Consider the following 72,089-nt stretch of genomic DNA (forward strand, 5'->3'; position numbering starts at 1 on the left):
AAAGACAGTTGATGGGTACTCCACAAAGCATGCTAAGGGACATGAGTGACCTAGATGGAATTTGCCCATCCTGCGCAATAGGATAAATGTCTATGGGCCCAATATTGAACTGGACAAGGATGACACAGTCCATGCCTTGTGACAATATAGACATAAGGGCAAAAGGATAATTGTACATGTAAGTATTATCACAAAAGGATTTGTCAGATCACATGACATTTTCATGTCTTGGGTAGCAATGATGTGTTGTTAGATACTGTTCACTGTTTATTATGTCAAATACACGATTTAATATAATTGCCAATGCCGCAAAAATCTTCAGGGTCACACACAAAAGGACGGATTGATGATAGATAGAGTAACTAAGGAATACCGTATTGTACGGCGCACTTAAGTGAATTGTAGAACATCGTAAGGTACGGTGTACTTAAGTAGAATACAAAATATGGTAAGGTACCACACATTTAAGTGATTTTGGCATATTATAAGATATGGGCCACATACACTTGAGTGAGCCTTTTAGCTTGCAGCCCACACAAGTGGTTCTATAAATAGAACCCTTGTGTAGAAGCATTTGTGCAGTTGCAATTTCGTTTCTCTCTCTCTCTCTCTCTCTCTCTCTCTCTCTCTCTCTCACTCAAAGCCTTCATTCGTAGCAGCTAGCACTGAGATTGAAGGAATCCGTTCGTGTGGACTGAGTAGAGGCATTGTCATTGTTCAACATTCGTGATCGCTCCGTAGATCTGCATCAAAGGTTACAATCTCCACAAGAGGTAACGATTCTATCACTGATCATGCTCATTCGTAAGGATCACTAAAGGAGAAATTTTAAATTCCACTGCATTTTGGATCGCTCTTCTCCTTCACTATCTCCTATAATTTTCATCATATGAAAATTATTCCAAGAGTGAAGTTACTCTAAATTACATTCCAAACAACTTTCATGTTGAGGTCTAGGGCTAATTTTTCTTGGAAAGTCATTTTCTATGTTGAAACATTATAGGTCATTTTGTCTAAACCCTAATTTGAAAGTCAAATTCCCAAGGCCATAACTTGCTCAATTTTTATGATATGAAAGATTTACAAGTTGCACAATCAAATTTAATGTGTATACTTCAATTTTTATGTTTGGAGTGAAATATAAATCAACTTTTATGAGCATGTGATATGAGGATATAATATAGGTCATTTTGGACCAATACCATTGAACAAGTGATTTTCCTCAACTTCAAAAATACATAACTCACTCATTCTAAATCAAAATGATGTCAAATTGGTGACTATTTTGAAAGTCTTTTAAAGATATACAACTTTGATGAAGACACTTTTCTCATCTAGAGCTCACATAAAAAGTTAAGCAAGGTGGAATAATTGAATATGTGACTTGACACTTAGAAGTTTTTTCAACATGTTGAAATTTCCAAACCTCCACCTCAAAATGAATCATGATACAAGTTCCAAATGGAAAAGTGTTCAACATAAGAGTTGTTCTGCTTGATCTAAGATTTCCAAAGGGTCCTAATTCATTCATTTTGGACTAAGTTTGATAGGTCTGCACATGGTGTAAACAGGCTTGTATCAGTTGGCAAGATTCATGATCCAAATGCTGAAATAACTTTGCCTTGCCATTCAAGCTTCATGCAGACCTCATTTCAGTTGATTATGGACCTAATTGGATTGCTTCATGGGCCTGTACACGCCCATGCAAGCATGTGCACTGCATTACCAAATTTGGAAATTTTTCAAGTGTTTCAAATAACACTTCTCTTGGATATAAATAGAGGTCTGATGCATCAATTCAAAGGACCTTGCACGCCAACTTTGCCTCCACACTTCAAACCCTTACATTTGAAAGGAAAACCTGAGAATTTTTATTTGAAAATTGAGTTTGAATCTCACTGTTTGGAGATTCAAAAACTCTAGGATCCAAAGCTTTGCGTTGTTCTTAAGCCACATCCACAGGCTCCATAAGCAAGATCAAGCACGAATTGAAGCAAGAGAGATCCGGTTCTGCACATCATTGAAGGTATTTTTCCAGATTTTTCTTCTCTACGATTCTCTCTCAATTCTCATCAATTCTCTTGGATCCTTGGTTGTCTAAAGTCCTACCAATATAGGCAAGAAGATTGAGTTGCTTTGAGGTCAAATCGAAGCAACTCAGCTGACACACCTCAAAATTCAACTCCACGTATCTCTATATATATTTGGAGTTAGTTAAAATTGAGGTGATATTCGTGATCTACGCCATTTTATCTTTCAGATCATGTCCTCCTTTTTCATTTTTATGATGGTGATGAATGGACCAGTCTGGCCAAGGTCGCCTGAGAAGACGACCGACACTTTGCCCGGTAATGATGTGGCATGGTCTAGAGCCATTAGATGAGTTTGAATTATTTTAATCATGAGTGTATATTGTGATTACCATTGGTACAACATGTTGACTCAAGCACATCATGGAACGCGGGCGCTCAACCACTTGATTTGCCACCTCAATTAATGAGGCAGATCAAGTGGTCCACGTTTTTTTGATTATCTGATTTTATTTTTTATTCCTTTGATTTTCATTAATTCATATTAATTTTAATATTGACCCAAAAAATATGATAGTATCACCAAAATTTTTTAAATAAAATCCCCTTTCATTTTCTGAATTAAAATTATTTTTTGGATCATTATTAATATTTTTCATGATTTAATTGATTTTGTGAATATTTTTAATTTTTAAAAATACTTTTAAGTTTCCAAAAATTCTGAATTTTTTTCTCCATGGTCCTTTGACCCTGCTTGACCTTTGATAAATCTCATGGCCATTTCTTTGGTGTTTTGATGAGGTTTTAGGAAACTTACCAATCATATTTAATTTAATGCACTATTTTTATTATTTTTAATTGTTTAAATGCCAAATTAATTATGTGGAGCCATTTTAATTGACTTTGTGAGTTTAACTTGTATTGTTGGGCCTTGGTCAAGGTTGATTTGACTTTGTTAGGTTAAGATAATTGGATTTAGGGGATTGATGGAATGCACATTCCATCTCCCCAAATGAATGAATGATCTTAACTTAGTAAAAGTCCTCTTTTGTCCAATTTGAGTTTGATCCATTTCCCCTCCCTCTTCATCTCATTCCCCTTCTTTATGCATTCACATCATTGGACCTATGATATCTCAATATCCTAAGGCTAGTTGATTGAAAAGTCAAAATAAGTATGGATGAGATTTGGCCTCCACTTTTGCATATTCTTTTTGTGTGTGGTATGTTTCATGAGAATAGTTCATCATACTATGTCTCTAACATGCATTAACACCAAAATTCTATTGCCCGACCTCAAATAGTTGTGACTTCTACATAAGTCCAATTACGATTGCTTAACATAACGCTAAATTTTGACACAAAAGGCATAACATTCTAGTTAGTGAGATTGTAAGTCTCCCCTCTTTCATGGTATTGTGTGGAAACTTGGCCTTTTTTCCTTCCTTTGGAAGATGTATTGGTTCAAGGATCCATGCTTGTGATAAGTGGGTTGAGTGTTCACCAAAGAATGACTTAAACAAAAAAAAAGTAAAGCAAAAACAATACTAACTTCTAACTCATTAACAACTAACATTTAATTTCAAGTCCTTTACTTTTAATGCAATTTAATTTTTAAGCTCTATTCATTTGCCATTATTCATACCATTCTAATTGTTCATGTTAATGTCATTTTCACTTTGTCCATTTGAGCTATATTTTGTGATATATTTTATTTATGTATATTGTGTTTGTTTGTGTGGTCTTTGACCATTAATGTACATAATAAGAACAAAAAACCCTAAAAAATATCTTGTGTGGACTGTTGGTTTGATCTGAGACAATTGGACTTATAATTTAGGCAACACTCCCTATGCAAAGGACTTGGCCAATATCAACTTTCATGTAACCAAGTGCTTGTGATTTGAAACTTCATATGATACATCATTGAAGATCCATTTGAGTTCCTCTGCAACCTGATCATTGTGAATCTGTTATTTTGAACTTGTGCCTTATGACTTTGTGGAATTCATCTGCTACATGGGCAAATTTGAAGAAGATCATGGAGTTGCTAAGCTTGGATGCGGCTATCTTTATTTGATGCCTTGCTCTTCAAGTTGATATATTGTGAATTGTTTGTTGCTTGACTCTAATATCCAAGGGAAATTTGGGTTTCTATATGACATTCTTGTCTATTGGATTGTAGTCCATTGGTCAGATCTTTTCAACTCTTAACTTTTAAATTTATGCTTAGGTTTAGTATCTTCATCTTCTCCCCACTTCTTAAATTTCAAATCTCTCACTCCTTTTAAAAACTTCTTTGTTTGTGCTTGTTTTCTAAACTTAGACCATATTGCAAATTAGAAACTTTGGCCTTATGCCATTGTCTTTTCAAACTTCTTTTCTTAGTCAAACTTGTAAATATACTTAACTATACTTGACTTAAAATTTTCAAAAGCCAAAAAGAACTAACTCATTCAAACCATTTTAGACTTTTGTGCCTTTCAAACTTAAATTTTTTTGTTAAGAACAATGCATCCACTTTGAAATTTATACCACGAACTACGAGGTTTTGATCCCTCATTTTATGTTGGTACGCAGGCACAAGTCTGAAGGTCTTGTAAAACACAAAAATGTAATTAATGAATTCTTTTCTCATCCCCTCATTCCATTTGTTTGCAAATATCATCTGTATAAAAACACATATGCACACAAGAAAGGGCTCCCTAGGAGTACCTAAGACACTTTGGGTGCTAACACCTTCCCTCTGTGTAACCAACCCCCTTACCTGTAATCTCTGGCATTTTATTAGTTTTGATTTAAAAACTTCTTATTTATGGGTTTTGTTCGTACTTTTCCCTTTTCCCTTGGAAACAATAAAAGTGCGGTGGCGACTCTTGTTAATTGATGTCTTGCTTATCCATAGCTTGATGATCACGAGTTTACCGCTACACATACCTACCATGATGAGGAGGTGGTATACCTATGTGCTATATGTACTCAAGCAGGTCCTCGGTCCCTAGACGCATGCCTTCCATTTCTTCAATCAGGACCAATAAGTTTTGCTCGGTCCTTCCTACGTAGTCGTGTTACTGATCTTGTATCTGTTAGATCCGTGCCATCATGCCGACCCGCTGTCTCTGTATATTTATCAATAGCTGGTCGCGCCTGGCATCTACATTGTTAAGGTGTCGTAGCTCACATAGGACATTGTTAAGTATGGTCCTGATGTCAACATAATCATACTCCTCTCGAGACTGGTGTCGAAGAGAGGTACCTGTATAAGTGTTAGAAGGGCTAGGTGCGGTGTGTACACATGTAATAGGGTCATAGAAGGTGGGAGCATCATGCTCCATTTCATCAAATTTATAATCAGTCTGACCACCTTGGTTATCCTGCACAAGTATGTCATTAGGGGCAGGATGACTGGTTTTAGGGGCGATTAGATCATAAAGCCAATTGTTCCGGTTTCGCACATCTGTGCGTGTGTGGCAAGGTAAAATGATACTCCTAATCTCGCGGTTACCAACCATGAGAGAGTATCCACCGTCCTGCCTAGCCTTAATTAAACGTTGGGCTCGACAAGAATCGATATCCAGAGAGGGCGTTGGTAGGGGCTGTAGAGTTGCAAGTTCATTACCTAAGCCTAGTGTGCGAGCTATGGAGGTAACCAGACCTCTGATACAGAAAGGGGTGGCCTCTCTTGTGCAAATTAACTGCATGTGTGCCAGCGTGAAAGGAGTCGCATTGACTTGTATCGGTGCAAGTGCAACATGTAAAAAGAAAAGCTCTTTAGAATTCACCCTACCATTATTTATTTGGTCGAAAATTGTGTTGGCTAATATGAGATGCACATAACGTATGGCCGAGTTATGGATATGCAAAGCTTTTAGACCTTTCCAGTCAGATGTTCTCTCACATGTCAATTATTCCCAGAAACGAAACGCTTCATATTGCCATTCTTCTTCTAGAGGACATGCATAAGCTATACCATTCCCATGGGGAAAATGCAGCATGTCCCCAATAGTATATTGGCTCCATTCATAATCCCTATTAAATAATCTAAACCTGACCGTGCCAGAAGAGTATTGATCAACCATAGGCGTATAGTAACTGAAAGAACTCAAAAACTCCAAAGTCAGTTTCTCGTAGGTAGCTGTAGCACCTCAAATTTGCACCCCCCATTCATTCACTCATTTCATTTTTAGGTCATTAACATCACCTTAACATTACATTCACATGGCACATTGCATTGTATTCAGTCAATTGTAACTGGCATCAAGAGGATTCATCAGTGCCAGAGACCAAGCATTTCCTTGAGATGAAGGCCATATGAGTATTATAGAGAGCTTACAATGAACCAATGATCATTTTGAAGCAACTTGACCAAGTGTTAGAGGCTCAAGGTCATCGGTACATGTCCAAGTCATCTGGGCCCCATAAAAGTCAATTGCAAGTCAACTGAGGGCTAGGAGGTGGAGAAATGGTCTGAGACACTTCATTCATGTCCAAAAGAGGTTTATTCATCATGTCAAACATTTATCTTGAAGGATTTGAAGCCAGATCAAAAGTTTCCAAAAATGGAAAATGACCTGTAATTTCAAGTTTCCAAAAATGACAAGTTTTTGGACCAACTTCAACTTGACTTTCCTACATCAAAGAAGCTTCAAATGAAATTTTGTCCAACATGAAAGTTGAAGATCTTTCTCTCCCATTTCCAAAAAGTCTAAGATCATGAATTTATGATGGATGGTTAAGGAGTTATGATCAAATCATTACAAAGTGTGCATGAAACTTCAAAAGGCCATATCTTTTGAACCAAGACTCCAATTTGAGTGCTCCTTTTTGCATAATTCTTATCATGACATGAATTTTTCAAATGCATAATTACATGGCATGAAATTCATTCACACATCTATTTGCTCATGCATGTTATTTTTGAAGGGAAATTGCCAAAATCAAAATTGGTTGATCACATGAATATATTTCCAATTCCAATGTGTGCATGGGCTGATTTTGAATGAATTTGGGCCCTTATTGTGCACTGTTCACGTAGGGTTTCCATGCATGAGGTGAAAATGGCAATTTGTGCGTACACCTTAGATCTTTCTAATCTCAATTAACCATGGCTTAAAATTAATTTCAGATTAATTAACAGGAGGTATATAAGGTTAATTGTAACTGTTTGGCTCAGAAGAGAGGATTCTAGATCTAGAATTTGAGCTTTCTTCCAAAATTTCTCTCACAAAAAACTTCAAAGTTCTCCACATAAACACCATTTTTCTTGGTAGATTGTTGATGCTGGTGAAGTTTAGAGCAAGAATCAACAAGTGCTTTGTCCAATTCGTGCCAGAATCATGTACACACTAAGCTTGAAGATGAACATGGAACATGGAGTTTGAGCTGGATTCAAGTGGTTTTAAGCATCCATACACACACAAAGCTTCATACCAGAGTTGATAGAGTAAATCTGGACGTGACTGGAGCCCTGAACCTACTGTTTCCTCACACTGTTCTTCAAGAAGGTACTTTAGTAGCTTTAACTCATTGCTTGAGTTGCTTGGCTTTACTTGTGGTTGACATACCACCCAGGTAGTGACCTCTGACTTCATGTAGTCTGGAAGACCTGCTATCTTTGGCAGGCACCTGTCTGAAGCCCTCCTTAAGAGGCAATGTATGTGCTTGTTTATCTTTGTGCCTTGCACTTCAAGTCCTCCTAAGTGAAGAGGCAATTGGCAGATAGAAGGGATGTGCAATCCATCCCCTGCTACTCAGTTGTGTCTTTCATCTTGCTCACACCATGTGTTGATGCACTTTGAATAAAAAACCCAAAATCTTGTATATAGAGTCAGTCATTGTGGAATAGAGTTCCTCATTCTGGACTCCCACACTTTCATTGATTGAAGCTCTCCCAGGCCAGGGATAAGAGCTATGAGGTCTGATCCTCATCCCATTTCATCTGCTTCACCCTAACTCTCAATGTTAGGGTTAAGAGCTCAAAACACCCATAACAGTTGGCTTGTTTATCGAGGTTGATATGACCCCTTGACTAAAGCCCAGCCTTGTATGAGCCATTTGTTTGCATATAGTGTGTGTGCTTGCTCTCTTGTGCTTGTGTTTGCTTACTTGATGTTTAGGCTAGCTTGCTTCCTGTGCGAGTTAGGACTAGAGACCTCAACATAGGGATCGTATGCATGACAACTTCTAGGCTCGAGTCATAGTCTCCCTGGTAGCTTGTTATCTCCCCATTCTCTGGTTAGGATAGAAGTTTTTTCCCTGTTGAGGGGAACTACGTCGCCCTGATCCTCATACCAGATGAGGTACGTAGGCAGGAGATGAGCTGATCTCTCCGGGCGCCCTTTTTCTTTTTCAACCCTCTTGTTTGTGCGGAGTCTGACGTAAGCCTCGGCAGTCGGTTTCCCGTGTTGCGTGTGCTTGGAGTCTGACATAAGTCCAGCGATTGTCAGTCGGTTTCCTGCGTTTGTTTGCTCTTTGTTTGGAGTCTGACGTAAGTCCAGCGATTGGCAGTCGGTTTCCTGTGTGTGGTTGTTTCTGTGGAGTCTGACGTAAGTCCAGCGATTGGCAGTCGGTTTCCTGTCTGTGTTTTGTTTGGCGTGTGTTAGTCGAGCTACGAGTGCTCTGATTCTCCTCTGGTTAGAGAAGATACGTATGCATAGGATGCGATGTCCTAGCGAGCACGTTCCCCATATCCTCTTCTTCCGTCTTTCATCTGTGTTTCATTCCAGTGTTTGTGCAGTTTGTGAGCAGTCATTTAGCAACCTTTCTTCTATTCTTTCTGAGCGTGGATCCCGTCGAGTATGATGGACGTGAGGGGGTGCTAATACCTTCCCCTTGCGTAACCGACTCCTGTTCCTATCGATCTCTGGTCGTGAGACCATTTCCTTTCCAGGTTTACTTCGAGCGTTTCCTTTCCCTCCTTTGGGATAAATAACGCACGGTGGCGGCTCTGTGTCTTTTTTTCCCGTCGGTTTTTTCGCGTAATGCGACAGTTGCGTCATTCAAAGAACAAGAGTTGTTAATCTATCCAGTATCCATTACACACTATTGAATAATCCTAACCTACGTATACAAGGTTCGTCGGCATACCTTGTTGGAGTGACTGAACGTTCGTAGAACTTTAAGCACCTCTCTTTTTGTAATTTTCTGACTTCACCCTCACTAAAGATGATGTTGGACAAATCTTCTGTTGGCCTTTTCGTTTTACGAACGTTCAAGCATGGTGATAAGGAGAAATATTTTTAGAATGGGATTGTATTTATGGTTTGGAAATGGGGTTAGATTGGATGATGAGGTTTTAAATAGTTGAATGAGAATGAGAGTTTGAAAGGTTTGAGATGAAGGGTGTGAGTGAGAGGGTTAAGGTGAGTTAATATGGAGAAAATGGGTTTTGGAAGTTGAAAGAGTGGGAAAATGTGGGGTTGCGTGTTAAAAATGGTATTTTTGGGTTTCTGATGTTTGTGGCAAACGCCACGAGCCTAAAATAGGAAAATTATCGTTTTAGCTCTCTGGCAAACGCCAGGAGGGCTGTGGCGAACGCCACAAGCTTCAAAAATGGGGTTTTTTGTTTTATGGCTCAGAAAAAGGCATATTGGCGGTTGTTAATTACTTTTAAGGATTGTTGAGTAAAAATTATGGAGTGGTCTAGTAATATTCCCATGACCGGAAGATGTATGAGAGATGAGACATCATCAAGGGTGATGGACATATCACTAATAAGATAATGAAAAAATGACGTCTCTAAGTGCTACCTCTCCATAAAAATCGCTATCATGCCATGGTTAATGATATTTACATAGTCACACATAAACATTGCATCCTAGATAGATGATATACATCCTGAAATCATGCCTTTTCATATTGTGGCAAATTCAAAATCTTTCGATCGTAGTGTATGCTTTTTACAGTGTCACAAAAATGTAAAAAAAATACAACAACATTGGTCGATTCAATTAGTATAAAATAGATGTAAGGAATAAATAATTAAATATTTATGCTATCACTCTTTTCCATACATGCTTAGTAGCATGGTTTGTATAAAGAGGAAATAGGTAGGTGTCACAAGGGCCTCCTAAAAAACTATTAGGAACAACAGTAACACCAACAAGTTCCTATTGTTGGGCTTCATGAGGTTCACAGGATTTAGAGGTAGTAGGGGAAACGTGCCTCCTGGAAAACAAAGTTTGAGACACGTGAGCTTGAGAGGTAGATGCTTATGGATCAAATGAAGTTACACCGACTAGTGGTCACAAGGGTTTAGCCCTCTTCATGCGAACCGATGCATGTTGGCCCACTCAACTGTGCCTAATCTGTCCTAGTTTTCAACCATTTACCTATAATAAAACTAGAAAACCATATCAAATTCAAACAAGTTAAACTCAAATACGTGACATGTCAAATCAAATAGTTTTATGAGTGTAGAGAAATTAAGGAAGTGCATTTATTTAATTTTGGAAAAATAAAAAACTGGAAAAATCTGAAGATGTATTTCCGTAAAATCATAAACACGAAAATGGTAGGAAATGCAGAAACTAACACGCCTTATGCCCTAATCTTCAAGAAATGTGAAAGCATATTTCAATAAACGACATATTACGATTGTAACTACATCATAATATACCTTAAACAACCTATTAACTAATGCATGCATCACAACTCAAGAGAAGGAAGTGAGAAGAAACATACCAAATGTGAGTAGTTGAGAAAGCTTGAATGAACTGAAGTTTATGTCTTGGGATTGAATGTAATGAGGTATAAGTAGTGTTCTAGCTTGAAAAGTGACCTAGTTATAATTCTCTCACGAGCTCTTTTGGTGTTTTGAAAGTTTAACAAATGAAGAAGAATGAATGGGAAGTCTAGCGCGATTTATAAGAATTAAAACCTTCCAGGAGATGCATTTTCGTAAAAATCATTGAATTTTGAAATTAGGATTATTACAGAAGTGCACTTTCGGAGTCACACTAATATTGATATGAAGATGCATCTATGGACTAAATTTTGGAAAAATGTGGGTAACTCACTTAAGAAATGTTAAGGTGTGTATTCAGGATGCGTCTGGAGATGCATATCCAGATTTGAGGAAAATTTATGGTTTTTCACTAGAGTGCGCTAACACGCCATGGAATGTACAATGTAGCCTCAAAAAGTCTTACATGGTTGTAGCAACATGTGTTAGTTTTGGTCTTATATTATGAACTTTGGTTTTTATGTTTAACATATTTCTTTTCTCATTCTATGTGTTGCTCATATATTATGTGGAAATTCAATAATGTAAAGGTTTTATTCTCCGGACGCACCCAAATAATATATGTAAAAGTTAAAGAAATTGGAGATTGAAATCTGAACCCCCTCACTAAAACAACGTTGCATATAACATCGTTACCGTTATTATGACTAAATATATGTTTTTTGTCTAATAAACTAGTGGTTGAAATTTCACCTCTTAAAAATAAATAAGTGGAATATCGCGTGAGTGCACATTCCTATTATAAATATTTTGTACGATGTCAAAACTAGGATATTTTAGCATTTATGTATATTGAACATTATTCTCTGAGTCTAAATGCACATCTTAGTATTAGGAAACTTAGGAATGGTTTAGAAAAGGTTTCATGCATTGAAGATAGATTTTTATGTGAAAAACAGGTCTATGTATCGACACATACATGCTATGAGTCGACAAATGTGAATCATTTTTAAAGGCTATAGCTTCTGTTTGATGTGTCGACTATGGAGGGGTTTCAGGTCGACACATAGAAGAAAATTTTCTTCTATGAGTTGACACATGACCTATACAGGTCGACACATGCTTCGAGTGTTCCGATACATGACTTACATAGGTCAACACATACAATGCATTTTTCCAAAAATTCATGATTTTTTCAAATCTTTTGCATTCCTTTTGCCTCCAACTTGCAAATACCTCATACACACATCAGTTAAAAAAAAGAATATGAAACCAGGAATATATAAAGAGTTCTCTTCATCTTCAACCTATGTTATATACATACACACAAATAAATTACACATAATCATTTTTTGTTTGGGTGCCATCTAGAATCAGAGTTAATAACATTCAATTTAGGTTGTTGAATTGTAAATTGGATTGATAATCTTTGGGGGTTTCAAATAAGAAAACCAAGCCGAAGGTTTCCTTCAAGATCAATTTGTGATTTGAAGGTTTTGGACAAGATTACGCAAGTCAGATTCAACCGAGTGAAAGCTTCGAAGAACGGTGGGTTCAGTCGAAGGAGTAACGGTAATCAGAGGATCATATTGGTAAATCTTGGGTGACAACAATTTGCAGTTTGTATTTGATCGAGTGAAAGCTTTGAAGAATGAGGTTTCTTGCAAAGGAGTAGCGTGAGACGTTCGATCAATTTGGTATCGTTGGATGACTTGATCAAGCTCATATCAAGGGAATAAAAAAAGATATGATCAACATCAAACATAGGATTTGAAGGATTGGATTGCTATTTCTTTTCTTGTAAACTACAATTGCAAAGGTTGATTTTCATTATCTCAATTCAAGTTTGAATTGAGGGCAATCATACCCATAGCGAGGCCGATTGAGGAACTGTCTAAACAAATCTTTCTCTCTCTCTCTCTACTTTTCATTTGCAAATTGTCGAATTCGTAGATTGTGTGATCAATACGTTTGGTTAAACTTTTTGATAATCTTTTGAAAAAGGTTTTGTTGAGTTGATCACGGTTGAGTTTGCAAATCAACAAAATCATACAAAATTCTAAACGAAATTGATTGCACACAAGGTGTTCGATAATTTTCCTCGCTTACGTTTTTGTATATTTTGTTATTAGAAATATATTTCACTTTTACTGTAGTGATTGTTGTTAAAAAGATATTGATCAAATTGTTCTTATTATCATAATTTGATTCTACATATGCATATTTGACCTTTTTTAAAATAGTTTTTGTAAATTTTTTAACTTGGAATCTATTCACCCTCTTTAGATAAGTGGCTTTTGTCGAAGATATCGTTGGTTTGAACTCCCACCCTATACAACTATCAATTGAGTTGTCTTGAGGGGAATTAATATCTAGTATTTTAATTGTCTCACATATGTCTATAATTTAATTAAATAATTTATGTATATTTTTTATATATATTTTTTAAAAAAAATAAAAATTTAAAGAAAGTTACAACCCAATAACTTAGTATCCTGATATGAATTCAGATTTTATTACCAAAACTCGTCTATGTGTTTATCTAGAAATTAATATCTAAATTAATTTTAAAATTAATGAGAGTGCATCTCTCATGAATTCATTTTTGTTAAATAAATGCGTATGAAATCCAATTTTAAAATATTGTAAAAAGCATTTTTGAATTTCACAAGGTGAGTAGTAATCTTATAAGATGGGAAGAACAAAAGCAATATAATTATGACAGTCCAAAAATAAAATATTATTTACTTTTTTCTTTATGAAATCATTAGTTAATTTGCAAATAGGGGCACAAATAGGTTGGGTTTGGTGATGCTGATTTTATCCAAATCTAACATTTGAATCAGTCAATTTTGTTTGGAATTTTCCACAAAATCAACTCAACCACGAATTACTTTTTTTAATACTAAAAACATAAATTTTAACACTACACATTATTCAATTTTTAAAATAACAATACATTGTTCAATTCTTAAAATAGATCGACAAACAATTCATTATTTAACTCTTAAAATACATTCATAAATAGAAAACAATAAATTCTTAAAATGCATTCCACTTATATTACAAGTTATTTTATTTTTGACTAGTTTATAACTATATAAAAGAAAATTTAATTAAATCCGTCCGATAGGATTATTAATTAAATCATACCAAAAAAATTAAATATCTCAATTACACCTATAAAAGACATGTATCCTCACTATATTTTTTAAGAAAAATATTTACAATTATTATATATTTATAATTAATAAAAAATATTTATTTTAAAGAGTATATTGTCAATTAATTAAAAAATATTTTTTTCTATGAATTTATTACTAGTAATTATGTATAAAATTATATGATATAGGAATAATTGTTTAGGATTCTATTTGATATGATTGTGAATTATTTATTTTAAAAATTAAAATTTGAATCTAATATATATTCAATTAAAATATGTCAAATTTATTTTATATTTAATTAATTAATTAATTTTTTGCTAAAATTTAAAAAATACATTATATTTTATATATTTTTATTCTAACGTTAAAATGTCATTGCCATATCATTAATTTTTTGCTAATATATTTATTCTTTAAAAAAAAAGGGTTAAGTAAAATTTAGATAGAAATTGTGGAAATTAGAGTAGGTATAGATAATTGGGCCTGGGTAAGAAAAAGAAATAAATAGGGTTCTGTTGTGGAGCCTCTCAATTGCAGAAGGCATCGTGATCGGAAAAGGGAGCGAAATGGATTCCGGCGGCGTCTCCGACGCTGATAACATTGATAAGAGAAGGCCATTCTACGAATCAACAGCTTCTTCAACAATGTATCGTTCAACAATACAACCCTCTGGTCGACTTCGGGATTTCACGTACCCTTTTAATATTTTCATATACCGTTCAGCAGGGTACATCCATCTCATATAAGCTGGTCCACACAACTGTGTCTCTTTCACAAGATGAACAACTAAATGAACCATTATGTCAAAAAAAGACGGAGGAAAATACATTTCAAGCTCACACAAGGTAATTACAATCTCTTTTTGTAGTGTTGGTAAGATCTCGGGATCGATCACCTTACTACAAACTGACCTAAAGAAAAAACACAATTTAGTTATGGCACTTCTTACTTTTTCTGGCAAAATAGAACGTATACCTATCGGTAGAAAATGTTCCATTATAACATGGCAATCATGTGTCTTCAAATTCTTCAACTTGAGGTCTTTCATAGAAACAAGTCTTCTGATATCAGATGAGTATCCTTCTGGAACCTTAACTTCACTCAGAGACTTACACAATTTTTTTTTCTCCTTTCTAGATAAAGTAAAAGCAGCAGGTGGTAGATATGTTCGTCTTCCTTTCTTCACGGGTGCTAATTCAGTTCTCATTCCCATTTTTAACATGTCCTCCCTTGCTTTAAGGCCATCCTTAGACTTGCCTTTTATATTGAGTAATGTACCGATAACACTTTCAAATACGTTTTTTTCAATATGCATAACATCGAGAAAATGTCTCACGTACAAAGACTTCCAATATGGCAATTCAAAAAATATCGACCTTTTCTTCCACCCACCTTTCACAATCTTATGTGCAAAAGGCTTGCCAAACTCAGTACGCACATCTTTCACCTTTTCAAAAACTTGTTCACCTGACAATGCGGGTGGAGCTCTACGATCTTCGGTGTCTCCATTGAATGCTTTTCTCCACCCACGGTAGTGATGTTTAGAATGTAAGAATCTACGATGACCGAGAAACACATTCTTCTAGCAAAGTTCCAATCGAATCGTATCGGTTCCGTCTTCACAAACAGGACACGCACGTTGACCTTTAATGCTATACCCAGATAGATTCCCGTATGCTGGAAAATCATTAATTGTGCCAAACAACATCGCCCTCAAATTGAAACTTTCTTTCCTATATCCATCATAAACCTCCACACCGTTCTCCCACAAAATCTTTAAATCTTCGATCAGAGGTGTCAAGTATACGTCTATGTCATTCCCTGGTTGTTTAGGCCCAGAGATTAACATAGATAACATCATGTACTTACGCTTCATACATAGCCACGGAGGTAGGTTATAAATCATAAGAATCACAGGCCATGTGGTATGTGAGATACTTTGAAGACCATGTGGGTTCATTCCATCAGTAGATAATGCCAATCGAAGGTTTCTTGCTTCTGATCCAAACTCAGGATAATCATTATCAATCTTCGACCACTGTGGTGAATCAGCCGGATGCCGATACTTTCCATCAATAATTCTTTCATCTGCATGCCAAGTAAGATGTCTTGCATCGGTTTCACTACGAAACATGCGCCTAAATCTCGGAATTATCGAAAAATACCATAAGACTTTTGCGGGAGATAATCTTTTCTTATATCGAGACAAACCGCATTTAGGGCACTCAGTTAACATTGCATATTCGTTACGAAACAAAATGCAATCGTTAGGACAAGCATGTATCTTATCATAGCTCATGCCAATAGAGCACAACATTTTTTTTGCCTCATAGGTTCGATTAGGAAGAACATTACCATCCGGTAGCATTTCTCTCATAAGGGCCAACAACTCTGTGAAACTTTTATCCGACCATCCATTGCCCGCCTTTAAGTTGTACAACTTTAATACCGCAGAAAGTCTTGAGAATTTAGTGCAACCTTTGTACAACGGTTTCTCTGCATCGCTTACCATCCTCTCAAACATTTCAGGACAATCATGAAGATCTTCTTCCAGTGCTTCTACAATCTCTTCAACTCGATCACAATCGTATGTTTCCGTGTCTTTGTCGTATGAAGCATAGGTCGTATTACTTTTTCCACTCGATTCAACATTCTCGTTAATTTTCTCACCATGAAATATCCAACACTGATAACTTTGATCAATTCCATGCCTCAGCAAATGCGATTTCAATCCATGTGCGTCAACCTTACCAATATAACAACAACGCAAGCAAGGACAATGCATTCGTCTGGGGTTTTCAGCGTGTTGAACAACATACTTAACGAAATCCAAAACCCCACTCTCGTACTCTTTGGTCATTCGATCGGCACAGATCCATGTTTTATCCATGGTTTTCCTACTTATTAAAGTAAACAATTAATCCAGACGAAAATACATAACTAAGGTAGTATCTTTGAATATCCTAACAATTATAAAGTTCAATTCATTTTAAACTTCAAAAATCTATACATAACCAATGTTAATATAAACTTCAATAACGTATCCGATACGCCAATATACCAACTTTAATTACCTCATCACTTTCATTTTTTATATTACAAGAATCAACATTCAAAATCAATAAACCAACCATATTCCATAGTAGTTTCAATGAACATTCAAATTGATTTCAAAGCATCATTAACTTTAGCATATCATTGCAACGTCCATCAACACAATAATGATTTCTAACTTCCATACTAACCTCAACTAACATGATCAATGGACTTCTAACTCATGTCACCTCTAATTACTAACAGCTTATTAACTAACATTTTTCATAACACATTTTCCTAACTGTTTTGACTACTAATCTAACTCTCCTAACACAATTAGTTACCTAACAATTTATTAACACAATTGCATACTAGTTTAACAGCTCTAACATCATTTGCTAATAATCATCCAATTCCATAACAATTATAATAATCACTAACAAGTTAGCATACTAACTCAATCACTAAAATGCAATAACAATTCAAACAATCCTAACTCAAGCGATCTATAATTATCACACTAACTGTTACAACAGTCCTAAAACTTCAATTAACATTCACCAAAATCCATTTAACATCCTAACTAGTATTCACCTGTCACCAAACTTTGTAGCTTGTTGTTGTAAATTTTGGGAATATCGGCACGGTTGAGATTGTTGAGATGAGGAGTGCGGTGGCGGAAACGGTGGAGGTTCGGAGGTGAGAGGCGAGTGCGGCGGTCGATTGTTTGGGTGACGGCGGAGGGACCCTCGAAGGCGGAAAATAGGGTTTTCAGAAGTTGAAGGAAGAGAAAGTAAAGGTGATATGGGGATGTCGTGTTTTGGAGTGTCTGCGTGATGTTGTGTGAGTTGAGAAGAAGGTTATGGCTGATGGGGATTGAGGGGAAGAGGAAATGGCGGAAGTTTGTGAGGTGAGTGAAGAAGAGGGAAAACAAAAGAACAAAGAACGAAAAGTGAAATGGAGTCTGAAATTTTATTTTAAATAGACCTTAGACAGCGCTTTTGTGGAAAGCGCTTTCTAAGGTATGCCTTAGACAGCGCTTTCCAAAAGCGCTTTCTAAACCCCCCCTTAGACAGCGCTTTTGGTTTTAATTTTTTTTTTAATTTAAAGACTTTAGACAGCGCTTTATCAAAAGCGCTGACTAAGGTCTATATTTAAAAGCGCTTTCTAAAAGCGCTGTCTAAGGGGGGGTCTTAGACAGCGCTTTTAGAAAGCGCTGTCTAAGACCCCCCCTTAGACAGCGCTTTCATTATTTTCTTGGAACATTTTCCGTGTTTTATTTTAATTTTAACCTTAGACAGCGCTTTCTTTTAAAAGCGCTGTCTAAGATGCGCTGTTAAAAGTCATTTTTGGCGTAGTGTAGTTTTGATTTAAAAACTTCTTATTTATGGGTTTTGTTCTTACTTTTCCCTTTTCCCTTGGAAACAATAAAAGTGTGGTGGCGACTCTTGTTAATTGATGTCTTGCTTATCCATAGCTTGATGATCACGAGTTTACCGCTACACATACCTACCATGATGAGGAGGTGGTATACCTATGTGCTATATGTACTCAAGCAGGTCCTCGGTCCCTAGACGCATGCCTTCCATTTCTTCAATCAGGACCAATAAGTTTTGCTCGGTCCTTCCTACGTAGTCGTGTTACTGATCCTGTATCTGTTAGATCCGTGCCATCATGCCGACCCGCTGTCTCTGTATATTTATCAACAGCTGGTCGCGCCTGGCATCTACATTATTAAGGTGTCGTAGCTCACATAGGACATTGTTAAGTATGGTCCTGATGTCAACATAATCATACTCCTCTCGAGACTGGTGTCGAAGAGAGGTACCTGTATAAGTGTTAGAAGGGCTAGGTGCGGTGTGTACACGTGTAATAGGGTCATAGAAGGTGGGAGCATCATGCTCCATCTCATCAAATTTATAATCAGTCTGACCACCTTGGTTATCCTGCACAAGTATGTCATTAGGAGCAGGATGACTGGTTTTAGGGGCGATTAGATCATAAAGCCAATTGTTCCGGTTTCGCACATCTGTGCGTGTGTGGCAAGGTAAAATGATACTCCTAATCTTGCGGTTACCAACCATGAGAGAGTATCCACCGTCCTGCCTAGCCTTAATTAAACGTTGGGCTCGACAAGAATCGATATCCAGAGAGGGCGTTGGTAGAGGCTGTAGAGTTGCAAGTTCATTACCTAAGCCTAGTGTGCGAGCTATGGAGGTAACCAGACCTCTGATACAGAAAGGGGTGGCCTCTCTTGTGCAAATCAACTGCATGTGTGCCAACGTGAAAGGAGTCGCATTGACTCGTGTCGGTGCAAGTGCAACATGTAAAAAGAAAAGCTCTTTAGAATTCACCCTACCATTATTTATTTGGTCGAAAATTGTGTTGGCTAATATGAGATGCACATAACGTATGGCCGAGTTATGGATATGCAAAGCTTTTAGACCTTTCCAGTCAGATGTTCTCTCACATGTCAATTGTTCCCAGAAACGAAACGCTTCATATTGCCATTCTTCTTCTAGAGGACATGCATAAGCTATACCATTCCCATGGGGAAAATGCAGCATGTCCCCAATAGTATCTTGGCTCCATTCATAATCCTTATTAAATAATCTAAACCTGACCGTGCCAGAAGAGTATTGATCAACCATAGGCGTATAGTAACTGAAAGAACTCAAAAACTCCAAAGTCAGTTTCTCGTAGGTAGCGTCATTCAAAGAACAAAAGTTGTTAATCTATCCAGTATCCATTACACACTATTGAATAATCCTAACCTACGTAGACAAGGTTCGTCGGCATACCTTGTTGGAGTGACTGAACGTTCGTAGAACTTTAAGTACCTCTCTTTTTGTAATTTTCTGACTTCACCCTCACTAAAGATGATGTTGGACAAATCTTCTGTTGGCCTTTTCGTTTTACGAACGTTCAAGCATGGTGATAAGGAGAAATATTTTTAGAATGGGGTTGTATTTATGGTTTGGAAATGGGGTTAGATTGGATGATGAGGTTTTAAATAGTTGAATGAGAATGAGAGCTTGAAAGGTTTGAGATGAAGGGTGTGAGTGAGAGGGTTAAGGTGAGTTAATATGGAGAAAATGGGTTTTGGAAGTTGAAAGAGTGGGAAAATGTGGGGTTGCGTGTTAAAAATGGTATTTTTGGGTTTCTGATGTTTGTGGCAAACGCCACGAGCCTAAAATAGGAAAATTATCATTTTAGCTCTCTGGCAAACGCCAGGAGGGCTGTGGCGAACGCCACAAGCTTCAAAATTGGGGTTTTTTGTTTTATGGCTCAGAAAAAGGCATATTGGCGGTTGTTAATTACTTTTAAGGATTGTTGAGTAAAAATTATGGAGTGGTCTAGTAATATTCCCATGACCGGAAGATGTATGAGAGATGAGACATCATCAAGGGTGATGGACATATCACCAATAAGATAATGAAAAAATGACGTCTCTAAGTGCTACCTCTCCACAAAAATCGCCATCATGCCATGGTTAATGATATTTACATAGTCACACATAAACATTGCATCCTAGATAGATGATATACATCCTGAAATCATGCCTTTTCATATTGTGGCAAATTCAAAATCTTTCGATCGTAGTGTATGCTTTTTACAGTGTCACAAAAATGTAAAAAAAATACAACAACATTGGTCGATTCAATTAGTATAAAATAGATGTAAGGAATAAATAATTAAATATTTATGCTATCACTCTTTTCCATACATGCCTAGTAGCATGGTTTGTATAGAGAGGAAATAGGTAGGTGTCACAAGGGCCTCCTAAAAAACTATCAGGAGCAACAGTAACACCAACAAGTTCCTATTGTTGGGCTTCATGAGCTTCACAGGATTTAGAGGTAGCAGGGGAAACGTGCCTTCTGGAAAACAAAGTTTGAGACACGTGAGCTTGAGAGGTAGATGCTTATGGATCAAATGAAGTTACACCGACTAGTGGTCACGAGGGTTTGGCCCTCTTCATGCGAACCGATGCATGTTGGCCCACTCAACTGTGCCTAATCTGTCCTAGTTTTCAACCATTTACCTATAATAAAACTAGAAAACCATATCAAATTCAAACAAGTTAAACTAAAATACGTGACATGTCAAATCAAATAGTTTTATGAGTGTAGAGAAATTAAGGAAGTGCATTTATTTAATTTTGGAAAAATAAAAAACTGGAAAAATCTGAAGATGTATTTCCGTAAAATCATAAACACGAAAATGGTAGGAAATGCAGAAACTAACACGCCTTATGCCCTAATCTTCAAGAAATGTGAAAGCATATTTCAATAAACGACATATTACGATTGTAACTACATTATAATATACCTTAAACAACCTATTAACTAATGCATGCATCACAACTCAAGAGAAGGAAGTGAGAAGAAACATACCAAATGTCAGTAGTTGAGAAAGCTTGAATGAACTGAAGTTTATGTCCTGGGATTGAATGTAATGAGGTATAAGTAGTGTTCTAGCTTGAAAAGTGACCTAGTTATAATTCTCTCACGAGCTCTTTTGGTGTTTTGAAAGTTTAACAAATGAAGAAGAATGAATGGGAAGTCTAGCGCGATTTATAAGAATTAAAACCTTCCAGGAGATGCATTTTCGTAAAAATCATTGAATTTTGAAATTAGGATTATTACAGAAGTGCACTTTCGGAGTCACACTAATATTGATATGAAGATGCATCTATGGACTAAATTTTGGAAAAATGTGGGTAACTCACTTAAGAAATGTTAAGGTGTGTATTCAGGATGCGTCTGGAGATGCATATCCAGATTTGAGGAAAATTTATGGTTTTTCACTAGAGTGCGCTAACACGCCATGGAATGTACAATGTAGCCTCAAAAAGTCTTACATGGTTGTAGCAACATGTGTTAGTTTTGGTCTTATATTATGAACTTTGGTTTTTATGTTTAACATATTTCTTTTCTCATTTTATGTGTTGCTCATATATTACGTGGAAATTCAATAATGTAAAGGTTTTATTCTCCGGACGCACCCAAATAATATATGTAAAAGTTAAAGAAATTGGAGATTGAAATATGAACCCCCTCACTAAAACAACGTTGCATATAACATCCTTACCGTTATTATGACTAAATATATGTTTTTTGTCTAATAAACTAGTGGTTGAAATTTCACCTCTTAAAAATAAATAAGTGGAATATCGCGTGAGTGCACATTCCTATTATAAATATTTTGTACGATGTCAAAACTAGGATATTTTAGCATTTATGTATATTGAACACTATTCTCTGAGTCTAAATGCACATCTTAGTATTAGGAAACTTAGGAATGGTTTAGAAAAGGTTTCATGCATTGAAGATAGATTTTTATGTGAAAAACAGGTCTATGTATCGACACATACATGCTATGAGTCAACACATGTGAATCATTTTTAAAGGCTATAGCTTCTGTTTGATGTGTCGACTATGGAGGGGTTTCAGGTCGACACATAGAAGAAAATTTTCTTCTATGAGTCGACACATGACCTATACAGGTCGACACATGCTTCGAGCGTTCCGATACATGACTTACATAGGTGAACACATACAATGCATTTTTCCAAAAATTCATGATTTTTTCAAATCTTTTGCATTCCTTTTGCCTCCAACTTGCAAATACCTCATACACACATCAGTTAAAAAAAAGAATACGAAACCAGGAATATATAAAGAGTTCTCTTCATCTTCAACCTATGTTATATACATACACACAAATAAATTACACATAATCATTTTTTGTTTGGGTGCCATCTAGAATCAGAGTTAATAACATTCAATTTAGGTTGTTGAATTGTAAATTGGATTGATAATCTTTGGGGGTTTCAAATAAGAAAACCAAGCCGAAGGTTTCCTTCAAGATCAATTTGTGATTTGAAGGTTTTGGACAAGATTACGCAAGTCAGATTCAACCGAGTGAAAGCTTCGAAGAACGGTGGGTTCAGTCGAAGGAGTAACGGTAATCAGAGGATCATATTGGTAAATCTTGGGTGACAATAATTTGCAGTTTGTATTTGATCGAGTGAAAGCTTTGAAGAATGAGGTTTCTTGCAAAGGAGTAGCGTGAGACGTTCGATCAAATTGGTATCGTTGGATGACTTGATCAAGCTCATATCAAGGGAATAAAAAAAGATATGATCAACATCAAACATAGGATTTGAAGGATTGGATTGCTATTTCTTTTCTTGTAAACTACAATTGCAAAGGTTGATTTTCATTATCTCAATTCAAGTTTGAATTGAGGGCAATCATACCCATAGCGAGGCCGATTGAGGAACTGTCTAAACAAATCTTTCTCTCTCTACTTTTCATTTGCAAATTGTCGAATTCGTAGATTGTGTGATCAATACGTTTGGTTAAACTTTTTGATAATCTTTTGAAAAAGGTTTTGTTGAGTTGATCACGGTTGAGTTTGCAAATCAACAAAATCATACAAAATTCTAAACGAAATTGATTGCACACAAGGTGTTCGATAATTTTCCTCGCTTACGTTTTTGTATATTTTGTTATTGGAAATATATTTCACTTTTACTGTAGTGATTGTTGTTAAAAATATATTGATCAAATTGTTCTTATTATCATAATTTGATTCTACATATGCATATTTGACCTTTTCGATGGCGGTTCAGTTTAGACAATTTGATCCAGATCACTTCCGTTAACTGTTAAATTTTTTAAAATAGTTTTTGTAAATTTTTTAACTTGGAATCTATTCACCCTCTTTAGATAAGTGGCTTTTGTCGAAGATATCGTTGATTTGAACTCCCACCCTACACAACTATCAATTGAGTTGTCTCGAGAGGAATTAATATCTAGTATTTTAATTGTCTCACATATGTCTATAATTTAATTAAATAATTTATGTATATTTTTTATATATTTTTTTTAAAAAAAATAAAAATTTAAAGAAAATTACAACCCAATAACTTAGTATCCTGATATGAATTCAGATTTTATTACCAAAACTCGTCTATGTGTTTATCTAGAAATTAATATCCAAATTAATTTTAAAATTAATGAGAGTGCATCTCTCATGAATTCATTTTTGTTAAATAAATGCGTATGAAATCCAATTTTAAAATATTGTAAAAAGCATTTTTGAATTTCACAAGGTGAGTAGTAATCTTATAAGATGGGAAGAACAAAAGCAATATAATTATGACAGTCCAAAAATAAAATATTATTTACTTTTTTCTTTATGAAATCATTAGTTAATTTGCAAATAGGTTGGGTTTGGTGATGCTGATTTTATCCAAATCTAACATTTGAATCAGTCAATTTTGTTTGGAATTTTCCACAAAATCAACTCAACCACGAATTACTTTTTTTTAATACTAAAAACATAAATTTTAACACTACACATTCTTCAATTTTTAAAATAACAATACATTATTCAATTCTTAAAATAGATCGACAAACAATTCATTATTTAACTCTTAAAATACATTCATAAATAGAAAACAATAAATTCTTAAAATGCATTCCACTTATATTACAAGTTATTTTATTTTTGACTAGTTTATAACTATATAAAAGAAAACTTAATTAAACCCGTCCGATAGGATTATTAATTAAATCATATCTAAAAAATTAAATATCTCAATTACACCGATAAAAGACATGTATCCTCACTATATTTTTTAAGAAAAATATTTACAATTATTATATATTTATATTATAATTAATAAAAAAATATTTATTTTAAAGAGTATATTGTCAATCAATTAAAAAATATTTTTTTTCTATGAATTTATTACTAGTATTTATGTATAAAATTATATGATATAGGAATAATTGTTTAGGATTCTATTTGATATGATTGTGAATTATTTATTTTAAAAATTAAAATTTGAATCTAATATATATTCAATTAAAATATGTCAAATTTATTTTATATTTAATTAATTAATTAATTTTTTGCTAAAATTTAAAAAATACATTATATTTTATATATTTTTATTCTAACGTTAAAATGTCACTGCCATATCATTAATTTTTTGCTAATATATTTATTCTTTAAAAAAAAAGGGTTAAGTAAAATTTAGATAGAAATTGTGGAAATTAGAGTAGGTATAGATAATTGGGCCTGGGTAAGAAAAAGAAATAAATAGGGTTCTGTTGTGGAGCCTCTCAATTGCAGAAGGCATCGTGATCGGAAAAGGGAGAGAAATGGATTCCGGCGGCGTCTCCGACGCTGATAACATTGATAAGAGAAGGCCATTCTACGAATCAACAGCTTCTTCAATAATGTATCGTTCAACAATACAACCCTCTGGTCGACTTCGGGATTTCACGTACCCTTTTAATATTTTCATATACCGTTCAGCAGGGTACATCCATCTCATATAAGCTGGTCCACACAACTGTGTCTCTTTCACAAGATGAACAACTAAATGAACCATTATGTCAAAAACAGACGGAGGAAAATACATTTCAAGCTCACACAAGGTAATTACAATCTCTTTTTGTAGTGTTGGTAAGATCTCGGGATCGATCACCTTACTACAAATTGACCTAAAGAAAAAACACAATTTAGTTATGGCACTTCTTACTTTTTCTGGCAAAATAGAACGTATACCTATCGGTAGAAAATGTTCCATTATAACATGGCAATCATGTGTCTTCAAATTCTTCAACTTGAGGTCTTTCATAGAAACAAGTCTTCTGATATCAGATGAGTATCCTTCTGGAACCTTAACTTCACTCAGAGACTTACACAATTTTTTTTTCTCCTTTCTAGATAAAGTAAAAGCAGCAGGTGGTAGATATGTTCGTCTTCCTTTCTTCACGGGTGCTAATTCAGTTCTCATTCCCATTTTTAACATGTCCTCCCTTGCTTTAAGGCCATCCTTAGACTTGCCTTTTATATTGAGTAATGTACCGATAACACTTTCAAATACGTTTTTTTCAATATGCATAACATCGAGAAAATGTCTCACGTACAAAGACTTCCAATATGGCAATTCAAAAAATATCGACCTTTTCTTCCACCCACCTTTCACAATCTTATGTGCAAAAGACTTGCCAAACTCAGTACGCACATCTTTCACCTTTTCAAAAACTTGTTCACCTGACAATGCGGGTGGAGCTCTACGATCTTCGGTGTCTCCATTGAATGCTTTTCTCCACCCACGGTAGTGATGTTTAGAATGTAAGAATCTACGATGACCGAGAAACACATTCTTCTGGCAAAGTTCCAATCGAATCGTATCGGTTCCGTCTTCACAAACAGGACACGCACGTTGACCTTTAATGCTATACCCAGATAGATTCCCGTATGCTGGAAAATCATTAATTGTGCCAAACAACATCGCCCTCAAATTGAAACTTTCTTTCCTATATCCATCATAAACCTCCACACCGTTCTCCCACAAAATCTTTAAATCTTCGATCAGAGGTGTCAAGTATACGTCTATGTCATTCCCTGGTTGTTTAGGCCCAGAGATTAACATAGATAACATCATGTACTTACGCTTCATACATAGCCACGGAGGTAGGTTATAAATCATAAGAATCACAGGCCATGTGGTATGTGAGATACTTTGAAGACCATGTGGGTTCATTCCATCAGTAGATAATGCCAATCGAAGGTTTCTTGCTTCTGATCCAAACTCAGGATAATCATTATCAATCTTCGACCACTGTGGTGAATCAGCCGGATGCCGATACTTTCCATCAATAATTCTTTCATCTGCATGCCAAGTAAGATGTCTTGCATCGGTTTCACTACGAAACATGCGCCTAAATCTCGGAATTATCGGAAAATACCATAAGACTTTTGCGGGAGATAATCTTTTCTTATATCGAGACAAACCACATTTAGGGCACTCAGTTAACATTGCATATTCGTTACGAAACAAAATGCAATCGTTAGGACAAGCATGTATCTTATCATAGCTCATGCCAATAGAGCACAACATTTTTTTTGCCTCATAGGTTCGATTAGGAAGAACATTACCATCCGGTAGCATTTCTCTCATAAGGGCCAACAACTCTGTGAAACTTTTATCCGACCATCCATTGCCCGCCTTTAAGTTGTACAACTTTAATACCGCAGAAAGTCTTGAGAATTTAGTGCAACCTTTGTACAACGGTTTCTCTGCATCGCTTACCATCCTCTCAAACATTTCAGGACAATCATGAAGATCTTCTTCCAGTGCTTCTACAATCTCTTCAACTCGATCACAATCGTATGTTTCCGTGTCTTTGTCGTATGAAGCATAGGTCGTATTACTTTTTCCACTCGATTCAACATTCTCGTTAATTTTCTCACCATGAAATATCCAACACTGATAACTTTGATCAATTCCATGCCTCAGCAAATGCGATTTCAATCCATGTGCGTCAACCTTACCAATATAACAACAACGCAAGCAAGGACAATGCATTCGTCTGGGGTTTTCAGCGTGTTGAACAACATACTTAACGAATTCCAAAACCCCACTCTCGTACTCTTTGGTCATTCGATCGGCACAGATCCATGTTTTATCCATGGTTTTCCTACTTATTAAAGTAAACAATTAATCCAGACGAAAATACATAACTAAGGTAGTATCTTTGAATATCCTAACAATTATAAAGTTCAATTCATTTTAAACTTCAAAAACCTATACATAACCAATGTTAATATAAACTTCAATAACGTATCCGATACGCCAATATACCAACTTTAATTACCTCATCACTTTCATTTTTTATATTACAAGAATCAACATTCAAAATCAATAAACCAACCATATTCCATAGTAGTTTCAATGAACATTCAAATTGATTTCAAAGCATCATTAACTTTAGCATATCATTGCAACGTCCATCAACACAATAATGATTTCTAACTTCCATACTAACCTCAACTAACATGATCAATGGACTTCTAACTCATGTCACCTCTAATTACTAACAGCTTATTAACTAACATTTTTCATAACACATTTTCCTAACTGTTTTGACTACTAATCTAACTCTCCTAACACAATTAGTTACCTAACAATTTATTAACACAATTGCATACTAGTTTAACAGCTCTAACATCATTTGCTAATAATCATCCAATTCCATAACAATTATAATAATCACTAACAAGTTAGCATACTAACTCAATCACTAAAATGCAATAACAATTCAAACAATCTTAACTCAAGCAATCTATAATTATCACACTAACTGTTACAACAGTCCTAAAACTTCAATTAACATTCACCAAAATCCATTTAACATCCTAACTAGTATTCACCTGTCACCAAACTTTGTAGCTTGTTGTTGTAAATTTTGGGAATATCGGCACGGTTGAGATTGTTGAGATGAGGAGTGCGGTGGCGGAAACGGTGGAGGTTCGGAGGTGAGAGGCGAGTGCGGCGGTCGATTGTTTGGGTGACGGCGGAGGGACCCTCGAAGGCGGAAAATAGGGTTTTCGGAAGTTGAAGGAAGAGAAAGTAAAGGTGATATGGGGATGTCGTGTTTTGGAGTGTCTGCGTGATGTTGTGTGAGTTGAGAAGAAGGTTATGGCTGATGGGGATTGAGGGGAAGAGGAAATGGCGGAAGTTTGTGAGGTGAGTGAAGAAGAGGGAAAACAAAAGAACAAAGAACGAAAAGTGAAATGGAGTCTGAAATTTTATTTTAAATAGACCTTAGACAGCGCTTTTGTGGAAAGCGCTTTCTAAGGTATGCCTTAGACAGCGCTTTCCAAAAGCGCTTTCTAAACCCCCCCTTAGACAGCGCTTTTGGTTTTAATTTTTTTTTAATTTAAAGACTTTAGACAGCGCTTTATCAAAAGCGCTGACTAAGGTCTATATTTAAAAGCGCTTTCTAAAAGCGCTGTCTAAGGGGGGGTCTTAGACAGCGCTTTTAGAAAGCGCTGTCTAAGACCCCCCCTTAGACAGCGCTTTCATTATTTTCTTGGAACATTTTCCGTGTTTTATTTTAATTTTAACCTTAGACAGCGCTTTCTTTTAAAAGCGCTGTCTAAGATGCGCTGTTAAAAGTCATTTTTGACGTAGTGTAGTTTTGATTTAAAAACTTCTTATTTATGGGTTTTGTTCGTACTTTTCCCTTTTCCCTTGGAAACAATAAAAGTGTGGTGGCGACTCTTGTTAATTGATGTCTTGCTTATCCATAGCTTGATGATCACGAGTTTACCGCTACACATACCTACCATGATGAGGAGGTGGTATACCTATGTGCTATATGTACTCAAGCAGGTCCTCGGTCCCTAGACGCATGCCTTCCATTTCTTAAATCAGGACCAATAAGTTTTGCTCGGTCCTTCCTACGTAGTCGTGTTACTGATCCTGTATCTGTTAGATCCGTGTCATCATGCCGACCCGCTGTCTCTGTATATTTATCAACAGCTGGTCGCGCCTGGCATCTACATTATTAAGGTGTCGTAGCTCACATAGGACATTGTTAAGTATGGTCCTGATGTCAACATAATCATACTCCTCTCGAGACTGGTGTCGAAGAGAGGTACCTGTATAAGTGTTAGAAGGGCTAGGTGCGGTGTGTACACGTGTAATAGGGTCATAGAAGGTGGGAGCATCATGCTCCATCTCATCAAATTTATAATCAGTCTGACCACCTTGGTTATCCTGCACAAGTATGTCATTAGGGGCAGGATGACTGGTTTTAGGGGCGATTAGATCATAAAGCCAATTGTTCCGGTTTCGCACATCTGTGCGTGTGTGGCAAGGTAAAATGATACTCCTAATCTCGCGGTTACCAACCATGAGAGAGTATCCACCGTCCTGCCTAGCCTTAATTAAACGTTGGGCTCGACAAGAATCGATATCCAGAGAGGGCGTTGGTAGAGGCTGTAGAGTTGCAAGTTCATTACCTAAGCCTAGTGTGCAAGCTATGGAGGTAACCAGACCTCTGATACAGAAAGGGGTGGCCTCTCTTGTGCAAATCAACTGCATGTGTGCCAACGTGAAAGGAGTCGCATTGACTCGTGTCGGTGCAAGTGCAACATGTAAAAAGAAAAGCTCTTTAGAATTCACCCTACCATTATTTATTTGGTCGAAAATTGTGTTGGCTAATATGAGATGCACATAACGTATGGCCGAGTTATGGATATGCAAAGCTTTTAGACCTTTCCAGTCAGATGTTCTCTCACATGTCAATTGTTCCCAGAAACGAAACGCTTCATATTGCCATTCTTCTTCTAGAGGACATGCATAAGCTATACCATTCCCATGGGGAAAATGCAGCATGTCCCCAATAGTATCTTGGCTCCATTCATAATCCTTATTAAATAATCTAAACCTGACCGTGCCAGAAGAGTATTGATCAACCATAGGCGTATAGTAACTGAAAGAACTCAAAAACTCCAAAGTCAGTTTCTCGTAGGTAGCGTCATTCAAAGAACAAAAGTTGTTAATCTATCCAGTATCCATTACACACTATTGAATAATCCTAACCTACATAGACAAGGTTCGTCGGCATACCTTGTTGGAGTGACTGAACGTTCGTAGAACTTTAAGTACCTCTCTTTTTGTAATTTTCTGACTTCACCCTCACTAAAGATGATGTTGGACAAATCTTCTGTTGGCCTTTTCGTTTTACGAACGTTCAAGCATGGTGATAAGGAGAAATATTTTTAGAATGGGGTTGTATTTATGGTTTGGAAATGGGGTTAGATTGGATGATGAGGTTTTAAATAGTTGAATGAGAATGAGAGCTTGAAAGGTTTGAGATGAAGGGTGTGAGTGAGAGGGTTAAGGTGAGTTAATATGGAGAAAATGGGTTTTGGAAGTTGAAAGAGTGGGAAAATGTGGGGTTGCGTGTTAAAAATGGTATTTTTGGGTTTCTGATGTTTGTGGCAAACGCCACGAGCCTAAAATAGGAAAATTATCGTTTTAGCTCTCTGGCAAACGCCAGGAGGGCTGTGGCGAACGCCACAAGCTTCAAAAATGGGGTTTTTTGTTTTATGGCTCAGAAAAAGGCATATTGGCGGTTGTTAATTACTTTTAAGGATTGTTGAGTAAAAATTATGGAGTGGTCTAGTAATATTCCCATGACCGGAAGATGTATGAGAGATGAGACATCATCAAGGGTGATGGACATATCACCAATAAGATAATGAAAAAATGACGTCTCTAAGTGCTACCTCTCCACAAAAATCGCCATCATGCCATGGTTAATGATATTTACATAGTCACACATAAACATTGCATCCTAGATAGATGATATACATCCTGAAATCATGCCTTTTCATATTGTGGCAAATTCAAAATCTTTCGATCGTAGTGTATGCTTTTTACAGTGTCACAAAAATGTAAAAAAAATACAACAACATTGGTCGATTCAATTAGTATAAAATAGATGTAAGGAATAAATAATTAAATATTTATGCTATCACTCTTTTCCATACATGCCTAGTAGCATGGTTTGTATAGAGAGGAAATAGGTAGGTGTCACAAGGGCCTCCTAAAAAACTATCAGGAGCAACAGTAACACCAACAAGTTCCTATTGTTGGGCTTCATGAGCTTCACAGGATTTAGAGGTAGCAGGGGAAACGTGCCTTCTGGAAAACAAAGTTTGAGACACGTGAGCTTGAGAGGTAGATGCTTATGGATCAAATGAAGTTACATCGACTAGTGGTCACGAGGGTTTGGCCCTTTTCATGCGAACCGATGCATGTTGGCCCACTCAACTGTGCCTAATCTGTCCTAGTTTTCAACCATTTACCTATAATAAAACTAGAAAACCATATCAAATTCAAACAAGTTAAACTAAAATACGTGACATGTCAAATCAAATAGTTTTATGAGTGTAGAGAAATTAAGGAAGTGCATTTATTTAATTTTGGAAAAATAAAAAACTGGAAAAATCTGAAGATGTATTTCCGTAAAATCATAAACACGAAAATGGTAGGAAATGCAGAAACTAACACGCCTTATGCCCTAATCTTCAAGAAATGTGAAAGCATATTTCAATAAACGACATATTACGATTGTAACTACATTATAATATACCTTAAACAACCTATTAACTAATGCATGCATCACAACTCAAGAGAAGGAAGTGAGAAGAAACATACCAAATGTCAGTAGTTGAGAAAGCTTGAATGAACTGAAGTTTATGTCCTGGGATTGAATGTAATGAGGTATAAGTAGTGTTCTAGCTTGAAAAGTGACCTAGTTATAATTCTCTCACGAGCTCTTTTGGTGTTTTGAAAGTTTAACAAATGAAGAAGAATGAATGGGAAGTCTAGCGCGATTTATAAGAATTAAAACCTTCCAGGAGATGCATTTTCGTAAAAATCATTGAATTTTGAAATTAGGATTATTACAGAAGTGCACTTTCGGAGTCACACTAATATTGATATGAAGATGCATCTATGGACTAAATTTTGGAAAAATGTGGGTAACTCACTTAAGAAATGTTAAGGTGTGTATTCAGGATGCGTCTGGAGATGCATATCCAGATTTGAGGAAAATTTATGGTTTTTCACTAGAGTGCGCTAACACGCCATGGAATGTACAATGTAGCCTCAAAAAGTCTTACATGGTTGTAGCAACATGTGTTAGTTTTGGTCTTATATTATGAACTTTGGTTTTTATGTTTAACATATTTCTTTTCTCATTTTATGTGTTGCTCATATATTACGTGGAAATTCAATAATGTAAAGGTTTTATTCTCCGGACGCACCCAAATAATATATGTAAAAGTTAAAGAAATTGGAGATTGAAATATGAACCCCCTCACTAAAACAACGTTGCATATAACATCCTTACCGTTATTATGACTAAATATATGTTTTTTGTCTAATAAACTAGTGGTTGAAATTTCACCTCTTAAAAATAAATAAGTGGAATATCGCGTGAGTGCACATTCCTATTATAAATATTTTGTACGATGTCAAAACTAGGATATTTTAGCATTTATGTATATTGAACACTATTCTCTGAGTCTAAATGCACATCTTAGTATTAGGAAACTTAGGAATGGTTTAGAAAAGGTTTCATGCATTGAAGATAGATTTTTATGTGAAAAACAGGTCTATGTATCGACACATACATGCTATGAGTCAACACATGTGAATCATTTTTAAAGGCTATAGCTTCTGTTTGATGTGTCGACTATGGAGGGGTTTCAGGTCGACACATAGAAGAAAATTTTCTTCTATGAGTCGACACATGACCTATACAGGTCGACACATGCTTCGAGCGTTCCGATACATGACTTACATAGGTGAACACATACAATGCATTTTTCCAAAAATTCATGATTTTTTCAAATCTTTTGCATTCCTTTTGCCTCCAACTTGCAAATACCTCATACACACATCAGTTAAAAAAAAGAATACGAAACCAGGAATATATAAAGAGTTCTCTTCATCTTCAACCTATGTTATATACATACACACAAATAAATTACACATAATCATTTTTTGTTTGGGTGCCATCTAGAATCAGAGTTAATAACATTCAATTTAGGTTGTTGAATTGTAAATTGGATTGATAATCTTTGGGGGTTTCAAATAAGAAAACCAAGCTGAAGGTTTCCTTCAAGATCAATTTGTGATTTGAAGGTTTTGGACAAGATTACGCAAGTCAGATTCAACCGAGTGAAAGCTTCGAAGAACGGTGGGTTCAGTCGAAGGAGTAACGGTAATCAGAGGATCATATTGGTAAATCTTGGGTGACAATAATTTGCAGTTTGTATTTGATCGAGTGAAAGCTTTGAAGAATGAGGTTTCTTGCAAAGGAGTAGCGTGAGACGTTCGATCAAATTGGTATCGTTGGATGACTTGATCAAGCTCATATCAAGGGAATAAAAAAAGATATGATCAACATCAAACATAGGATTTGAAGGATTGGATTGCTATTTCTTTTCTTGTAAACTACAATTGCAAAGGTTGATTTTCATTATCTCAATTCAAGTTTGAATTGAGGGCAATCATACCCATAGCGAGGCCGATTGAGGAACTGTCTAAACAAATCTTTCTCTCTCTACTTTTCATTTGCAAATTGTCGAATTCGTAGATTGTGTGATCAATACGTTTGGTTAAACTTTTTGATAATCTTTTGAAAAAGGTTTTGTTGAGTTGATCACGGTTGAGTTTGCAAATCAACAAAATCATACAAAATTCTAAACGAAATTGATTGCACACAAGGTGTTCGATAATTTTCCTCGCTTACGTTTTTGTATATTTTGTTATTGGAAATATATTTCACTTTTACTGTAGTGATTGTTGTTAAAAATATATTGATCAAATTGTTCTTATTATCATAATTTGATTCTACATATGCATATTTGACCTTTTCGATGGCGGTTCAGTTTAGACAATTTGATCCAGATCACTTCCGTTAACTGTTAAATTTTTAAAAATAGTTTTTGTAAATTTTTTAACTTGGAATCTATTCACCCTCTTTAGATAAGTGGCTTTTGTCGAAGATATCGTTGATTTGAACTTCCACCCTACACAACTATCAATTGAGTTGTCTCGAGAGGAATTAATATCTAGTATTTTAATTGTCTCACATATGTCTATAATTTAATTAAATAATTTATGTATATTTTTTATATATATTTTAAAAAATAAATAAAAATTTAAAGAAAATTACAACCCAATAACTTAGTATCCTGATATGAATTCAGATTTTATTACCAAAACTCGTCTATGTGTTTATCTAGAAATTAATATCTAAATTAATTTTAAAATTAATGAGAGTGCATCTCTCATGAATTCATTTTTGTTAAATAAATGCGTATGAAATCCAATTTTAAAATATTGTAAAAAGCATTTTTGAATTTCACAAGGTGAGTAGTAATCTTATAAGATGGGAAGAACAAAAGCAATATAATTATGACAGTCCAAAAATAAAATATTATTTACTTTTTTCTTTATGAAATCATTAGTTAATTTGCAAATAGGGGCACAAATAGGTTGGGTTTGGTGATGCTGATTTTATCCAAATCTAACATTTGAATCAGTCAATTTTGTTTGGAATCTTCCACAAAATCAACTCAACCACGAATTACTTTTTCTAATACTAAAAACATAAATTTTAACAGTACACATTATTCAATTTTTAAAATAACAATACATTATTCAATTCTTAAAATAGATCGACAAACAATTCATTATTTAACTCTTAAAATACATTCACAAATAGAAAACAATAAATTCTTAAAATGCATTCCACTTATATTACAAGTTATTTTATTTTTGACTAGTTTATAACTATATAAAAGAAAACTTAATTAAATCCGTCTGATAGGAATATTAATTAAATCATATCCAAAAAATTAAATATCTCAATTACACCGATAAAAGACATGTATTCTCACTATATTTTTTAAGAAAAATATTTGTAATTATTATATATTTATATTTATATTATAATTAATAAAAGATATTTATTTTAAAGAGTATATTGTCAATTAATTAAAAAATATTTTTTCTATGAATTTATTACTAGTAATTATGTATAAAATTATATGATATAGGAATAATTGTTTAGGATTCTATTTGATATGATTGTGAATTATTTATTTTAAAAATTAAAATTTGAATCTAATATATATTCAATTAAAATATGTCAAATTTATTTTATATTTAATTAATTAATTAATTTTTTTGCTAAAATTTAAAAAATACATTATATTTTATATATTTTTATTCTAACGTTAAAATGTCATTGCCATATCATTAATTTTTTGCTAATATATTTATTCTTTAAAAAAAAAGGGTTAAATAAAATTTAGATAGAAATTGTGGAAATTAGAGTAGGTATAGATAATTGGGCCTGGGTAAGAAAAAGAAATAAATAGGGTTCTGTTGTGGAGCCTCTCAATTGCAGAAGGCATCGTGATCGGAAAAGGCAGCGAAATGGATTCCGGCGGCGTCTCCGACGCTGATAACATTGATAAGAGAAGGCCATTCTACGAATCAAGCAAGGCTTGGAAGGCTCGGAATTTGAAAAGAAAAAAAAAAGAAAAAGAGGTGAGGAGAAGCTTTACTCCACTATCGTTCTACAAGGGTCCCACCACGTACCACCCTGGACCGATGTGTAACGGTAGATTTGCCGGAAAACAGTTTGTTCCACTATCGCTATACACCACCACCGTCTACCAACCTGATCCGGTGTTTCCGGTGTTTCCGGTGTGTGAGGGAATAAACTCCTCTGAATCAAAGATGTTTCCGGTGTGTGAGGGAATAAACTCCTCTGAATCAAAGATGTTTCCGGTGTGTGAGGGAATAAACTCCTCTGAATCAATCGGAAACAAGTCCTCTGAATCAATCGGGAAAAACTCCTCTGAATCAATCGGAAAAAACTCCTCTGAATCAAAGGTTAGCAGAAACTCTATTTCCGATCAAGCTGCTTTATCTATTCTTTCAAAACTGCCCGTAAAATCATTGAAGCGCTTTGGATGTGTATGCAAATCATGGTCGGTTTTATTTGAAAACTCTGATTTCATGACCATGTACACCAACCTTTTCGTATCTCATGATTACCATACATATATTCTCAGCAATGATCTTGATCAGCCTGAAATACCTCCTTTTCTTAACCACTCTGAATTCCATTTGCTCCATAACACCATCAAATTCAATCTGCCACCTCCATTTCCATATTCTGACGGTCATGTTTCTATTCTGGGCTCCACAAGTGTTAACGGCATCTTTTGTCTTGGCAAAACTAGTATGGAAAACCAATATGTATTGTGGAATCCCGCTACAGACAAATTCAGGCGCATTCCTTCTAGCCCCACCGGACTTATACCAAAATGCCCTCAAAGCAACCTCTATGAAGAACTTTTTTTTCACGCCTTTGGTTATGACAAACTTAGAGATGACTTTAAGATCGTTCAGTATGTATCATCCTTTGTTTGCTGCAGCAGGGGTTTCGATCGTTATTATTCTTGTTTGCCAGCAAAAAGTTATTTTGAGATATATAGTTTAAAAACTAATTCTTGGAGAATGTTCGACATGGCCAATGATCTCTCTCATTGGTCTTATCCTCCCCCATTTGATGGTCTCGAACTTTATCTTGATGGAGCTTGTCATTGGTTGGTTACCAAATATCACAGCTCTAAACATGTTGAAACAACTCTCTTGACATTTCACCTCAGTGATGAAGTGTTCTTTACAACACCCATCGGGGAATCTTCATACACTTTAGAAACACGCTTGATGGTGTTAAATGGATCCATTGCTTTTTTCTCAAATCATCATGGGGATACTGTTTTTCACATATCTATTCTGGGTGAACTCGGTGTGAGTCAATCATGGATCAAACTTTATATTTCCGACCCCTTCCCTCCCCTCCGATGCCCCCCGATTGGATTTGGAAATGCGGGGTGTATTTTCTTTACCAAAACTAATTCTACAGAAGAAGATTATGAACTAGCCTACCTTGATTTGAGCACCCAAAAAACCCAAATAATTAAGGACCATGGTATTACTCTTGGAAAGAAAAGTTATTTTAGGGTCGGTCTTTACAAGGAAAGCCTTTTTCCAATCGGAGGATCAAGTCATTAGCTTTTCTTCTTATTATTATTTTCACCCGTAGTATATATGGCTATGGTGATATGGATCTTGTTTTATCAATTTTATTTTAAAGGTTTTTGCTTTTGTGATTTGCAAACTGATTGTGTTTACTTTAATGAATGTGCTCCAATTTGAGTTTCATTGTATTCTGTTTGAATGCTCTTTTGATTTGTTTTCAATGATCCAACTCAGTTATCTCGATGTGTACAGGTTTCATGGCTTAGTACTAGATGCTCATTTTAACCGGTTGGATGGTTTTGAAAAACTGCTGAATTTCAATTTGGGTTTTCAAACATTGATCCAATTAGTTACAATTGAATATGGAAGAATATATATGATAACAAGTTTACATGCTTTAGAGTGTTGTATGTTCTATTTTATTCACCCCTGCTGAGGTGAAAGATGTTGTTCCTTCCTTGACTGCCCAAAAGTCTATTGTTAGGAACTCATGATACAAATTATGATTTCATTCTTACTACATCTAGGAAAAATAGAAAAGAAATGGCCCCAAATGTAAACTCATAGACACCAAAACCTTGAAGCATGCAACAAATTCTCCATTGAAAGATGTTATTGATCTTTCCACGAGTCGGGGACAAAAAAGTTGATACCCAACCTTAATATGTATTTAACCCTCCAAACTCCAGAAAAATTCTGACAGAGCAACTAAATGGTCTGTTTTCTTTATGTTAGTTTATCTTGATGTCTTCAAAGTGCACAAAGGAGCGTTTTATAGTGACAGCTGAAAATGCTTTGTTTATTTCCGTGTATCAAAGTTGTTCCTCAGTGTTTCTCCTTTTCGTAAATTAACCTCTTAAACATTAACATAAATAGGCTAATCCAATTTGACTTAATGGATGAAGGATGTGACGTCACTCGCGGTTACGAACCGAGAGGTACATTGACAGTGGCTAGATGATTAGAGATGACAGTGGTGGAAGGGCTTAACAGAGAAGGGAAGCAACTGCCCTCAACAACGGTGGTGCGCAAATGCATGACGATGGTCATCTAGCACAGGTTGAAGAAGGGATTAAAAACCAGGTGATGGCTGGAGGATTCTTCACATATAAGCAGGTTTCATTTAAGTGTTTCAATGCCATATATACGGACTGTAGTTATGTATTTATGGTTTCTATATCATGAGATAATAAAAGTCACTTATTTATTTTTCATTTTCTTTATAGCTGATTATTCAAATTAAGTAAATGGGACACATTTCTCTTCCCATGATGTTGTTATTCAATTTGGATTAAGTTCTTCTTCCCATATTTTGGCATGCCATATTTCTCTCCATACCAATTTCCTCATTCTTTCTTTTATTTCATATCATGAATCATACTTGGATGTATGTTTCTAGTTATATCAGGATGATGAAATCCTGTATAAAATTCCTTATATCCAAGCTGTCACCATTATTAAAAAGAAGGCTACTTACCAATGAACATATATCATTTATATTGCCACCCTTTTCATTTGATTATAAGTATCAACATTTGTTTTGCATACCTTTTTTTTTTTAAAGTCATGAGAATTTTGATTGTATGGAGTCAACAACTTCATCAAAGTAGAGAAGTAAAAATATACTTAAGATGATTTGAGTAAATTATAAATAGAATACTAAACATTGGTGATTTTTTCTTCTTTCATATTTGCACTTATGGACTATTTCAACATGTTATTTATTTACTTAACCTTACTCTTGGCTTCAGGTATGTGATTGGAAGTCTAAGAGGCTTGTTGAAGAACTAATCGACAAAAATAGTGTTTAGTCAATGAGAGCTATTTATCAGTCAAAAATAGGGTGCAAAGTGTGTGCGATCATTGTGAGTTGAGTGAAAGTGTGTTGAACCTATAGAGGTAATGGATAAACCTTGGCCATTACCAAGTTGCACATGGTCATAACAAAGTAGGTCAACACCACCAAGAAGAAAATCTGAGTTGTTAGTCCCATGGTGTGTTGCACCAGAATCAGGGTACCATTGCTGATTGGAGGAGTTAGCTAATGTGTCACCAGTGAGATGTGAGATAAGCCCGGGGTTATCCTTGAGGAGGAGACAAGGTAGGTCTTGGAGCATAGTTGTAAGGACCTCTAGGTGGAGCATGCCACTAATTAGCACAAGGTGTCCACTGATTAGAAGCAGACAACAATTGATTAGAGCTTGATGTCCATTGATTAGGACTGTTTGTCCACTGGTTCCAATTTGGAGTCTGAGGTCCCTGCCACAATTGAGACGCATTCCATAGTGAATTCACCATAGGCATCATGGATGAGTGCATGTGGTAACAAATACCCATGACTTGAAACAAATATGTTGAACTCTAAAACAACCAACAAAACGACCTCTTCTGTCACGATTCATGTGGTGACCATCACAAAAGGCTTTATTTCCTCAAATTAATTGAGAACCACCTGGAAATTGATTCTCATTGCACTACTTATGAACAAAATTAGATGCATGATCTGATGTAGGAACACTTTCATGAACAAAATTAACAGATACATGTTCATTTATTATATTTTTTTAGCCTTATCAAGCTTAGACTTATGTGTGAGTAATATTGACTCAGCCTCATTAATAGGGCAAAGAGAAACTTGATATTGGATTATACATTGTATTCATCATGCAAACCATCCAAAATCGCTTCAAATTGGTCAAAATCGCTTCAAATTGGTCATGGTGAGGTACAAGGTCATTAATTGAATCTAAAATGTTAATAATACGCTGAATCCTAGCGAGATGTGCATTGGTGTGCGCAAACATGTACTTGTGATTCCATCCCATATTTGATGAGATTGGACATTTGTGAATTTCAAGAGCCTTGGAATTCCCCCTTTCAGAATTCCACTATGAATTTCTAAGATGCCTTCCAATGTTCAGTGTCTTCCCCTTATATATTTTCCCACCACTAAAAACTGAATAGACATAAATTAATACATTAATTAATTACTGCTCACAACAGTAATACCCCATTACTAGCCATTCCTGTCTTATAATGTAATTGCCCCACAACTAGCAATAATTTCCACTAATTTCTTATAATTGATATAGTCACTTATGCCTTTCTTGCTATATACATTTCTTATAAGAGGTCTAACAATACTCTCCCCCCAAAAGCCATTTTGTCCTTTAAGTGAAAGGAGGGAAATTGTTCTTTGATAACATCAATTGATTCTGAAGTAGCTTTAAAGTCTGGAAGATCTGCCACTGAATGAGGGCTACAACTGAACCCTGTGTTGTGTTGTGAATAACCTTAACTTCCGCAGGGAATACTTGGAGTTCTAGATTCTCGGAGAGTATATATGAAAGTGGTTGAGGTTGGGTTGTTGGGGCTAAAGCTTTCAACAAAGAGACATGAAAAACAAGGTGTATTTTGCTCTCTGGTGGTAATGCTAATTCAAACACGTTGAAGTTTAATGAATAAACACTAACCTAGTTAATGAATAAGCACTAACCTAGGAAGTTATTTAGTCTAGCAATACTATCAATCACTTTAGAATATCTACAATCATAATTAATTCTAATATTCCTCCACAAGTTAGAGCATATATGTTATATTTACCAAGCTTGTTACATATAGATTTAATCTGACGTCCTATAAGGGATTTAGTAAATTTGTTAGCCAATTGATCCTTTGAACCACCAAAATCAGTTATGATTTCTTCAGGTTGCAGAATGGAAAACAAAATAAGAGTTTAAATAGAAGTAATTAAGACGGTTAGGTTGTGCATTAGAATCCTCTTATCCTCTATTGTTATTGTATGATGTTTTGTATGAATGGTCTTATCCTTATAATCTCACAGCGAACTAACAAAACCGTTATAATTAGCCCTCTGCGAAATAACTCACTAACAACTACTCTGAGCTTTCTATTCCTAGTCCGCCAGCGTAATCAGTGTTAGGCGATGTACAAACTGTTAGTTCCCTATGCCATTACTCGGGATCTCCTATCTCTAGCTAACCAGCGTAAGTAGAACAGTTGCCCTAGGTCCGACACATAGACTATAGGTCAAGGATCCCTATGTGTCCAATATTAGATTAAATAAGTATCTCAATTAAAAAGCTTTAAGAATAATCAACAACTGAATAAAATTATAATTCAAAGGACTCATACAAAGTCAAACAAACATATAATGCCAACAAGATTAAATAAGGTTCATCATCACACAACCTAATCTAGAGGAGCTTTAGCTAATCATAGTGAAAATTACAATACCAATCGAATAAAGAAGAAGAACATAAGAATTCCCTTGAAGGATTGACCTCCAACGACTTCCAATGCTCTTAAAATCACCATTTAATGTTGTAAATTCGTGTTTCCAATGTCAAAATTCGTAGCCCCTGCCAAACTGCTGAAAATCCCATTAAAAAGCACTAAGAAGGGGTTAGAACGTGTCAGAAAAAGCCTAGAAAAAGGATCCATCACGTGCATTATACAAGCATCGCGCACACGATCCTTCCTTTAATGCCCTATCGCGCACGTGATGCCGCAGACGTTTATTTCAGTAGCTGCCTTAAAAGTCACTATTTCACCAAAATTTTCACTAAGGCCCATTCTTCGATATTTGGTCATTTTTTACTCGTTCTTGGGTCTTTCTTCTTTATTTTGGCTCATCTTTCGCTCGTTTTTCCTCGATTCGTCGCCTACTTATATGTAATGATGACTTGTCATCGCAATCCCAAATTTGAATCTTTACTTGTCCTCAAGCAACTCACTTGCAACTGCACATTTCAACAGACCACAAGTCATACAATAATAATTAAACATCACCATATTTTTTTGTTACCTGACCATTGTTTCAGCTTCCAACTTCTATCCGACAAATTTGGAAAATATCCTTAACGTTTACTAGTACTCAACTTGTCTCAACTCACTTTACTCGCTCAATGGATATGGTTATCACTCAATCAACATGCAAAATAAATTATACTTAATTTGATCATGTTCTAATATAATTTATCATCAAAATCATAACAGACGTATAAGAGATCTTCTCGGGTTGTAACTTGGCTTATGTTCGGGTAGGATATTTTTGGGAAAGTAGAGTTTCGGTCATTCTTTTTGATTTTTTCTCAATATATTTTTTAAAGAAATGAATTTTTCTACTTCTTATTTTCTCAATATTTTTGAAAATTTTGACCACTTAACTCTAGTACCCCACCCTAACTTAGAACTTTTTTCACTTACAAGAACAACCTAAACTTAATCTTTTTCATTCAACTTTAAGAACCAAATTCTACCTAATTCCAAAGAGAGGGTGGAAGGAAAGAATCTTTCAAGTCAAATGGTTAAGAGTTATAGGCTACGTCATCGAAAGAAAGGCTTAGACTCAAAGTGGATAAAAAATTATGGTCCGAATACTACAAGGTGGCTACAAAGACTCAAAGTTATAAACAAAAACTTGCCTCAATGCGTGCCAATCAAACTAGAAAACTTAATTGGAAATAGATTAAACCAAATAAAATAAAATTGCACGAATACACTCTAAGAAAAAAAATGAACAATGGAAATATTTGGGCTCAAACCTTATTAAATGAGATATCTGAAGGTTGAGTACAAGTCCCTTGATTCTTTTCTCTTCCTTTGCCTTCAAGTCATCAGTTGCTTTCATTATGATCAAGTCCCTCTTTTTTTGGGATCATCTGTTCAATGCTAAAGTTAGAACTTTAAATCCGAAAAAAAACATAAGTAGTTACAAATAAATTTGTTAAGGATATAGAGATCTTCATAGCAAAATTTATGCTTGAGTAGCTACTTCCTCTTAGGCTGGCCTTGAATAAAAATAAAAGAAATTATGCAAACTAAAAACTGATTAAAAATTGATGGGTTGTCTCCCATCCATCGCTTCTTTTACGCCGATAACTTGACGTTCAATGCTCAAAACACATCAGGCGCAAGGGATTCCCTTACACCGGTAAAAACTCATTTTCCCATCATCTTGGAAACTTCATTACCTTTCTCTTTCAATTGATAACATGTCTCAAGATCCTCCACATATTATGTCCATTGATAAACATGAAATACCACTTTCTCCTTATTAAACTTCAAAATTAACTCACTGATTTCTATATCTATTTTTACCTTCCTGGTTGCCAAGAATGGGCGTCCAAGAATCACGAATCCTTCTGAATCATTTTTCATGTCGATTACCACAAAGTCCGTAGGGAAGGTCAATCCATCGATATGAACTAGCACATCTTGTACAATACCAAATGGACGAGTCAACCATAGTTAGTGCCATGTTGGTTGGTACCTAAGCACAAATTTAAAAGTTAAGAGTTGAAAAGATCTGACCAATGAGATGCAATCCAACAGACAATAATGTCATATAGAAATCTATTTTCCTTTGGACTTTAATTAAGCAATAAGCAATATCCAACATCATGAAGATCAAGGCATCAAATAAAGATAGCCATATCCAAGTAAGCATTCCAATAGCTAGCAGTCTTCATTATCTTCCAATGTATCAGATAAAATATTCCTTGATCAACTCAGAACAAAACATCAGACATAAATAATAATAGCACAATAACAATTAGGCATAAAGACAGAGTAGCAGATGAATCAAAGAAATCCTCAAGTCTTGTATCAGATGAAAGTCACTGTCAAAGATAACTCAGTCTTAAAATGTTGACATTGACCAAGTCCTTTAGCATGAGGGGTGTTGCCTAATTCTAAGTTTGAAAGTTTAGATCAAGTCCAACAGTCCACCAAATATTTTTTTTAGGGTTTTTGATGTTATTGTGTATTTTAAGGTCCTAAGACCACAAACAAAACAAAGACAAGTAAACAATATATACAATCACAAGATAAGGCTCAAATGAGCAAAGTGAAAATAGCTTGAAACATAAATAAGTTATAGGAAATGTAAATGGCAATGAATGATAAGTGACTGAAATTTAAATTGCATAAAGTAAATGACTTGGAAGTAAAAGTAATATTAATAAGAGTTAGTCAAAGGTTAGTCAAATGTTAGTGGTGGAATTTAATTGATTAAGTCATTCTTTGTAGAATACTCAACCATTCATTCACAAGTATGGATCCTTGAACCAAGACATCTTCCATGAGAAGGGCTCAAACTTGGATAATTCAACAAGTATGCCACTAGCTCCCATGAAAGGAAAAAAGGTCAAGTCTCCACACAATACCATGAAAAATGAGAGACTTACAATCTCACTTACTAGAATGCTATGCCTTGAGGGTCAAATTTAGCTCTATGTTAAGCAATCGTAATTGGACTTATGTAGAAGTCACAACTATCTGAGGTCGGGAAATAAAAATATAGGTGTTAATGCATGTTAGAGATTTGGTACAAAAAACCAAACTTCTAAAACATACCACACACTAAAAAAAGGGAGAGACCTATCTCAGTCATACTTGTATTAATTCATCTGACACAAGGTCATTGATGAATCAATTAGCATTTAGACCTCAGAGATTTCATTGGTCAAATGAGGGAATGGGGAAGAATAAGGATGAAGATGAAGAGGGAAGGGGAAATAGAAACACAAATTGATCATGAGAGAAATTTCATTTGATCAAAATCATCCATTCATTTTGGGAGATAAAATGTATATTTCATCAATCCCCTAAATCTAATGGTTTTGATCCAACAAAAGTCAAATCAGCCATGACCAAGACCCAAACTGAAAGTCAAACATCATAAGACCATAAAAATGGTTCAACATAAATTTTAAATATTTAATTAATTAAAAATCACATTAAAAATGAATTAAAATACATTTTAATTTGGACAAAATCTCAAATCCCTTCAAAACACCAAATAAATGGCCAAAAGATTTATCCTAGGTCAAACAAGGTCAAAGGACCTTAGACAAAAAATTTCACAATTTTTAGAAGTCAGGAGTATTTTTAAACAATTAAAAATATGCACAAAAACATTTAATTCATGAAAAATACCAAAATTAATCCAAAAAATAATTTTAATTCAGAATATAGAAGAGAAAAATATTTAAAGATTTTTTGGTGAAAGTCCTATATGTTTTGGATAAAAATGGATTTATTATGAATTAAACAAAATAAAACAATTAAATGAAAAATAAGAAAATATCAAAAATCAAGGCCCATAAGATCTCCCTCATTAATTGAGGTGGCAAATCTGATGATCAAGCACATGCTATCCACGATACACCTTAGTCAAAGCATCACACACGTGGTAATCAAAAGGAAATGTCAGGATTAAAACATTTCAAAGGGATCTGATGGTTTGGAAGATGCCAACGCACCACCGGAGCCCTAGCTCCAGTCATCTTCTCCAGTGGACCTCACCGGACTGGTCCACCACAAAAATGAAAAGTAAGGACATGGTTTTAAAATTGATTATGGGAGATGATGTGAATTTGACTGTGCCTGTATTCAAGACCCCTGAGCGGGTAGTTATCCAGTTTGATAGCAACACCAATAATAATGTCAATAGATTGGTATCACCGTTGGTAATACGGTTAGCGGACCCTGTCCCTTATGCATCCGATATAGCCATGCCATATCAGTATAATGCCACTATGATTGAAAATGGTCAAGAGGTTCCTCTACCAGTTGCAGACTCCATGGTAAATATTGCAGATATAGCAAAGGTGACCCGTATTGGTCGTGTGTTCAATCCAGTTTTCCCTAAGATTGTAGAAGATGCTTCCATGAGTAAGAAGGCAAAGATTCCAGTAGTGAATCCGGTTAGTGTTTCAATGTGTCAGTCTGGTGAATCCAGCAAATTGAAGACTAACGATGATGATGAAGTATTAAAATTGATTAAAAAAGTGAATTCAACATTGTGGAGCAGCTGCTCCAGACTCCATCAAAGATCTTCGTGCTGTCATTACTAATGAACTCTGAAGCACATAGGGAGGCATTGCAGTGCTAGAGCAGGCTTATGTTGAGCATGATGTGACTCTGGATCAGTTTGACCACATAGTTGCCAACATTACTTCTTGTAACAATCTGAGCTTTTGTGATGAAGAGCTTCCTGAGGAAGGTAGAAATCACAATTTGGCATTGCATATTTCAATGAACTGTAAGGAGGACGCTTTGTCCAATGTGTTGGTTGATACTGGGTCATCATTGAATGTGTTACCAAATCAACTTTGTCATGACTCTCTTATCAAGGCGCCCCAATGAAGTACAACGACATGATTGTCAAGGCGCTCGACGGTTCTCGAAAAACCGTCATTAGTGAAGTGGACCTTCCAGTGAAGATAGGTCCAAGTGATTTCCAAATTACTTTACAGGTAATGGATATCCATCTAGCCTACAATTGCTTGTTGGGAATGCCATGGATTCATGAAGAAGGAGCTGTGACGTCTACTCTCCACCAGAAGCTGAAGTTTGTGAAGAACGACAAGCTTGTCGTTGTTGGTGGGGAGAATGCATTGTTTGTGAGCCACCTGTCATCTTTTACATATGTTGATGCGGAGGAAGAGGTTGAGACGCTGTTCCAAGACTTGTCCATTGCTGATGAAATAAAGAAAACTGGGGCACCCATGTTTTTTTTGAAAGATGCACAATAAGCCATTCAGACTGGCAACACTAACAAATGGGGTCGTATGGTAGAAATTGCCGAGAACAAGAATAAGGTCAGATTGGGATTTCAACTAGGGCCGTTCAACATTAGAACTGAAGTTGTACAACCAAGTTTCCGCAGGGGAGGGTTCATTCATGGGAATGATCAACACTCAGCTTCCGTAAATGAAGACGATAGTGATGAAGACGAAGCTTACACCAACTTTGTGACGCATGGCCAAACTTGCAACAATTGGGTTACTGTTGATGTTCCTACTGTTATTCATCGCTCTAAGTATTTTTTTTCCATTTATTTTAAAGAAAAATCCTTCTCATATGCCTAAGGGAGAAGTGAACATTGTTGGGCATTTTCCTGATTATCATCAATAAAATACAATTTTATTCATCCACATCTGTGATGTTTTATTTTTACTTTTTTGCTTTTATGAAAATGGTAATCACAAAAAAAACATAAGTAAGTAATAATCTTCCATCTGCATAATATTTGGTCGCACTCCACTTCTCTAAAATTAAAATATCAAATCATTATGTAGGTTGGTTCTCAAACCCATTGAATACAATGATCCTACTCCTTTCCAAACTTTGATTTCTCTCCCTGTGTTTGAAGCTGAGGAAGAAAATGTTGATGAAGAAGTATCTGATGAGTTGTCCCGTTTGCTTGAGCATGAGGAAAAAGCCATTCAGCCGTTTGAAGAGCAGATTGAACTGGTTAACTTGGGTTCCGATGATAATGTGAAGGAAGTCAAGATTGGGTCCCAAGTGTGTCCAGAAGCTAAGAAGAGGTTGATTGATCTTCTTCGAGACTATTTTGATGTGTTTGCTTGGTCCTATCAAGACATGCCTGGTTTGGATTATGAGATTATGGAGCATAGGTTGCCGTTGAAGCCAAAATGCCCGCCAGTCAAGTAGAAGTTGAGGAGGACTCATCCTGATATGGCAGTTAAGATCAAAGAGGAAGTGCATAAGCAAATTGATGCTGGTTTTCTTGTAACCTTCGAGTATCCACAATGAATGGCCAATATTGTGCCTGTTCCGAAGAAAGATGGAAAAGTCCGCATGTGCGTTGATTATAGAGATTTGAACAAAACTAGTCCGAAAGATGTCTTTCCTCTGCCACACATTGACATGTTAGTGGACAATAGAACTAAATTCAAAACTTTTCGTTTATGGATGGATTTTCCGGTTATAATCAAATCAAAATGGCACCTGAAGATATGGAGAAGACCACATTCATTACACCCTGGGGAACATTATGTTACAGAGTGATGCCTTTCGGTTTAAAGAATGTCGGTGCAATATACTATGACCACTCTTTTTCATGATATGATGCATAAAGAGATCGAAGTCTATGTTGATGACATGATTGCCAAATCAAGTGATGAAGAAGAACATGTTGAGCATTTATTGAAGTTATTCCATCATTTGAAGAAGTATAAACTCCATTTGAATCCCAATAAGTGTACTTTTGGTGTTCGTTCTAGTAAGTTGTTGGACTTTATTGTCAGCAAGAAGGGTATTGAAGTTGATCTTCCCAAGGTCAAAGCAATACAAGAGATGCCTACTGTCGCACCTCGAAAAAATGGGGATACGACTTCAAAGCGAAGCGCGATCGCACGCTCGCAATGATGGACTGAACAGAGTCGCCACCGAACTTTATTTATTCCTAAAAAGGAAAGGGGAAATATCGATAAAACCCAAGACAAAGAAAGGATAAGATATGGTCATCGCAACCAATATCAGGGTTCGGGAGTCGATTACGTGAGGGGAAGGTATTAGCACCCCTCACGTCCGTTGTACTCAACGGGAACCATTAGGTCAGTTGTGTGCATTAATGTTAGTTTGAAATGTTAGGCTTTTCAGTTATTAGGTGGGAAAGAAAGAATAAAAGAAAGGAAAATGTTTTTGGATTTTTTAACGAAGGACTAAACCTAAGTTTTTTATTAGTGGGCCTGACAAGATTTACAAATCCTGCTCCTACGTATCTCAAAAGAGAAATCAAGGCTTACGTAGTTCTGGGTAGAAAAATGTTTGTTTGTTGGTCGATTTTAGCGAAAGTCATACTGTATTAATCGACGAAAACATTATTTTACCCAAAACAGATGAGGAGTGAACGCATACCACACATCGAACGGATTTATAAATCTACATTCGGAAAAGCGTCATTTATCTCTACTCAATAATCGTGGCCGAAACAGTGTTTTGTATCTCTTAAGACAATATATCTTTCATTTATGAAAAAGGTTTTTGATTAGTCGCACGGCGGCGAAAAAAGAGTTTTGTTGGTTGGATGTGTTTGAGTGATGGCGAGAACTTGGATGAGCGAGATATACATCTCGAATCCTAGCCTCAGGAGTGCATGGTATACACCATGTTCCATTTCCATCTTTATTGAAAAAAGTTAAAATAGGAATTAAGTATTTTGGAATTTGATTGAGAAAGGGTTTGAAGAAACCGCATTGACAATTTTAGATGATGGCGAGAGTTAAGATTGGCGAGGCATACGTCTCGAATCTTAACCTCAGGAGTGCATGGTATACACCATGTTCCATTTCCACCTTTATTGAAAAAGTATTAAATAAGATTTAGGTATCTTAGATTTGATTGAGAAAGGGTTTGACGAAACCACATTGACAATTTTAGACGATGGCGAGAGTTAAGATTGGCGAGGCATACGTCTCGAATCTTAACCTCAGGAGTGCATGGTATACACCATGTTCCATTTCCACCTTTATTGGAAAAGTGTTAAGTAAGAATTAGGTATTTTGGGTTTTGTTATGAAAATGACTTGACCTTAGATAAAGTATTGATGTTCAAGAGAAATTTGAATGAATGTTTGAGAGAGCAAAGTGAATGAATTTGAATGATGGCGAGAGCTAGGATTGGCGAGATATACATCTCGAATCCTATTCTCAGGAGCGCGTGGTATACACCACGTTCCACTTCCATCTTATTGAAAAGGTCTTAACTATAAATTAATATTTTTTGAGTTTTTTATTAGGAAAAATGGCTTGACGTTGAATCAAGCGTTTGGTGAAAGTTTGAAAGAAATGGAATAGAATGGAGAAATGAGTTGATTTGTTTATTTGAGAAAATACTCGACGTTGGATCGAGTCATATTTTTTTGTATTTTTTGAAATTGTTGATTTTATTCTTGTGTTAGTATTAACTAAACAACCAAGCAATAAAGAAATAAAATAGTACAAGATTATTACACATCGGGGGAGTGGGGTACATTTTGTCAAATGGGGATTCAAAATCATGAAATAATTAAATCGGGCCCAAACAACAAATAATGCATGAGTGTAAGTGCAAGAGAACCGGCTCATTGTAAGAAAGCCCAAGAGTAAGCTATGTGAGGTTGACGGCGATGCTTAAAAAAGCAATCGACTTACAAGGGTGTGAAAAAGGGCTCGATATTAAATCGAGAAAAAATATGATTTTTATAATTTTAAAATGGTTTCGAATGCATGATGCGATTAAAAGAAAAATACAAATCTATATTATTAAACAATAATAAAAAAAGAAGTATGAATAATAAAGCATAAATATAAAGAAAAATATTAAAAGAATGAAAAACTACGCCTAAGAGTATTGAACCCACTACACTAAGGATCTAGAAGCCACTCCCCTCCACCAGACCACTTACTAACTAATTGATATTTTAACACTAAACTTAAATATATAAACTAAGGTAAATTAAAAAAAGGGTTAAAATAAAAAACTAAATAGAAAAAGAACTGTTAGTCTACTAGTGATTAAACCCAGCCGCATGGCTGTTGGGTTTCTGATGGATTGGAAACATAAAACTAATTAATAAAAAGTGCAAAGAAAAACTAAAGTATTAAATTTTTTTTAATGGTTTTTTTAAGTGGCTTAAATGTTATTTCTTTTCAAAAAATGAAATAAAAGAAAAGAAAGAAAATGGTATCAACAGTAACACTCCCTCATCGCCCTCATGCCGCGAATCCCCTTCCTCGTCGCTCTCTCTCAGACTCTCAAACCCCACGATTTTCTCTCTCGCCCTCAATCGCTATCCCTCTCAAACACTCACCTCTCTCAGTCGCTCTCAAAATCGCTCATCACCAACCTTCACTCTCAACAAAACTCTCTCTCGCCCAAACAACGTGAAAATTTGAAAGAAAAGCTCACCTTTGCGGTGAAGACGGTAATGACGGCTCAACCTCGCTCCTTCCCTCTCCCAAGTAGTTTTTTGATTTTTAGATTTAGGGTTTTTTAGAAGTTCGCCGCTAACTTTTCGAATTTTTTTTCGTCCTCTGCTGATTAGGGTTTTGCCTCTTTTTATACTCACAGCTAGGGCTTTGTTTTGATACTCAAAAGCTCAGAGAAGCAAATTCCAGAAGTGCTTTTTGATGCTCAGAAGTGTGTTGTCCTTTTTTTGATGCTACCATTCGAAAATGGTAATCTGCACTTAGCTTTCTTCTTTGCTTTTTGTCTCTACTCAAAATTGGGAATTTTCTTGAAATTGTACCGTTGCCAATGCCATTTGCAGGTTTAGGTTGGTTGATTTGTGGTTTCGTCCAATGCTTCCACCCAATTTTCCGGAAGATTCAAAGACGATGTTGATTGCTCAGTTAAGGATGCTTCGCAAGGTTTTGCCCAAGTTGCTTTGATTGGAAAAGGCTGTAGCTGTTTCAAACTGTTTTCTCCCTTGCAAATTTCATATCCGAGATAAGAAGCAATAATCTCTGTGAAAAACGATCTGGACCCAGGGGCCTCCTGTTCTTCAAATAATTTGGCATTTATAAGGCAAATCTCGGCCAATGGATTGGCTTAGCTTCTTCAGAAACTGGACTCTATTCATTCCAACACGTCTATTTTCCTTGAAAAAGTTGAACGCATCCTGGGCTTCAGTAGATTCGGTTTCAGCCTCACCAATACAGGTTCTGCGTATACGGTGCGGTAGGTGCATTTCATCTCCTGTTCTTTTGCTTGATGCTCATAGAGATAGATTTCACATTATGCAAGAAAAGTAATGTTTCAGAAACAGTCTCAGAAAAAGCAGCAAATAAAGATCTGACGTTTTCAGGTGCATAAACTTCCTTTTTAATTTGACTCCGGGAAGCACCACCTACAGTTCTAAGAGGGAACCGAAATAGTGTGCCAGGAAAGGACTGTTGCAAGCCACAGCCAAAATGCAGCAGTTCTGTAAAGTGATAGACACAATTAAATCCCAGTCCAAATCTTCCTATTGCAAAAGCCTTCTCAAGTTTACTTTCTTGACCAATACGAGAAATTGCATAAAGATCTTGTGGACTAAAAACTGAGCCATTAAAGCAGTACAAAGCAAGACCTTGCCAATCAGCCATTTCAGGAGAAAGAATGGAAGAAGTCCCATATTGAGATTTATCCAAAAGAAAAATTACTTCAGAAGCTCCAGCGTCTTCTGCATTCACTTTTGGATGAAGATGATTGACCTGCGGATTATGATTCCACATCCTGCAATCCAAAAATCCCGGTATGCCCTTTACTTTTTCTGTCAAAATCATCACTGGTTTCAATGTGGTCGTGAATTGCAGTTCTAGTCTCAAAATAAGGAGACTCCAACACGAACCCTGCTGTTGGCTCAGAAAATTGAGACAGGGAGCTTCTCAAAACGCCGCCCTAACAAACCTTGAGGGCATTTGCATAAAGTGTCGCCTATGAATGCTGGCTTGTCCACCGGTAAAGTCTGCTGTTGCTTGCCACAAGGTATGCTTCATTGTTGGAGTGGTTTAACATTTTGCTGCAGTTGGTTTATTACTTCTTACCGGCTGTTGTACTGCTGTTATGTTAATTATTGTTTGTCGCAGGTTTGTATTATAACAGGTCAAGCTGGACTCGGTTAGGCTGGCATGCTAGCATAATTGGCAACATGTGTTTCAAATGGAGAATGAGATGATGCTAGCAGGACTAATACCAGTTGAGTTGGTCAAAACCGAATTCCATGTGGTTTAATGGAAATCATGCTGTGGTTGGAACTCCTTTGGAATTTGGATTTCTTGAAATTCGACTACCTTGCTATTTGTTCTTTTTACTGTAATGAAAATTTGAACATTGGTTTCGGTTTTGTACTCGGTTTTGGGTAGCTTGTGTATCCGGCATGTTTCTAAATTGACTGTTATGGTTTGGTGTGTTTCTTGCAGGTTACGGTTATGTTTGCTGTAATGACAGTGCCGACACTCACTTACGGCAATTTGAGTGATTCCAATTGGCTTGCTGCTGTTATACTATGTTTTTCTGTCATGGAAGTTTTGCAGGTAATTTTGATGTAGGACTAGTTTTGGTGCAGGAGCAGGTGATCTCGCGGAGCCGGTATCACTTCCGTTAAGGGAGTGCTGCAATATGGTTGAAAGTCTGACTTGCTTAACCCTACCAAACTCAGTGTTATTCAAACCAAGATTATGAGGTCCCATGATGGTTTGCGCCAATTGCCTCTTTTTGGATGAAGGAATCCCAAATGCATTCTGCTGTGGAGTTATAGTAATTCCTCCTTTAAATTTCAGCACTTCAAAAAAAACGGGATCTCCAAATAAAGATGAAGTGAGAGAAGTTCAGTGTCCATTCCCTTGGGACGTGTTTGGTTCACCCATTTGAGATTACACTGAGAATGGATCATTGTGTTATTATTGGATTTTGTTTTTTTCTCTTTTTTTTTTGAGTGAGTGTGTTGGAGTTGTTGTAGGATATGGATGTGATGCATTGTTATGCTTAAATGTTAAATGAAAATATATGTATGAAAATGAGTTTGGAAATGTTTGAAAGTTAAATATTATTGAATATTATGAAATGAGTATGTACTATTTTGATTTGAAATGCACTATGGATGGGAAATGGATCATGTTTGATTATAAAATGGATTTTTAGAAATAATACTAATCTAAATATCAATTTAAATAATAATAAAAAATCCGTAAAAAACCAAATTAAAATCAAATTAATTCATAATTTGCTAAAATTACTTTGATATCAATTCTAACATCTATTTGAAAATTAAAATCAATTAGAGTTTTGAATCATTAGTAAAAATAACAATTAAAATTAAATTGAAATTTGGGAATTAAACTTAATTTGAAATTAAAATCAAAAATTGAAAAATTCAAAAGTCAAATGATTAAAATCCATTTTATAGTCAAAAGCACCATGATCAAAAAGGCATAGACAATGATCAATGTGTAACAAAAATATGGAGTTGGGAATGAATGTATGCAAATGAATTTTTAGGCCAAGTGCCAAACAAAATAAAAAATTCAGGACCAAAATCGGGGTATGACAGTTGCCCCTATTTAAGTATCTTCTACTAGAGAATATGAAGCAGGACACTCTTCATATGATCATAGTGGGAGATGGTTAAATACTAAGAAGACCCGGATTTTGATCCTGAATCCCTATGACATGGTGTGATATGATATGATATGCATGACATGATATGCGTGGATGCATGATTTTTTTTTTTTGTAAAAAATAAAAAAAAAAATTTATCTGCTAGGGATATGGTGGACCCTTAACAGGAGACACTACTAGACAGACCAAACTGTGGGGAATGCTGATGGTCCACAGGAAGACAGACAAATGGTAAGGAACAACTTGCTGGGGAGACAGTCCTGCTGGAGAATCAGGCACACACTGGGGAGTATTCAAAAAATGAGATTTGATAAACGACACTTAGAATACAAGGGATTTCGGCAGTAAGTTCACATATGACTTACCAATCCCGAATAAAGGAAAAGGTGCTACAACAGGTTCATATATGACCTGACAACGCTGGGGAATACTCATGGAGAAAAACTCTTCAGAACAGGTTCATGTATGACCTGACACCGGAATAAGGGTTCAACAACAGGTTCATACATGACCTGAATGGTATTGAACAAACAGAGAAAAATCTTCAGAGCAGGTTCAAGTATGACCTGACACCGGAATAAGGGTTCAACAACAGGTTCATACATGACCTGAATGGTATTGAACAAAAATTGGAAAAACTCTTCAGAGCAGGTTCAAGTATGACCTGACCCCGGAATAAAAGATCAACAACAGGTTCATACATGACCTGAATGGTATTGAACAAAGAATCTTCAGAACAGGTTCAAGTATGACCTGACACCGGATAAAAGGTTCAACAACAGGTTCATATATGACCTGAATAGGATTGAACAAAGAATCTTCAGAGCAGGTTCAAGTATGACCGTTCGTCCTCTGAATAAAAAGGTTCAATAACAGGTTCATACATGACCTGAATAGGATTGAACAAAGAATCTTCAGAGCAGGTTCAAGTATGACCGGACCCCGGAATAAAAGGCTCAACAACAGGTTCATACATGACCTGAATAGTATTGAACAAAATTGGAAAAACTCTTCAGAGCAGGTTCAAGTATGACCTACACCGGAATAAAAGCTTAACAACAGGTTCATATATGACCTGAAAGGTATTGAAAAAAATTTGGAAAAACTCTTCAGAGCAAGTTCAAGTATGACCTGACCCCGGAATAAAAGCTCAACAACAGGTTCATACATGACCTGAATGGTATTGAACAAACAGAGAAAAATCTTCAGAGCAGGTTCAAGTATGACCTGACACCGGAATAAGGGTTCAACAACAGGTTCATACATGACCTGAATGGTATTGAACAAACAGAGAAAGAATCTTCGGAACAGGTTCATGTATGACCTGATACTGGAATGACAACAATTGGACTCTGACCGTAAGCAATGGACTACAACCACCCTTTAACGGATTTTGCCAACAACAACTGGACTTGAAAATGACCGTGAAAACCGGATGTTGGTTTAGGGATACCAAAGACAAGCTGGAATCAAAGGTCAAAGGATCATAGGATCGACAACAAGACCTGAGTCAATGCAAAATGAGCACGAAGTACATTTCGGCTATGCATGATTTGAATTTCCTTTTATGCATGATATATGAATGATCATGATTATGAGAATGCTGACACTGGGCAGACTGGGAGTTTGTAAAGGCTTTTTATGGAAGCTCATGATTCCTCAACACCGAGAACTCAACCAAATATTTGTGATAGATGTTGTCAAAGGAGAATTCTATCCAGCTTGATAGCCACAACTTAGCCAATGAGATCCTTTTTAAGGATCAACGAATCGTGCTAGCATAGTTTTCGGGCATTCGTCTTAAACTCAATAGTTGTTGACGTATGGCAGAATTTGTTTGAGCAGTTTGAAAGCACGAAGAAAGAGGTTCTGCCCCTCTGTGGCTCATCTTGCCCCAGTTTGTTGAGACTTTGGCAATGTTAACCTTGAGAGTGGGTTTGGAAACAACCTGCCATGAGACTACCTCGAGATGGCTTGCCCCAAGCGTTTGTAACTTGCAGCGGTCCGAACTTAACTAACCAAATGCTGGAATGGCAGACTCTTGGTTGACTGTCTTTTGGATAGTTGGACTCATTGAGCTCTGAGGTGGCTTTCCCCAGTCTAAGTCTTGAAGCAAATTACTCTTGGCTAACTGAACCATGGAGTGATTGGGCTTACTGAGCTCCGAGGTGGCTTGCCCCGGTCTGATTCTTGAAGCAGATTACTCTTGGCTAGATGACACTTAGGGTGATTAGCTCGAATTAACTGATGCTCAAAGTGATTTGCCCCCGAATAGACTTCTTTCACTCCATCTAGTTCCTCAACTGTGTATTGAATTTCTTTGATGCTGAATGTTGACTCGCAAATAAGATTGTTCATTCAAAAATGGTAATTTTAATTCAATGCTTATGCAAAAATTTGAAATCAAAATTTATTGATATGAACGGGTAAAATACAGTGAACGAGTCGTTGATAAGAACACAATGGTGATCAAGTCATTCACAGTATACAAGTTGGTGCTATCAAATGATTAACAAAAATCGTTTGGAGTCAAGTTAACACAACCTTGTTATAGTATGCTTTCAAAATAAACCCTGCCTCAATTAGGTCTTTTAAGGGTTGTAACATGGTCTGGTTCGCGGTTTCTTGAAACAAAAGGATATAAGGCTCAAAATTTGTTTTTACCCACCCCTTCTTCTTGATGATCTCCAGTTCCTACGTTCAGTTAATTCAATACACGCATTCGACTTCCAAGAGGGTTCGAAGGTGTGATGAGGATTCAAGACGAATTTTCTTGAATGGTAGTCACCTTATTTTTTGTTTTATTGAGGATTTTGGTGACCTCTTTTGATTGATCTTCTTTATCCCTAATTTTGCCTGGACCGTTTTTTTGAAGCTTTCGGTCCATCGGGATGCCCTAACTTTTGCCTAAGTCATTTTGTGGTTTTTGACTTAGCGGGCTTTTTTTTATTTTTTAAAGGTATTGACTGCCACATTATTGGTGGATAAGGATCAACCAACACTAATTTTATCTTTTCTTAACTTCTTCGACACTTCAACATGTGCGCGAAGGATAACATGTGGTTGAACCTAATTGGAGGGTGTACATATGGACGATTTTTTTTGAAAGATCGAATGCACGATCAAACTATCTGAACATAACTACCCTGCCCCAGGTTAAGATTAAGGGTTTTAGATCCGAAATAAACACCAACTTCTAGGCTCAAAGTGGTTGACTAGGGATTAACTCCTTATCTCTTCAGTGTTTAGGGATTTGAAACAATGCCTTACATCATCGACAAGGATTTACTCAAAAGCATACCACAACAATTTCAGGTGTTTCGTTTTCATCATCCTCCTTCCAATCTTTGTTAACACAACGGTTTGATAAACAAAAATGAATGAGAGGAGTATTTTTGTTTTTGTTTTTTATCATAAATGAAAAACGAGTGAATACGAATGGATTAATTCAAAAGATGCATAAACATTTCATTAATCTTACCAACTCAAATAAAACAACAATGTTTAAAAGCAAATAACAACCAACATGCAAAGAAACTACAAAAGAAGTGTTGAAACAGCCAAATGATTGCCAACTTTAGGGAATTGACTTCTTCAAACTTGAAGGTTAGGATCAACAAGCTTTTTGACATCGGCATGATGATCCTCAAATTCTTTTCCTTCAATCTCATCGTTGAACGCGACCCTCCTGGATCCACTACTCACTTCTCCTTTTCTTTCATTGGTATGGGTCGTGACATTGGAAATCCAAGGCGGTATCTCAATGCTCTTACCAGGAAACAATGATAGCTCATTAGCCACATCCCTGACATCTTCCTTGTGGTACAAAACCTTGAGGGGTCTCAAGGGTCCTTTCCCTTTCTCATTATCTGGCCCAGAAATCAAGGTATATGTACCCGAGCCTTCCTCCTTGAGTGTTGGTGACCTTATGTCAATTAATCCTTGCAACTTGAGCTTAAAACTCATGCATTCCTCGATGGAGTGCCCTATTGTTCCAGTATGGTATTCGCACTTGATCTTCGGGTGATCTTCTTAAAAAACTAAGCTCTTTTTGTTAATCAGTCCTCGTACCAAGGCTTTTAGCGCAAAGCAAGAATCTAAGTCATGTCCCAATGCCTCTTTATGGAATTCACATGTTGCATTTGGATTGTACCATGGCAGGTATGGTGACACAGGCGTGAGAGCTCGAGGTGTCACCAAAGCATTTTGGATCAGTTGCGGGTAGAGCTTGCTATATGGCACCGGAATCGAGTCATTGTGATCCTTGTTCCTCTTGTTCTGATTCTGATTTTTATTCTGAACCTGGCTTTGGTGACTTTGAGGAGGAATAGCCAGAGGATGTTGCTGATGACGTCTTGAGGGAGGTCCATATACTGGTAAATGAGGAGTTGCCACATAGAATTTCCCTTGACTTGGGGTGACACCAGATGGATGCGGGGTAGTAGCTCTCTTTGTTGCAGCAGTGTATATTGGGTGACCCTCTTTTCTCAACAAGACTTGTAGGGTTTCCAAGACCCATCTCATTTGGCTCTTCAAAAGATTAAGTTCCTCCTTCAGCGCTTCTTGGCTTTTCCTTAGCTCGTCCATCATCTCCTGAGACGTTGTTCTTTGTTCTAAATGCGTGTTGAGAATCACTTTGCTGATCACAGACAAAGGATGGATGAGTTTTTTTGTATTTTGTCTAGAAAATGACATGCATTATGATGAGATGCAAATGCAATGGAATGCGAATGAATGCAATGCAAGCCATGCACATTTGTCTTTTTTTTCAATACACGGGTTCAAAAGTCCGAGGTACTGATAAATTTGATTGCTTTTCCAAAACGGGGTTCTCACCGGGTATGGTCTAGGGCTTTGTTACAAAGGATCCCCAGAGTCATTGATTCACAAGAATGTTTGACGCTTACGGGAAATACTTTCTGGTCGTCAACTCCATCAAGGGAATCTATTCTGGGTGAGGTTCTCGTACCGACCCTTACGAAGTATTCACCTCGGGAGTCCGTACTACGCAACCATCGACTGGGTTCTAGACAGGGTACTCAGAGTCATGGATTCAAAAGACTGTTTGACGCTTACGGAAAATACTTTCCGGTCATCAACTCCATCTAGAGAATCTATTCTGAGCGAGGTTCTCGTATCGATCCTTACGAAGTATTCACCTCGAGAATCCATACTACGCAACCATCATTTCTAGTTGGCCAAAGTTTTAATGTTCTAAAAGGTCCTTAGAGTCATGGACCCCTTTGAAACATCGAAGCTTACGAGGTATACACCTCGGGCGACAATATTTGCAAAAGAATCTACTCTAAGTGAGGTTCTCGTACCGACTCTTACGAAGTATTCACCTCGGGAGTCCGTACTACTCAACCATCGTCCTATCTTATGTTTTTTTTTCACTCTAGACTCGGGTGTAGAGTCTTTCCCACATGGTTTGCAATCAAATACCCAAGTACCAACAATCACAATAGAACCAATATTCAACATATATAACAATAAAGATAGTAAAAACAATAAAGAAAAGCCACACAATTAAACAAACAAAGGCACACAGACGTCCTAACTAGGCTTGACTCGCTTAGAATTTAACTATCCCCAGCAGAGTCGCCATCTGTCGCACCTCAAAAAAATTGGGATACGACTTCAAAGCGAAGCGCGATCGCACGCTCGCAATGATGGACTGAACAGAGTCGCCACCGAACTTTATTTATTCCTAAAAAGGAAAGGGGAAATATCGATAAAACCCAAGACAAAGAAAGGATAAGATATGGTCATCGCAACCAATATCAGGGTTCGGGAGTCGATTACGTGAGGGGAAGGTATTAGCACCCCTCACGTCCGTTGTACTCAACGGGAACCATTAGGTCAGTTGTGTGCATTAATGTTAGTTTGAAATGTTAGGCTTTTCAGTTATTAGGTGGGAAAGAAAGAATAAAAGAAAGGAAAATGTTTTTGGATTTTTTAACGAAGGACTAAACCTAAGTTTTTTATTAGTGGGCCTGACAAGATTTACAAATCCTGCTCCTACGTATCTCAAAAGAGAAATCAAGGCTTACGTAGTTCTGGGTAGAAAAATGTTTGTTTGTTGGTCGATTTTAGCGAAAGTCATACTGTATTAATCGACGAAAACATTATTTTACCCAAAACAGATGAGGAGTGAACGCATACCACACATCGAACGGATTTATAAATCTACATTCGGAAAAGCGTCATTTATCTCTACTCAACAATCGTGGCCGAAACAGTGTTTTGTATCTCTTAAGACAATATATCTTTCATTTATGAAAAAGGTTTTTGATTAGTCGCACGGCGGCGAAAAAAGAGTTTTGTTGGTTGGATGTGTTTGAGTGATGGCGAGAACTTGGATGAGCGAGATATACATCTCGAATCCTAGCCTCAGGAGTGCATGGTATACACCATGTTCCATTTCCATCTTTATTGAAAAAAGTTAAAATAGGAATTAAGTATTTTGGAATTTGATTGAGAAAGGGTTTGAAGAAACCGCATTGACAATTTTAGATGATGGCGAGAGTTAAGATTGGCGAGGCATACGTCTCGAATCTTAACCTCAGGAGTGCATGGTATACACCATGTTCCATTTCCACCTTTATTGAAAAAGTATTAAATAAGATTTAGGTATCTTAGATTTGATTGAGAAAGGGTTTGACGAAACCACATTGACAATTTTAGACGATGGCGAGAGTTAAGATTGGCGAGGCATACGTCTCGAATCTTAACCTCAGGAGTGCATGGTATACACCATGTTCCATTTCCACCTTTATTGGAAAAGTGTTAAGTAAGAATTAGGTATTTTGGGTTTTGTTATGAAAATGACTTGACCTTAGATAAAGTATTGATGTTCAAGAGAAATTTGAATGAATGTTTGAGAGAGCAAAGTGAATGAATTTGAATGATGGCGAGAGCTAGGATTGGCGAGATATACATCTCGAATCCTATTCTCAGGAGCGCGTGGTATACACCACGTTCCACTTCCATCTTATTGAAAAGGTCTTAACTATAAATTAATATTTTTTGAGTTTTTTATTAGGAAAAATGGCTTGACGTTGAATCAAGCGTTTGGTGAAAGTTTGAAAGAAATGGAATAGAATGGAGAAATGAGTTGATTTGTTTATTTGAGAAAATACTCGACGTTGGATCGAGTCATATTTTTTTGTATTTTTTGAAATTGTTGATTTTATTCTTGTGTTAGTATTAACTAAACAACCAAGCAATAAAGAAATAAAATAGTACAAGATTATTACACATCGGGGGAGTGGGGTACATTTTGTCAAATGGGGATTCAAAATCATGAAATAATTAAATCGGGCCCAAACAAGAAATAATGCATGAGTGTAAGTGCAAGAGAACCGGCTCATTGTAAGAAAGCCCAAGAGTAAGCTATGTGAGGTTGACGGCGATGCTTAAAAAAGCAATCGACTTACAAGGGTGTGAAAAAGGGCTCGATATTAAATCGAGAAAAAATATGATTTTTATAATTTTAAAATGGTTTCGAATGCATGATGCGATTAAAAGAAAAATACAAATCTATATTATTAAACAATAATAAAAAAGAAGTATGAATAATAAAGCATAAATATAAAGAAAAATATTAAAAGAATGAAAAACTACGCCTAAGAGTATTGAACCCACTACACTAAGGATCTAGAAGCCACTCCCCTCCACCAGACCACTTACTAACTAATTGATATTTTAACACTAAACTTAAATATATAAACTAAGGTAAATTAAAAAAGGGTTAAAATAAAAAACTAAATAGAAAAAGAACTGTTAGTCTACTAGTGATTAAACCCAGCCGCATGGCTGTTGGGTTTCTGATGGATTGGAAACATAAAACTAATTAATAAAAAGTGCAAAGAAAAACTAAAGTATTAAATTTTTTTTAATGGTTTTTTTTAAGTGGCTTAAATGTTATTTCTTTTCAAAAAATGAAATAAAAGAAAAGAAAGAAAATGGTATCAACAGTAACACTCCCTCATCGCCCTCATGCCGCGAATCCCCTTCCTCGTCGCTCTCTCTCAGACTCTCAAACCCCACGATTTTCTCTCTCGCCCTCAATCGCTATCCCTCTCAAACACTCACCTCTCTCAGTCGCTCTCAAAATCGCTCATCACCAACCTTCACTCTCAACAAAACTCTCTCTCGCCCAAACAACGTGAAAATTTGAAAGAAAAGCTCACCTTTGCGGTGAAGACGGTAATGATGGCTCAACCTCGCTCCTTCCCTCTCCCAAGTAGTTTTTTGATTTTTAGATTTAGGGTTTTTTAGAAGTTCGCCGCTAACTTTTCGAATTTTTTTTCGTCCTCTGCTGATTAGGGTTTTGCCTCTTTTTATACTCACAGCTAGGGCTTTGTTTTGATACTCAAAAGCTCAGAGAAGCAAATTCCAGAAGTGCTTTTTGATGCTCAGAAGTGTGTTGTCCTTTTTTTGATGCTACCATTCGAAAATGGTAATCTGTACTTAGCTTTCTTCTTTGCTTTTTGTCTCTACTCAAAATTGGGAATTTTCTTGAAATTGTACCGTTGCCAATGCCATTTGCAGGTTTAGGTTGGTTGATTTGTGGTTTCGTCCAATGCTTCCACCCAATTTTCTGGAAGATTCAAAGACGATGTTGATTGCTCAGTTAAGGATGCTTCGCAAGGTTTTGCCCAAGTTGCTTTGATTGGAAAAGGCTGTAGCTGTTTCAAACTGTTTTCTCCCTTGCAAATTTCATATCCGAGATAAGAAGCAATAATCTCTGTGAAAAACGATCTGGACCCAGGGGCCTCCTGTTCTTCAAATAATTTGGCATTTATAAGGCAAATCTCGGCCAATGGATTGGCTTAGCTTCTTCAGAAACTGGACTCTATTCATTCCAACACGTCTATTTTCCTTGAAAAAGTTGAACGCATCCTGGGCTTCAGTAGATTCGGTTTCAGCCTCACCAATACAGGTTCTGCGTATACGGTGCGGTAGGTGCATTTCATCTCCTGTTCTTTTGCTTGATGCTCATAGAGATAGATTTCACATTATGCAAGAAAAGTAATGTTTCAGAAACAGTCTCAGAAAAAGCAGCAAATAAAGATCTGACGTTTTCAGGTGCATAAACTTCCTTTTTAATTTGACTCCGGGAAGCACCACCTACAGTTCTAAGAGGGAACCGAAATAGTGTGCCAGGAAAGGACTGTTGCAAGCCACAGCCAAAATGCAGCAGTTCTGTAAAGTGATAGACACAATTAAATCCCAGTCCAAATCTTCCTATTGCAAAAGCCTTCTCAAGTTTACTTTCTTGACCAATACGAGAAATTGCATAAAGATCTTGTGGACTAAAAACTGAGCCATTAAAGCAGTACAAAGCAAGACCTTGCCAATCAGCCATTTCAGGAGAAAGAATGGAAGAAGTCCCATATTGAGATTTATCCAAAAGAAAAATTACTTCAGAAGCTCCAGCGTCTTCTGCATTCACTTTTGGATGAAGATGATTGACCTGCGGATTATGATTCCACATCCTGCAATCCAAAAATCCCGGTATGCCCTTTACTTTTTCTGTCAAAATCATCACTGGTTTCAATGTGGTCGTGAATTGCAGTTCTAGTCTCAAAATAAGGAGACTCCAACACGAACCCTGCTGTTGGCTCAGAAAATTGAGACAGGGAGCTTCTCAAAACGCCGCCCTAACAAACCTTGAGGGCATTTGCATAAAGTGTCGCCTATGAATGCTGGCTTGTCCACCGGTAAAGTCTGCTGTTGCTTGCCACAAGGTATGCTTCATTGTTGGAGTGGTTTAACATTTTGCTGCAGTTGGTTTATTACTTCTTACCGGCTGTTGTACTGCTGTTATGTTAATTATTGTTTGTCGCAGGTTTGTATTATAACAGGTCAAGCTGGACTCGGTTAGGCTGGCATGCTAGCATAATTGGCAACATGTGTTTCAAATGGAGAATGAGATGATGCTAGCAGGACTAATACCAGTTGAGTTGGTCAAAACCGAATTCCATGTGGTTTAATGGAAATCATGCTGTGGTTGGAACTCCTTTGGAATTTGGATTTCTTGAAATTCGACTACCTTGCTATTTGTTCTTTTTACTGTAATGAAAATTTGAACATTGGTTTCGGTTTTGTACTCGGTTTTGGGTAGCTTGTGTATCCGGCATGTTTCTAAATTGACTGTTATGGTTTGGTGTGTTTCTTGCAGGTTACGGTTATGTTTGCTGTAATGACAGTGCCGACACTCACTTACGGCAATTTGAGTGATTCCAATTGGCTTGCTGCTGTTATACTATGTTTTTCTGTCATGGAAGTTTTGCAGGTAATTTTGATGTAGGACTAGTTTTGGTGCAGGAGCAGGTGATCTCGCGGAGCCGGTATCACTTCCGTTAAGGGAGTGCTGCAATATGGTTGAAAGTCTGACTTGCTTAACCCTACCAAACTCAGTGTTATTCAAACCAAGATTATGAGGTCCCATGATGGTTTGCGCCAATTGCCTCTTTTTGGATGAAGGAATCCCAAATGCATTCTGCTGTGGAGTTATAGTAATTCCTCCTTTAAATTTCAGCACTTCAAAAAAAACGGGATCTCCAAATAAAGATGAAGTGAGAGAAGTTCAGTGTCCATTCCCTTGGGACGTGTTTGGTTCACCCATTTGAGATTACACTGAGAATGGATCATTGTGTTATTATTGGATTTTGTTTTTTTCTCTTTTTTTTTGAGTGAGTGTGTTGGAGTTGTTGTAGGATATGGATGTGATGCATTGTTATGCTTAAATGTTAAATGAAAATATATGTATGAAAATGAGTTTGGAAATGTTTGAAAGTTAAATATTATTGAATATTATGAAATGAGTATGTACTATTTTGATTTGAAATGCACTATGGATGGGAAATGGATCATGTTTGATTATAAAATGGATTTTTAGAAATAATACTAATCTAAATATCAATTTAAATAATAATAAAAAATCCGTAAAAAACCAAATTAAAATCAAATTAATTCATAATTTGCTAAAATTACTTTGATATCAATTCTAACATCTATTTGAAAATTAAAATCAATTAGAGTTTTGAATCATTAGTAAAAATAACAATTAAAATTAAATTGAAATTTGGGAATTAAACTTAATTTGAAATTAAAATCAAAAATTGAAAAATTCAAAAGTCAAATGATTAAAATCCATTTTATAGTCAAAAGCACCATGATCAAAAAGGCATAGACAATGATCAATGTGTAACAAAAATATGGAGTTGGGAATGAATGTATGCAAATGAATTTTTAGGCCAAGTGCCAAACAAAATAAAAAAATTCAGGACCAAAATCGGGGTATGACAGTTGCCCCTATTTAAGTATCTTCTACTAGAGAATATGAAGCAGGACACTCTTCATATGATCATAGTGGGAGATGGTTAAATACTAAGAAGACCCGGATTTTGATCCTGAATCCCTATGACATGGTGTGATATGATATGATATGCATGACATGATATGCGTGGATGCATGATTTTTTTTTTTTGTAAAAAATAAAAAAAAAAAATTTATCTGCTAGGGATATGGTGGACCCTTAACAGGAGACACTACTAGACAGACCAAACTGTGGGGAATGCTGATGGTCCACAGGAAGACAGACAAATGGTAAGGAACAACTTGCTGGGGAGACAGTCCTGCTGGAGAATCAGGCACACACTGGGGAGTATTCAAAAAATGAGATTTGATAAACGACACTTAGAATACAAGGGATTTCGGCAGTAAGTTCACATATGACTTACCAATCCCGAATAAAGGAAAAGGTGCTACAACAGGTTCATATATGACCTGACAACGCTGGGGAATACTCATGGAGAAAAACTCTTCAGAACAGGTTCATGTATGACCTGACACCGGAATAAGGGTTCAACAACAGGTTCATACATGACCTGAATGGTATTGAACAAACAGAGAAAAATCTTCAGAGCAGGTTCAAGTATGACCTGACACCGGAATAAGGGTTCAACAACAGGTTCATACATGACCTGAATGGTATTGAACAAAAATTGGAAAAACTCTTCAGAGCAGGTTCAAGTATGACCTGACCCCGGAATAAAAGATCAACAACAGGTTCATACATGACCTGAATGGTATTGAACAAAGAATCTTCAGAACAGGTTCAAGTATGACCTGACACCGGATAAAAGGTTCAACAACAGGTTCATATATGACCTGAATAGGATTGAACAAAGAATCTTCAGAGCAGGTTCAAGTATGACCGTTCGTCCTCTGAATAAAAAGGTTCAATAACAGGTTCATACATGACCTGAATAGGATTGAACAAAGAATCTTCAGAGCAGGTTCAAGTATGACCGGACCCCGGAATAAAAGGCTCAACAACAGGTTCATACATGACCTGAATAGTATTGAACAAAAATTGGAAAAACTCTTCAGAGCAGGTTCAAGTATGACCTACACCGGAATAAAAGCTTAACAACAGGTTCATATATGACCTGAAAGGTATTGAAAAAAAATTGGAAAAACTCTTCAGAGCAAGTTCAAGTATGACCTGACCCCGGAATAAAAGCTCAACAACAGGTTCATACATGACCTGAATGGTATTGAACAAACAGAGAAAAATCTTCAGAGCAGGTTCAAGTATGACCTGACACCGGAATAAGGGTTCAACAACAGGTTCATACATGACCTGAATGGTATTGAACAAACAGAGAAAGAATCTTCGGAACAGGTTCATGTATGACCTGATACTGGAATGACAACAATTGGACTCTGACCGTAAGCAATGGACTACAACCACCCTTTAACGGATTTTGCCAACAACAACTGGACTTGAAAATGACCGTGAAAACCGGATGTTGGTTTAGGGATACCAAAGACAAGCTGGAATCAAAGGTCAAAGGATCATAGGATCGACAACAAGACCTGAGTCAATGCAAAATGAGCACGAAGTACATTTCGGCTATGCATGATTTGAATTTCCTTTTATGCATGATATATGAATGATCATGATTATGAGAATGCTGACACTGGGCAGACTGGGAGTTTGTAAAGGCTTTTTATGGAAGCTCATGATTCCTCAACACCGAGAACTCAACCAAATATTTGTGATAGATGTTGTCAAAGGAGAATTCTATCCAGCTTGATAGCCACAACTTAGCCAATGAGATCCTTTTTAAGGATCAACGAATCGTGCTAGCATAGTTTTCGGGCATTCGTCTTAAACTCAATAGTTGTTGACGTATGGCAGAATTTGTTTGAGCAGTTTGAAAGCACGAAGAAAGAGGTTCTGCCCCTCTGTGGCTCATCTTGCCCCAGTTTGTTGAGACTTTGGCAATGTTAACCTTGAGAGTGGGTTTGGAAACAACCTGCCATGAGACTACCTCGAGATGGCTTGCCCCAAGCGTTTGTAACTTGCAGCGGTCCGAACTTAACTAACCAAATGCTGGAATGGCAGACTCTTGGTTGACTGTCTTTTGGATAGTTGGACTCATTGAGCTCTGAGGTGGCTTTCCCCAGTCTAAGTCTTGAAGCAAATTACTCTTGGCTAACTGAACCATGGAGTGATTGGGCTTACTGAGCTCCGAGGTGGCTTGCCCCGGTCTGATTCTTGAAGCAGATTACTCTTGGCTAGATGACACTTAGGGTGATTAGCTCGAATTAACTGATGCTCAAAGTGATTTGCCCCCGAATAGACTTCTTTCACTCCATCTAGTTCCTCAACTGTGTATTGAATTTCTTTGATGCTGAATGTTGACTCGCAAATAAGATTGTTCATTCAAAAATGGTAATTTTAATTCAATGCTTATGCAAAAATTTGAAATCAAAATTTATTGATATGAACGGGTAAAATACAGTGAACGAGTCGTTGATAAGAACACAATGGTGATCAAGTCATTCACAGTATACAAGTTGGTGCTATCAAATGATTAACAAAAATCGTTTGGAGTCAAGTTAACACAACCTTGTTATAGTATGCTTTCAAAATAAACCCTGCCTCAATTAGGTCTTTTAAGGGTTGTAACATGGTCTGGTTCGCGGTTTCTTGAAACAAAAGGATATAAGGCTCAAAATTTGTTTTTACCCACCCCTTCTTCTTGATGATCTCCAGTTCCTACGTTCAGTTAATTCAATACACGCATTCGACTTCCAAGAGGGTTCGAAGGTGTGATGAGGATTCAAGACGAATTTTCTTGAATGGTAGTCACCTTATTTTTTGTTTTATTGAGGATTTTGGTGACCTCTTTTGATTGATCTTCTTTATCCCTAATTTTGCCTGGACCGTTTTTTTGAAGCTTTCGGTCCATCGGGATGCCCTAACTTTTGCCTAAGTCATTTTGTGGTTTTTGACTTAGCGGGCTTTTTTTTTATTTTTTAAAGGTATTGACTGCCACATTATTGGTGGATAAGGATCAACCAACACTAATTTTATCTTTTCTTAACTTCTTCGACACTTCAACATGTGCGCGAAGGATAACATGTGGTTGAACCTAATTGGAGGGTGTACATATGGACGATTTTTTTGAAAGATCGAATGCACGATCAAACTATCTGAACATAACTACCCTGCCCCAGGTTAAGATTAAGGGTTTTAGATCCGAAATAAACACCAACTTCTAGGCTCAAAGTGGTTGACTAGGGATTAACTCCTTATCTCTTCAGTGTTTAGGGATTTGAAACAATGCCTTACATCATCGACAAGGATTTACTCAAAAGCATACCACAACAATTTCAGGTGTTTCGTTTTCATCATCCTCCTTCCAATCTTTGTTAACACAACGGTTTGATAAACAAAAATGAATGAGAGGAGTATTTTTGTTTTTGTTTTTTATCATAAATGAAAAACGAGTGAATACGAATGGATTAATTCAAAAGATGCATAAACATTTCATTAATCTTACCAACTCAAATAAAACAACAATGTTTAAAAGCAAATAACAACCAACATGCAAAGAAACTACAAAAGAAGTGTTGAAACATCCAAATGATTGCCAACTTTAGGGAATTGACTTCTTCAAACTTGAAGGTTAGGATCAACAAGCTTTTTGACATCGGCATGATGATCCTCAAATTCTTTTCCTTCAATCTCATCGTTGAACGCGACCCTCCTGGATCCACTACTCACTTCTCCTTTTCTTTCATTGGTATGGGTCGTGACATTGGAAATCCAAGGCGGTATCTCAATGCTCTTACCAGGAAACAATGATAGCTCATTAGCCACATCCCTGACATCTTCCTTGTGGTACAAAACCTTGAGGGGTCTCAAGGGTCCTTTCCCTTTCTCATTATCTGGCCCAGAAATCAAGGTATATGTACCCGAGCCTTCCTCCTTGAGTGTTGGTGACCTTATGTCAATTAATCCTTGCAACTTGAGCTTAAAACTCATGCATTCCTCGATGGAGTGCCCTATTGTTCCAGTATGGTATTCGCACTTGATCTTCGGGTGATCTTCTTAAAAAACTAAGCTCTTTTTGTTAATCAGTCCTCGTACCAAGGCTTTTAGCGCAAAGCAAGAATCTAAGTCATGTCCCAATGCCTCTTTATGAAATTCACATGTTGCATTTGGATTGTACCATGGCAGGTATGGTGACACAGGCGTGAGAGCTCGAGGTGTCACCAAAGCATTTTGGATCAGTTGCGGGTAGAGCTTGCTATATGGCACCGGAATCGAGTCATTGTGATCCTTGTTCCTCTTGTTCTGATTCTGATTTTTATTCTGAACCTGGCTTTGGTGACTTTGAGGAGGAATAGCCAGAGGATGTTGCTGATGACGTCTTGAGGGAGGTCCATATACTGGTAAATGAGGAGTTGCCACATAGAATTTCCCTTGACTTGGGGTGACACCAGATGGATGCGGGGTAGTAGCTCTCTTTGTTGCAGCAGTGTATATTGGGTGAGCCTCTTTTCTCAACAAGACTTGTAGGGTTTCCAAGACCCATCTCATTTGGCTCTTCAAAAGATTAAGTTCCTCCTTCAGCGCTTCTTGGCTTTTCCTTAGCTCGTCCATCATCTCCTGAGACGTTGTTCTTTGTTCTAAATGCGTGTTGAGAATCACTTTGCTGATCACAGACAAAGGATGGATGAGTTTTTTTGTATTTTGTCTAGAAAATGACATGCATTATGATGAGATGCAAATGCAATGGAATGCGAATGAATGCAATGCAAGCCATGCACATTTGTCTTTTTTTTCAATACACGGGTTCAAAAGTCCGAGGTACTGATAAATTTGATTGCTTTTCCAAAACGGGGTTCTCACCGGGTATGGTCTAGGGCTTTGTTACAAAGGATCCCCAGAGTCATTGATTCACAAGAATGTTTGACGCTTACGGGAAATACTTTCTGGTCGTCAACTCCATCAAGGGAATCTATTCTGGGTGAGGTTCTCGTACCGACCCTTACGAAGTATTCACCTCGGGAGTCCGTACTACGCAACCATCGACTGGGTTCTAGACAGGGTACTCAGAGTCATGGATTCAAAAGACTGTTTGACGCTTACGGAAAATACTTTCCGGTCATCAACTCCATCTAGAGAATCTATTCTGAGCGAGGTTCTCGTATCGATCCTTACGAAGTATTCACCTCGAGAATCCATACTACGCAACCATCATTTCTAGTTGGCCAAAGTTTTAATGTTCTAAAAGGTCCTTAGAGTCATGGACCCCTTTGAAACATCGAAGCTTACGAGGTATACACCTCGGGCGACAATATTTGCAAAAGAATCTACTCTAAGTGAGGTTCTCGTACCGACTCTTACGAAGTATTCACCTCGGGAGTCCGTACTACTCAACCATCGTCCTATCTTATGTTTTTTTTTCACTCTAGACTCGGGTGTAGAGTCTTTCCCACATGGTTTGCAATCAAATACCCAAGTACCAACAATCACAATAGAACCAATATTCAACATATATAACAATAAAGATAGTAAAAACAATAAAGAAAAGCCACACAATTAAACAAACAAAGGCACACAGACGTCCTAACTAGGCTTGACTCGCTTAGAATTTAACTATCCCCAGCAGAGTCGCCATCTGTCGCACCTCAAAAAAATTGGGATACGACTTCAAAGCGAAGCGCGATCGCACGCTCGCAATGATGGACTGAACAGAGTCGCCACCGAACTTTATTTATTCCTAAAAAGGAAAGGGGAAATATCGATAAAACCCAAGACAAAGAAAGGATAAGATATGGTCATCGCAACCAATATCAGGGTTCGGGAGTCGATTACGTGAGGGGAAGGTATTAGCACCCCTCACGTCCGTTGTACTCAACGGGAACCATTAGGTCAGTTGTGTGCATTAATGTTAGTTTGAAATGTTAGGCTTTTCAGTTATTAGGTGGGAAAGAAAGAATAAAAGAAAGGAAAATGTTTTTGGATTTTTTAACGAAGGACTAAACCTAAGTTTTTTATTAGTGGGCCTGACAAGATTTACAAATCCTGCTCCTACGTATCTCAAAAGAGAAATCAAGGCTTACGTAGTTCTGGGTAGAAAAATGTTTGTTTGTTGGTCGATTTTAGCGAAAGTCATACTGTATTAATCGACGAAAACATTATTTTACCCAAAACAGATGAGGAGTGAACGCATACCACACATCGAACGGATTTATAAATCTACATTCGGAAAAGCGTCATTTATCTCTACTCAACAATCGTGGCCGAAACAGTGTTTTGTATCTCTTAAGACAATATATCTTTCATTTATGAAAAAGGTTTTTGATTAGTCGCACGGCGGCGAAAAAAGAGTTTTGTTGGTTGGATGTGTTTGAGTGATGGCGAGAACTTGGATGAGCGAGATATACATCTCGAATCCTAGCCTCAGGAGTGCA

At 36.5% G+C, this 72,089-nt stretch overlaps 1 protein-coding gene across 4 annotated transcripts; it reads left to right on the forward strand.

Moving 5' to 3' along the window:
• The first annotated feature begins 35,652 nt into the window (after nt 1-35,652).
• LOC127092414 (F-box/kelch-repeat protein At3g06240) lies at nt 35,653-40,044 on the forward strand. Of its 4 annotated transcripts, XR_007792175.1 has the most exons (3): nt 35,961-36,221; nt 38,285-38,495; nt 39,131-40,044. XR_007792175.1 is itself a non-coding variant. In XM_051031280.1 (2 exons), exons 1-2 carry the CDS (start codon nt 35,760-35,762, stop codon nt 37,662-37,664), a joined length of 495 nt encoding a protein of 164 aa, XP_050887237.1. In that variant the 5' UTR covers nt 35,653-35,759; the 3' UTR covers nt 37,665-38,278. The 4 variants fall into 4 exon arrangements, 3 of the variants coding, with proteins under 3 accessions (XP_050887237.1, XP_050887235.1, XP_050887236.1); XM_051031280.1 differs by lacking the exons at nt 38,285-38,495; nt 39,131-40,044 and adding an exon at nt 37,632-38,278 and having other exon boundaries at nt 35,653-36,221; XM_051031278.1 differs by lacking the exons at nt 38,285-38,495; nt 39,131-40,044 and having other exon boundaries at nt 35,653-36,023; nt 36,066-37,562.
• The last annotated feature ends 32,045 nt before the right edge of the window (nt 40,045-72,089 follow it).

The sequence above is a fragment of the Lathyrus oleraceus genome, chromosome 6 (genome assembly GCF_024323335.1).
Source record: "Lathyrus oleraceus cultivar Zhongwan6 chromosome 6, CAAS_Psat_ZW6_1.0, whole genome shotgun sequence".
Classification (NCBI taxonomy): Eukaryota; Viridiplantae; Streptophyta; class Magnoliopsida; order Fabales; family Fabaceae; genus Lathyrus; species Lathyrus oleraceus.

Bases quoted from the DNA above. Each gene is read 5' to 3' on its own strand.
- LOC127092414 (XM_051031278.1), top strand. From the start codon at position 35,760: ATGGATTCCGGCGGCGTCTCCGACGCTGATAACATTGATAAGAGAAGG. The intron at 36,024-36,065 runs GTGTTTCCGGTG...TCTGAATCAAAG, and splicing joins AACCTGATCCGGTGTTTCCG to ATGTTTCCGGTGTGTGAGGG.